At 39.8% G+C, this 72,089-nt stretch overlaps 1 long non-coding RNA gene across 1 annotated transcript; it reads left to right on the top strand.

Annotated features, from left to right (window-relative positions):
* Positions 1-31,369: 31,369 nt before the first annotated feature.
* Positions 31,370-36,486, top strand: LOC127454434 (uncharacterized). The gene is made up of 4 exons (XR_007899535.1): positions 31,370-31,431; positions 32,252-32,377; positions 32,514-32,582; positions 36,384-36,486. It is a non-coding gene; the product is annotated as an uncharacterized LOC127454434 (long non-coding RNA).
* Positions 36,487-72,089: the final 35,603 nt, after the last annotated feature.

Here is a 72,089-nt window from a genome sequence, read left to right as displayed (position 1 = left end):
AATTAAATATTACTTTAAATGTCTTGAGCTCACAACTTAAATATGCACCTTGAACTTATTTGTCTTAAAAATCCATAGAATTAAGATATTAAGTGTTAATAACTCAAACGATTGCGTACCAAAGTGAAGCTATGGGGAATACCCATAATCCCCTGCACTTTATTTAAAGCTGAAGAATGTAACTTTTTTCTGTGGTATAATACTTTCCTCCTATCCCAGCTTAATATGCAGAGAGAACTATAAGTAAGCCATTTATAAGTACATTTTCTTGAAAACTGTAGGCAGTGTGTCTCTGTGGCACTTTGAAAATTCCTCTGTTTATTTTGAGCAACCCGCTTAGACCCACCCCAACAACGTTACTAAACCAATGGCGTCAGTTGGACCAACGGCAGATGGGGAGCATATTCAGAAAGTTTGTTTTTGCAATTCTGTTTTGCAGTGCTAGTGGTGCAGAAATTACATACTTCCACAGGCGGATCTATCGGGGTGGCATCGGGTGGCAAATGTCACCCTAAGAAAAAGCATTGCTACCCCATCTGCCACCCCAGCATAATTATCCAAATGTTTAATGTAAATGTAATTATATTATAGTTGATGTTGACATTGTGTAGTGGTTTATTCATGTTTAACTGTCTCAACTGTCACTAAACACACAAATGAATACAGCAGACAGAGAGTGATTGATTACAGCAGCGGCTAGTCGCGTACTTGCTACAGCAGCGCATGTACAGTGTTTGGGTGCTCGCATGTTGAGGTTTTTTGAGCTTATTTCCTCAACAACCACAACAACAATGACAAAAAATAAAAGATACATCACCATTAGTTATGGGTTGAGACAGGTGGGACATGTCCTCACCACTTTTTGAAATAGCTTTCGTCAAATATGTGTATAATCCAGATGAAACATCTCCAGTTCTTGAGCAGGTGTTTCTGTTTCATCTGCGTGTGTTTTCACTGGCGATCCGGTGCTGGAATGTTTTATTTTAAATGTTATAATGTTAATTGTGGCTGTTAACGTTGACGTTTAATGTCAGCATTTTTTCCGCAGCTCGCACTCTTTTTCGATGGAAGAGAATAGCAAAATATGTCCCCTCTTGGCCGTATTGTTTGTGTGTATGTAGACTGTGTGTTGCCTTTTTCTATTTTGCTCCCTTTCTCCTAAATGATCTCAGGTGTAGGGTAACCAGGTGAGCTGATTGTTGATGGGGTGCACTGTGAGTGTTCCATGGCTTGATTGTGCAATGGGAGATTGGGTGTTTGTGAGCTGTGCCATCTCGTTCATGGGCGCACAGGCTCATATTGACTTTTTTCCCGGGTGTGGTTGTCACACTGCCCTACACAGTATAATTGTCTGTACAGTATTTTTATTTAGGCCTAACTATGTGTTAATGTTCACTTTCAAATGGCTTATTCCAGCTGTTAGAAAGGTGATAGACCTACAGACTTTGTTAGCAGAATAACTTGGGACATGCATGCACTCTCCATCGATGGGTACACTTAACAAAATAAAACAATTTGGCCTGCATAAGGTGGTGACGTTTAGTCCAGATTGCCAGTTCTATATACTGTATGTCAAGCTAAGTAACATTTAGACTTTTTTATGTGTTTAATAGACAATGTGGTGCTCTGGAGATATACATTTGTTTATTTTTTATTGTTATGGAATTGTTTTATTATTATTATTTATTTATTTGGCAAATCAGTAGCAAAATGGTTGCTATGTGGTTCCTGTGGAAATGCAGTTGTGCAAAATTCAGAATTTCAGAATTAACTCCCCTTCAATTCATGAGCTGGAATTTGAATTTAATTGGCCATACCCCACATGAAGTTTAATTGAAATGATAGGAAGTGGAATTTACTGAATTACAATAAATTCAACACAGCCACATTACAAAATTTCATTAGTCAAAGACACATTTTCCGACAAATAATTAGGTAATCATTTTTGACCAAGTTTGCCTATTTATTCCCCAAAAGGTAGAGAGAAAAAAAAAAAAAAAAAAAAAATCTCACAAAAATAAAAAATAATAATAAAATAAACAAATTAATAAAAAAATAAAAATAAATAAGGACCCACTTTATATTAGGTGGCCTTAACTACTACATACTTAACCATGGTACAATGTACTTATTATGCACATACATGTTGTTGCATTGTAATTACATTTAAAGTACTTGCATTTAATTACATTAGTAGTTACACTGTTAACTTTACCACTAACCCTAACCCAACCCTTACCCCAAAACCAAACCCTAACCCAACCCTTACTCCTAAACCTACCCATACCTCAACCTCAGTAGCAGCAAATGTGGATATTTTGCAGAACAACATGTAGTTACACAGTAAATACAAAGTCTTGTATCTATTTAATGTTAGTACGCAGTAGTTAAGGCCACCTAATATAAAGTGTGGCCAAAAATAAAATTAAAACAGCCATTAAAATATTTTGTTTTTGCTGTACAGAACAAGAAATTGTCCACCACATTGTTTTCAGAAAACTTAATAAAAATAGATTCAAAATAGATAAACCAATGAAATACAAATTTCTATAGGTGGAATTTTATTACATTTCATTATCTTTATTATTCATTATTAATACTGTAAAAAGTGATGAGTTTGTATAACTTAAATAAGTGAAGTTTGCATTGTTTTTCTATGAAGTTGAATTAATCTACTTCATTTTAAGTAAATTAACCAAACTTAAAATGTCAACATTCCATGACTTTAACATGTTAGCTGTACATACTGTATTAATTTTACATATTTAACAGTCATATTTAAATTAAGACACTTTAAGAAGATTTAACTTATTATTTCATGGAAAGCAATGCTCTTGCTGTCTTAAAACACTATAATACATTTTTACTTATGACATGAAAAAAATAAAAAATATAAATAAAAAGAAATGGCACGCACTGACCTTGACACTTTGTACATTAAACACGACAAGGGTAAAAATCAACAAATTGATCATTTTATTAGAGAAACAAACTCTTCCTGATTTCACAAAACAATAAGTTACCTACCGCGACAACAAAATCAACAACAACAATGTAAATAAAACCATGCAAATAGCCAAACAATGCAACCATATTATTCATGCACCAGTGCATGCTGGGAAGAGGGTAAATAGTGCTGAACCACATAAACATTTTGTGTAGGCCAATCTGAACTCAAATAAATGCATTAATCCAACTCCCTGCTACTTGTTCCTGAAAGTTGCCAAGCCAAAAAAAATAAATAAAATAAAATAAAGAAATAAATAAAATAAAATCAAGCAAATCTTTCAGTTATTTTTATTTATTTATTTCTTTTTTAAGCATGTGTCTGGAAATACCCAATTTTTATGCATATGATAATATGTTTACAAGTTCCATGTTATGCTGAAAAATAAAATGTATTATTCAAAAAATAAACTTAATAACAGCCATATGAATTTATTTGAATTCCATTCCACTTTAAGTCTACTTCCTTAAATTCAAACTGTAATTTTACATCCCTTTTGCTACCAAATTTAAATTTAGTCCACATTCAGTAATTGAATTGGAATAGAATTGGCATTCTTCATTCAATTCTGAGAGGTGCACAACACTGGCCCCTGCATACATCAGTTTTAATTATGCTTCCTTGGTCAGAGGGAAGTTATGGAGGCATTTAAATAGAATTCATAGAGGTTTTAGCTCTTCTGTAGCATTATTTATGTTTTTTTTAATTTTAAAAATTATTAATTTTAAACATAAACATAACCTGATAGACTTCATTAAAACATTGACAGACAGTCAATGAGAAGAGATTAATAAAGCAATACATTTTGTGGTTTTAACATGTTATGACAAGTCTGTATTTTTCTGGTTTAGATGGGATCACCTGCCCTGTGCAATTTAATCACTACAGTTTTACTTACATACAACTGTCAAATGAACTGACTCGCAGTGAAACACTTCATTGTAAACTATAAAGGCACCTTGGCTCAAGAACAACAGTCACCTGCTCTGTCAAGTTTAACAACTCGTTTTTCTGGTTTATATGAAGAAATCTCATCAACATGCATTTTGATTTACATACAGGTTGATTTACTACATAGAAGTCGATGCAAGCAATTACTGCAAAGGAGAAATGGCCTTTAGTATTGCGCTTGGCTCAAAACTATCAAATGACAGAGAAGTTGCCATACAATGCCTTAATCAATACAGATTATTTCCATCAAAAATGACCCGTAGTTAAACACAATCCACATAACTCCCCCCAAGGCCACTTCACACAAAGCTTTCATGACTAGTGGAATAACTACGCCTTCAAAAGAAATCTTTAATCACCTAAGGCTTCTCATTTGGCAATGTCAAAACAGAACTATACTCACAGCAATATGAGTAAGCACACAAGTGAAAACATCCAAGTCGGCTGGTGGGATCGAAGCAATGACAGATAGGTTAATACCAACTGGAGTGAGAGAATTTGACAAATTAGAGCAGCACCTGGACTGTGATTTATCAGGCTTCTGTGATGTGCCTTGCGGGGCATTCTCAACAGCAAAGGAGTTGTTTTGAAGTGTGTGTGTGTGTGTATGTGTGTGTGAGATAGATAGAGAGAGAGAGAGAGAGAGAGAGAGAGAGAGAGAGAGAGAGAGAGAGAGAGAGAGAGAGGGGTATCTGAAAAGGCTTTGACAAAGGAAAGCTTTTTTCATGAAAAATATTAATAGCATTCTTGACCACAATTCATTTTGACAAATCGGTACTCAGGGTATTAGGATAGTTTGAATGTGTCTAACATTGCCTCATACTCCTGGTTTGATAACCCCCCACCTGCGAGCTCCTGTAGGATATGTGATGAAGAGATAGCGCAGATGGCATTGCAAGGCGTTTTCAGAAATTCTCATGGCAATAACCGAAACATTAAAAGGATGTGAGAGATGCTCTCCTCCCCAAATGTCTAGTCGGACTGTCAGTCTAAGGAAAGAAAGATATGTGAGTTGAACTGTTTTGAAAGAAAAAAACATGCAATTAGTCAGCTTTTCTTTACAGCTTAAACACACACCAATCAAGAATGTGTATAATTGTGAATACCTTTGTCAAAGCTAAAGTGTGTAATTTCCGAATGGAATTGCAAGAATAAACATTTCTTTTCAAATAGTTTTCTGAATATGCAGAGAGATGGGCCATGTACCATGGAGCCAGTTTAGGTAGCTAGCCAGGTAAGTTTTAGTTTAGTTTGCGTCAACACTAGGTTTTAGGTACCGTGAAAGTGGGTCGGCCTTTAACGGAGTTCATTGCTATAGTAACTTACGCTACATGGCTAACCTGCTCCATAACAGGTTTTGTTGTGGGTAACAGATCACTAACAGATACTGAACCAATCAGCTGTGAGTGCAGTGACATCTATGACACAGTGAATTCACTCCCCAGTCTCTCTTAAAGTGCACTTTGTAGAAAAAAATATCTTATGGCACATCCCAAATCGCACACTTCTGCACTATTCTACGTCATTTTGAAGTGTAAGTAGTGCAAGTAGTATGTTAACACTGAAAATGCAACAATGTGTACCCAGATGATGCACTTCTTCTGCTGTTAAAACAGAGTGTGGCTTGTTGGATAATTCATGGACTCAGAGCTCGTCGTAAGTAGCGGAATGGGCAAGTTACCACTCTGTGTTGCTGGTCTGACAAAGCAAATAAATAATGGAGAATGTGGCAACTAGCGAAACTTCAGTGAAGAAAGCACCTTGTTGAATCCTTGTTCACCCCACACCAGTGTTGTAGTACTCAAGATCAGTCTCGAGACCACTTTTTGAAGGTCTCGGTCTCGTCTTGGAATCGACCAGAATCGGTCTTGTCTCGGTCTCAGACAAAGAGGACTCGGGATTTAATTTCAAGACCGGTCAAGACCACAACTGCGGGGATATCACTAAATTGCTTGTGCATTGTCTGATTGATTTATTAACATCATTACTGTGATTGGATGTAAAACTTCCTACTTCAAATGCAAGCAATAACTTGACTCATTTCTAATTTGAATTTTTTGTTACTGTTAACAGCTGTCACCCCTCCCCACCCCCCATCACACGCACTCCAATTCTGCAATGCAAGAATTTACGGCTGGGACCACATCAAAAATCGGCACTTAGAAAGGAAGCATAAAGAAAGGTAAGCTAAGTGTAAGTGATGCTAGCAAAGCTAGCTAGCTAACGTTAGCAATCTGTTTCTTGCTGCATTCCATTCAACTTGGAAAGTTAAGGCCCAAACATACTCTACGCAAGTACGTGAACGCAGACGCACCGTGCTACGCAAGCTTGATTTCACATGTCGTTGCATTAAATAAATGTGTCAGCACTCAATTCATAACACAATGCAAGTACACGCTGTATTATCAGCATTGCCGCAAGGGGTGCAAGAGCAGATTTTCTTCTTTCAATCAACATCTGTCATGGAGGACTTGGGCAGCAATTTAAGTTGAATATTTTCGAAAAATATATACGACTTTCAGTCCCCAGTCCATTCAAATGAACTTTTTTCTCTGTGTCTCTCCTCACTCCTCAACTATCAACTTATCTACCACATCCAGACTGCATCCGAAAACTTAGGGAGCTGACTTGCTGCCTAATCAGTTAATGGCTTAACTGACAGCTGTTTTGATTTAATGGAACTCTTAAGGAACTGGGTAGGGTTGCACCAGTTGTGCGTAAGTTCTCACGTAAGTTAGGATGTAAAGTTCACACTAAGGGCTTAGTAACTACTGGTTAGTTTGTAACTAAGTCAGTGCTTAATTTGGTTGCATCACCTGTTCTTTAGGTAAGACTTAACTAATAGGTCGTAAGCTCTCCGTAATGTAATGCGTAGTCACATAATATGACGTTTACCCGTATTTATCCAAAAAACAGCCTTCAAATTTGTACACAGAAGTGTTAAAAAGCTGTGTAATTCAGTTTTATCTCATTATGGTTGGTGTTAAAACCTTGTTTGTTCAGGTAACTGTCAGCTGTAATAAATTAAATCCCTATTAAAATATGATACGTAATAAAAGTAGATTTGATAAATAGTATATTTGCCCTATGTAAATAACAATATTATAGGAACTGTATCTAAAATAAATGAGGGGTGATAAATAAATACTAACACAACAGGCTGGAAAAACGTCCTGGTTACTTTCGTAACCTCCATTCCCTGATGGAGGGAACGAGACGTTGTGTTGATGTAGTGACACTAGGGGACACTCTTGGGAGCCCCAAACAAAGGCCAATGGGAATTGGTGAGTGGAATTTGCATGCCACTCCCCTGGACATACGGGTATAAAAGGAGCAAGTATGCAACCACTCATTCAGGTTTTGTGCTGAGGAGCCGAGACAAGGCCATTTCAGTGGGTAGTTCATTGTTGTGGCAAGAGGGACACAATGTCTCGCCCACTTCCCTTAGTGGGGCAAGGGCTGCCTCTGCGACCTTCGTGAAGACGCGAGGGGACAAGGACAGGCCGAAAGGGAGGACCTTGTACTGGTACACCCGGCCCTCGAAAGCAAACCACAGGAAGGGTCTGTGTCAAGGTAAAACCGAAATGTGGAAGTACGCATCCTTTAGGTCTACCGCTGCGAACCAATCTTGATTCCGGACGCTCACTAAAATGCGTTTTTGCATCAGCATCTTGAACGGGAGTCTGTGCAAGGCCCGGTTCAGTACTCGCAGGTCCAAGATTGGCTGCAACCCACCGCCTTTCTTTGGTACGATGAAGTAGGGGCTGTAAAACCCCTTCTTCATATCGGCCGGAGGGACAGGCTCTATCACACCCTTCCATAGAAGGGTAGCGAACTCCGCATGCAAGGTAGCGGCGTTCTCGCCCTTCACTGAGGTGAAGCGGATGCCGCTGAACCTGGGCGGGCACCTGGCGAACTGAATCGCGTAGCCGAGACGGACGGTCCGGGTCAGCCATCGCGACGGGTTGGAAAGCGCGAGCCACGCGTCCAAACTCCGGGCGAGGGGGACCAAGGGGACTATCACATCAGACGTACCGGCGGTTGGGGCCGTTCTGAGTCCAGAGACATAGAAGCATTTACCTGGCTTCTGACACCCACCATAAGATTGGTTGAGGAGGAGGGAGGAGGAATATCGTCCCCAGAGTCCGTCGGAACCAACCTGGTGTGGGCATGTTTGTGCCACAGCTGGGCACACAGGGGCGGGGGTCCACCACTGGTGCGCCAAAGCTGACAAAATGGGATGTTGGACGGTGGTCAAGACGACGGCCATGTGCGCACCTGACATGTGACCCAGGGAACAAGAAAATCACTCTTTTGTTGAAGTTTTGGGTACCGCAGCCTCTTGGGCATGCGGCGAAAAATGAAACAAAAGATTCTCCTCATGGCCCTCCACTGGGGGATGGAGTGGTCTGTCCACCAGCTCCATAGAAGCGGGTCTCCTCATCCCTGGGTCGCCCGTCTCAGGGTCGCTTCGAAGCCTTCCTTGGGTTCTTGGCGGCCAGCCACGAGACGGGTGGCATCTGCTTCATGCTGTGGGCTCCACGCCGGGGCCAGGCCATGGGAGCAGGCTGTGGCAGAGCCGGTGCTGTTGCTGCAGGAGGACACCCTTGGCGATGAGCAGATGGGGTGCGGAGTCTTGAGCCACGCCGGGGCAGGATGTGCTGTATAGCCTCCGTCTGCTTCTTCACTGCCGAGAACTTCTGGGCAAAGTCCTCGACGGTGTCGCCGAACAGGCCAACCTGGGAAATGGGGGCATCATGAAGCCGTGCCTTGTCAGTCTCTCTCATCTCGACCAGGTTGAGCCAAAGGTGGCGCTCCTGGACCATCAGGGTGGACATCACCAGCCCAAGAGACCGCATCATGACCTTCATCACCCAGAGAGCGAGATCGGTCACGAGCACAGTTCCTGCAACAATTCCAGGTCAGAACTACCCTCGTGCAGCTCTTTTAGCGCCTTACTTGGTGTACCTGCAGGAGAGCCATGGCGTGCAGGGCGGAGGCGGCTTGTCCAGCGGCACCATAGGCCTTAGCCACCAGGGACAACATAAACCTACAGGCCCTGGACGGGAGCCTCGGGCGCCTTCGCCAGGTGGCGGCGCTCTGTGGGCACAAGTGCACCGTGAGCGCCTTATCCACCTGGGGGATCACCGAATGCTCCTTGGCCACCCCACCATCAAGGGTAGTGAGAGCGGAGGAACTGAAAGATCGGGATCGGGTAGTAAAAGGTGCCCCCACGATCTTGTCTGCTCCTCATTCACTTCCGGGAAGAAAGGTACCGGGGCGGGGCATGGCCGTAAGCGGCACTCTGGGCCCAGGAACCAATCATCGAGCTGCGAGGGTTCAGGGGAGAGTGGAGGGTTCCACTCTAGCCCGACGCTCGCGGCTGCCCTGGAAAGCATGTCCATCATCTCAGCGTCGGCCTGAGACTGGGCGACCATACCCGAAGAAGGAAGCCCAGCCGAAGCCTCCGCGTCAGACTGGACGAGCCCGCTGTCCGATGCTGCGCTCGATAACTCATCGTCTTCCCGGGCTCCGAACAAGAGGTCTAACTCGCCCTGAGACGAGCCGGTAGTCTCATCCGAGAGCCCGACCGGGGCAAGCGAGCATGCTGAGGAATGGGAGCTCCGTGAGGGGTTACCCGGCAGAGGTGCTCCCACTGAAGCCCCCAAATCACCCCCAGTGCTAACTGACGCGGCCTCATACCTGTAGGTAGAAGGACCGAGGCGGGGAGCTGCTGGGGCGGCTTGCTTTCTTACAAAGGCAAGCCGCGACCGCAACGTTGCCATACTCATGTTCTCGCAATGATGACAAGACCCATCCACGAACGATGTCTCCACGTGGGCAGTGCCCAGACACAGAAGGCAACGATCGTGGCTGTCAGAAGTGGAGAGATAACGACCGCAACCAGGGATAACACACAAACGGAAAGACATCTTTAAAAAGACGTTCCGTGTGTGCCACTTTTTTAGAATTGAAAATATACTCTTTTAGAATATACTCTTTTATTTTGTTCTGCCGAAGCACCCAGGGGTGTTCTCTGCACTCCACGGGTGCAGAGGGGGAGAATCCGCTGAAATGCGCCGTAAATCCAGCAGTTTGAGGTGAACGGTAGGGAGAAATTGAATTCAGTGCACTAAATGCAACCGCTCGGCTCCGAAGAGAAAATCCGAATGAGTGGTTGCATACCAGCTCCTTTTATTCCCGTATGTCCGGGGGAGTGGCATGCAAATTTCAGTGGCATGCATTTTTTGAAAAAGCAGAGATGTTTGGGGCTCCCAAGAGTGACCCCTAGTGTCACTACATCGACACAACATCGAGTGAGTGACAGATAGGGAACAGACATTTATTAATTTTAATATCCTATATATATATTTGGAATGTGTTGAAACTTGACACTGGGCAACGCACCCTGAAAACTGCACCGTTAGATCGGTTTCATGCTGAAGAGCTGCTTAAAAGTACTTTTTTTTCCTCTCTCTCTCGTAAATGTCAACATCATATTGTATGTTGAAAGGATAGATGTCTGTCATGCAAAACATGAGCTCATTGATGTCATAAAATATCAGTCTGCTTTTTTATTCCATCCGTTACGCCTGGTCGGAGGCTTCCGTAAATATTTAGTTTATACGTAGGGTTACGTTCTACCTAAGTTTAATAATGTAACGCTCAAAACTGGTCTCCAAACAGTTTGAAAAGCACCTTATTTTCATCCTGCTCTGTATATAGCCTCCTAAGGCAGCATTTTCCTGGTTTTGGATGCAGCACCGGTTTCGTCGTCACGCCTAAAATGTCTATTGCCCTCTTGTGGTCTGAGGTTGGAAACCGCCAGAGCAACGCAAGAGCTCAAGTAATGTCTAAACAAAGAGACCACGCCTTGGCCAAATGCTCGCATCTGCATTTGCATTCTTGCGTGAAATATGTTTTGGCCTTTACTATATTGTTTAAGAAAAGACAGAGAAAAGTTAAGACTTAAGTACTGAATAACTGTTTGATACATTCTGTACATAATGATGGTTTCTAGGGGAAGAGTCATCCAGAAAACCTGATGCATTTTTATTTTTTTAGGTGGATGGTAAAACTTGGAAACGGTGTGTTGAATAAAGATGGTTAAGTTGATTTCAGCTCCTTAGTGTTTGTTTAAATTTGTTTGCTCATAGAAAACAAAGGAAAATTCACGCAGCTACAATTCACCTCTGCATTGCCTTTTGATTATTTTGTCAAGACATTCCTCATGGTACACTGACACACACACACACACACACACGTACATATGGCAATAAAAGAGGTGAATGAAGAGGAATCTTCATATGTTTTTTGTGGGCGTTTTTATGGGAATGTGGATCTTTCAGATCAATTTGAGGAGTGCCTATAGTTTGCATGTTCCACATTTTATCATAAGTGTGTCATGCAGTGTGGGACTTGGTCTGGTCTTGGTCTTGACTCAGTCTCGCCCTGCCTTGGTCATGGTCCCGACTTGGTCTCAACCCCTCAAATTCTTGGTCTTGTCTCAGTCTCAATACACTCTGGTCTTGGTTTAGGTGGTCTTGACTACAACACTGCCCCATACTGTGTGAATATACTTTGTTTGTTTGTTTTTTGAGATACAGTAGTTGAACTAAGGTTGGCAAATGTGCTAAAACTAGCTGCAACACAATGCATGCATTTGAAACATCACTTCCATCAGCACTTACAAAAATTGAGAGTTCATGGAATTAATGTCTTTAATTTCTTAATAATTTTACAGTGATCCCTTGTGCTGTGTAAATCATGAAGAGTTAAAGCATGATTTCATGGTGATCTTAGGTGCAGTGTAAATGCATTTAAATGTTTTAAATTTTTGTAATAATCTCTTGTTGTGTTGTTTAAATGTATTTAAATTCTACATATTTTCATTATGATCGGCCTTCAGCGGAGAGGTATATCCTGCTGACTCTCTCACAAGAAGTGAATTGTGATTTCTCTCTCTCTATGTTTCATGCGATTGGATGTTTGCTGCAAACGTCACTCATTGATGCACATGCACGCGTGAACTAATTTTAAACTCAGGATCAAAGTCAGAGTTGACATAGAAAATTGATGAGCAGCATCATGGTACTAATTAAGCCTGATTGGATTGGTTTTGTCAACTTTGTTGTCAGCTGTAGCTGTGAGGCCCCAGATGAAAACTAAGCTGATGTTAAGGCAATATACAGTATTTATAGATATTTAGTATATATTTAGTATATATATATATATATATATATATATATATATATATATATATATATATATATATATATATATATATATATATATATATATATGACCGGTCAAAAGTTTTGAAACACTTTCTTTATTATATTTTTTTTTTCTTCACATTTTAGAATAATAGTAAAGTGATCAAAACTATGGAATAACATAAATGGAACTATGGGAATTATGTTGTGACTAAACAAAATCCAAAATAAATCAAAACTATGTTATATTTTAGCATCTTCAAAGTAGTCACCCTTTGCCTAGAATTTGCAGACATGTACTCTTGACATTTTCTCAACCAACTTCTTGAGGTATCACCCTGGGATGCTTTTTAAACAGTATTGAAGGAGTTCCCATCTATGTTGGGCACTTATTGGCTGCTTTTCTTTATTATTTGGTCCAAGTCATCAATTTCAAAAACTTTTTTTTTTTAATTAAATTTTAGATTTATAATGAAATAAATTAATATAGTGGCACAGTTATATATTTGTCTGCAAAACTAATTTCAAACATTTAAGCATAAGCCTTCAGATCAAAAGATTTTTAAGATCATGAGAAACATTTCGGGCAAGTGTTTCAAAACTTTTGACCAGTAGTGTGTATATATATATATGCATGTGTGTGTGTGTGTGTGTGTGTGTGTGTACATACAATTTATAACCCAGCATTAATCTGGATCTCAGATTCCTTCATATTTTCTTTATATACAGGTGTACATTGATATCCTGTAGCCTGTAAAAAAACAAACAAGCTGCCATGCCAGACTGATGTGAGTCTTTAGGAGATGTAGGTTCTGATCATTGTCCTGAGGGGACACATGGATCTTTCTAGCTATTGCCACTGTGTCTCACAGCACAGGGAATGGGACCAGAAGGGGGTGTGAGGAAGAGAATCTTTGATTGATGGGTGAAGGGGACCAATCTGCTTTATGACCCTTTAAATGGGTGGTCTCTTTAGGGCAACAGCGGGTCAACTGTTAGTTCAGGTTAAAGAAACTCAGTGCTGCTGCAAGCTAGACCTTGAACCTTGAACAGTATATCAGATCATCTGTCACCAATGGGAACATTGAAAAGTTGACAAGTCAATGCTTGCAACACGTTCTTGTTGTATAATATTGCTCCACTCGATAAAGACTCGGAATGGAACAATTTCAACTGAAGTACAATTTTATCTGATCTTGACGATGGTCTAAATCAGTGGCTCCGTTGCAGGTCTGTTCTGATTGGGTAACGGACAGCTGACAACTAACCATGAATTGGACACTTTCACTCATGAATTAATTTAATCATGATTTTCTGTAAATAGTGATTTTTTTATGCCATCGGTAACCTACAACTATTGTTCTTGTATGATGCTGCATCCACGTCCCTAGATGTCAGTGTAAGTCCAAGACGACAGTGCATCTTTAAATTTAAAGGCAAGTAAATAGGCTTATCAACTTATTGGGGGAGAAAACACTTCCCATATCTTTTATTGTTGACATCAAAAGCCATGCTGTCCAATCAATTTTTACTGTATTTTCCTGCAAACTCATCTATCACTTGGAAGAAGTCATGCGGATGCGGATGCCAACACGGACAAGTTGCCCACGACATCCTATTGAAAACCAAGAACAAAATACACAAGGTAAAGGAAAATACAACACAGAATACATTAAATAAAGGTTCCAGGGTAAATCAAAGGTTTGCTGCTGATTATAAACTAAACCTTTCAACATTGTCACCCTTTCATGGAAATAATTATGTTGGCTTGATGAAGCCAACATACTGTTTTGCTACAAACTTAGCTGTTCCACCATCGGGCTGAATGGTTCACTTGTGAAACCATGTCGTTCCATGCCGATCCGGGCCAGTTTGTGCGGTTATGGTTTCTTTTTATTTCTTTTCTTTTTACTGTGGTGCTACAATTAGAATGTAATATATTAATATATTATATGAGTTTATTGAGCTAGCTAGCATAATTTCCCTCACAGAAGAAAAAGTTGTGTAGACAAATAATGTTTTATACTATTTACACCATCATCATAAAATCATTAAGAGACATTTAACATACACTATACTTTTAATGAACTTCACCAAATATTAAATATGTAAATATATAAAACTATTGATTTTAGGTTGTTGATTATAAGTATAGAAACATTAGATTTTAAGTTTATTGCAAAATATTCCGATATATACAAATAGATAAGTAGTTTAAGGGTGAAGAGACACGTGGGCTAACGTCGTGGGCTTGGTTGGCCACGGTTCTCTGACTGGTGAAGCTTTCTCTGCTGGATTATGGGTAATGTAGTTGTTTACCATGAATTACGCAATCATACACAATTTTTAAACAATGAAGTTGAAATTACACAGACGGATGGCTTCAACGGAAGCATATACCATCGATGAACAACCTTGGAGCTCAAGGTAGGTCTGTCTTTAAAGGTTAATAATTTGTTGATGAAAATCAATTTGTCTATGGAAATAATGAATAGGATTTTTATTTCCAGAACCAGACTGTTGCTGTGCTCTATTAAATGCATGAACTGCTGCAGTGAAGCAGGCCGGCTGAATGGATACATGCAGTACTAACAACTGTAGCCCACATCTTATCTCTGAGAGGTGAACAAAATTTTTGCCAACTAATAGCAAGTTTGATAGGCAGAGTTTAGCTGGCTAATTTAGTCAGCGTATTTCTTTATGGGCTTTAAAAGAGATTATTGATCCCTCCTATTATAATGAATGAAGCTGCCCAAGTCATTTACATTTACAGGCATTTAGCAGATGCTTTTATCCAAAGGATTTATATTATCCAATATATATATATATATATTTAAGCAATATCACACGAGAAAGAGTGCGATATGGCCCTACATCAGCACTGCTGTGGCCTTGTGCCATAGTTAATCACAGGAGTGCTGATTTAGGGCCATATAGCACAATTGCAAGTGTGATATTGCTTATATTCAACAGTTCAATGAACAAGTAAATTTTTTAAAAATAGGAAAAACTGAGTACGGTCATAAAAATGCATTTGTGCATGGAACTTCTTTCTTATGTGACAGATCAGAATCTGCTGTTGCTAGTTCCAACCAAATGATGCGTCCAAGCCTCCGTTAGTAATTCAAAAATTTCACTTCAGAAATAATATCTCGGCTTGTGCTGTTTCTAACAAGTTATTGGATAAACAAGGATGGATGTGTGTGTGTGTGTGTGTGTGTGTGTGTGTGTGAGAGAGAGAGAGAGAGAGAGAGACGGAGCGTGTGCGATCACCTGTTGCCACTCCCAAGCAGAGATGCTGTCAGCTTTCTGAAGATCAGCTTTCTCAGTGGAAAAAATAGCCGTCCAAGTGGGGGTATTCCTCTCTATTTCACGGTAGCCGGTGCGCAAGAGTCGATTACTAAAGAAACTGCAATCTTCTCCGCCATTTTAAACAGTGTGTATCCAATGTGGAAACTCTGGTAAGAGGTAAGTGCCTTGAGTTCTGTAATCAATCAGTCTGTTGTGTCTCTCAGCTGTGATGAGCCGTAATGCTGAAGTTGTTCGTTTAAAGCTGTTTAAAGCTATTCCCTAGCTTTAGTAGTGTAGTAGCGATCACGGAGCGCTGTTGTATGTAAACAGTTGTTGACGCTGATTCACTTCACGTCACCAACTGGCTCATATTACACACAAAAATGATCTTTTGCCACCACCTGCTGGCTAACATATGAAATGTCAAAAAAAAAAAAAAAGACAAACAGTAGCTCTTAACGCATATGCGCTGCTCTTACATTTTAGTTTAGAAAGGCACAAACACAAGTGGAGTGATACACACAGTGAAGCGTCGGAGTGCTGATGGTGTCAGACCATCAGTGCTCATGGAACGTCTCTCGTCCAATCAGATTCGAGGACCGGAACTAACTGTTGTATGTATATATATATATATATATATATATATATATATTAAAAAGAAAACCCTTGGGGGACCTGGGTAGCTCAGCAAGTAAAGACGCTGACTACCACACCTGGAGTCGAAGTTCATATCCAGGGTGTGCTAAGTAACTCCAGTCAAGCTTCCTAAGCAATCAGTTGGCCCAGTTGCTAGGGTGGGTAGAGTCATGTTGGGTTAACCTTGTGGTCGCTATAATGTGGTTCTCACTCTCGGTGGGGCGTATGGTGAATTGTGCGTGGATGGCGTGGAGAATAGCACGAAGCCTCCACATGCACTAGGTCTCCGCGGTAATGTGCTCAACAAGCCACGTGATAAGATGTGCAGAGGCAATTGAGATTCATCCTTTGCCACCCGGATTGAGGCGAGTCACTACGCCACAACGAGGACTTAGAGCGCATTGGGAATTGGGCATTCCAAATTGGGGAGAAAAGAAAAAAAGAAAAAAGAAAAACTCGCAGCGTTAACAGCTTCATTTATTATAACAGGAGCAATCCAATATTCCTGACCTTGCCGCTGAGGATATAATTGTAAGTATCTAAACTACCATACCTCTTCATCGCCTCTGTGGGGAACGTGCTCAGTATCAACAATACGTCTGGATAAGTCACTTTGGGTAAACGTTTGATGTTCTTTGAGAAATGTTCTATATATCTTGTTTGTTCTGTTTTAACTAGACTCTAAAAGTATGCACTAGTCATTTTATTTTTACAGTTCCGGGTTATAAAACTGCTGCTACCGGAAATGCTTCAGGGCCAGACATGCCGCTACCGGAAATGCTTTAGGGCCAGGCATGCGCAGTAGCATTTTAATTCCTTTGTTATTTATAACATCCTTGAAATGGTCTATAAAGGATCTGTAGGTGATTTTAGCCATTCTGGAACTTTCACCAGACCAGCCGTTCAAATAGCCACACCCCCGCTTTCCAAAGCCCTGCACTCCAAAGACACACACACACAGAGGCACATTAGAGGCTGTTGTTTTGGAGCAGATGGAGGGTGATTGGTCCCCCTCAGCATTTCGCCATCTGACCCTAAGCGGTTTGCTGAAGCAGGACACTGTAAAAACACTTATACATAACAACCATATACGGGGTGCCCTGTGAACGCACACAATGTTTGACATGAAGAAAGATATATTTGATATTTATGTATTTATTTATTTTACAGTTTTGGTACTGTGTTGGGTCGCCACTCTAATATAAAACCTAGGTCCTCAAGCAAAACCAATTGACAATCATGGGTCTAAATATAAAAAGCTGATTCTGTGCATTTTCTTAAAGGACACAAACATGGTTTTGCGTAGAATCATGTGAGTTGAACTCCTGACTTTCTGGGGATCGCTCCCTCTCAGAACTGGTTTTGGCATCACATGGTCAGCTCAGCACCAAAGACGTAAGGCAGATTATTGTAAGTGCACACACTCCAGTCGAGAGGACTCCAGGCAAGGTTACCTTCTCTTGTTTTGGCTGTCCTCATGAATGCTTTCAATGATTCTATGTCCCTCAGGACCTTTGGAGAAGCAAACAATTCAGCTCCTCCTCAGGCTGTAACATCTGCTTATCCCTCACTGCCTGTAGCATGACTCCAAGTTCCCTCTGGCTGGAGCACACAATGTCATTTTCTGTCATGAGCACAGAAATTTGTAGTGACAATGTTAAGGCTTTTAGAAGCTTTGGCCAGCTTAGGTTTTCCTGCCAGCTCTGGCCTACACAGCAGTGATGATACGGCCCCTTGTGTCACTCTTTCTTCTCTTCAATTTCAGTAGACACCCAGAGCACAACACTGGGTTATTCCATTTGTATTCCCCATCGTTCTGCTTTATTTATTTATTTTTACTTCTGCCCTTCACTTTCAGCCCATTGAATTTCTAGAAAGTGAAGTCCAGTGAAACATTTTTCACACACTTACTAGTTTATTTAATTTGTCTACTAACAATCTCCACCAGTATATGTACATGCATCACAAGAGATTCATGTAATTTCTTTCCTGAAAAAAAATCCCACCACAATTTCATTCCCAGCTCAGATTATGTATTGTGTTTAATAGAATTGTGTGGTGGAAATAGTGAAGGAAACATGTTTTTTATTTATTTATTTATTTATTTTTTAACATGTTTGAAATAAAACGGCAGACTCCTTTGTCTTGATAAGGCTGGTATCATACAGATTTTTTTTTTTTGTTTGTTTTTTGTATCTTAAATATACACAATTAAATTATACTTTTGCACATTTTGTATTATTTGGCAAAATTACAGCTTAATTGGAAATTATGCCCAATAAAATATTCTGCTCAAAGTAATATTTACCTTGATTTTTTTCTTTGTTTTCTTCAAACATCACTTGTCTCATATCAGGGACAAAATTGTATGGTGTGGTTGAAATGATGCATCAACTGTAGTGTAGTCATAATTTCTGAACAGTTGATAGAAATCATTTTCACACAACAAATATTTAATTGGTTTATGATTATTTCACTGTTTGTTTAGATTATCATAGTTTTAAACATGTAATAATTTGTTTTTTATAATGGATTTTCTTTACTATTGAAGCTGCATATAAATGGCATTGGAAAAGTACCTAAATTAAATTATGCCTTGTAAAAAAGTTTCTAAGTTAGTTTTAATGTGACTTTCTTATAAGAAAAAAAAAAAAAAAAGTTGAAATCTGGGACAGGAAATCGCCCGATGTTGAAAGAAACACTTATAATTTAATTCTATGCTGCATTTGGAGCCACATGCACTCTGACATGTTAAGCAAAGGTGCTCATGCAAGTCATTTTTATTTGTATAGCGCTTTTCACAACACACATCGTTTCAAAGCAGCTTTACAGGAAATCATGCATAAAAAAAAAAAAAGGAAAAAAAAAGGAAAGAAAAAAAGAAAAAAATAGAAACTGTAATATCTGTTATGTCTTACAGTGATCATTGTGTAGTTTGATTAAATATGATTGTAAAATGTGTATAGAAATTAAATAATTAAATAATAATTGTATTTAGAACCCCTGTGAACAAGCTGAAGGCGACTGTGGCAAGGAACACAAAACTCCATAAGATGTTGGTTAATGGAGAAAAAAAACCTTGGAAGAAACCAGGTTCACTGTGGGGGCCAGTTCCCCTCTGCCTAAACAACATGAATATAATGCCAGTATTAGTTATTTGTGTGCAGTGCAAGTCATGGTTTTACATTTTTTCATTAAGTGTTAAGGTCCAGTGTTTTAAAAATAAAAATAAAATATCTTTTATGAACTTTAAGATTAATGACTAATGTCTTTGAAGTCCATCATGGATTAACTGCATACGTTTACATAGATGAACTGTCCTTTGTTAGTTGGCTGATGAAGGCTTTTGTTGGCAATTAAATGATAGTCTATGTATTCCATTTCAAGAGTGTAGTCCATCAATAGACAAAGGTGATACAGGCAGAGATAAATGATCAAGTGCATCACAGTTTAAGCTGCAGGTCATTTCGGTGAGGTTTGGTGGGGTCCATCCTAAAGCCAAGGTTCAGGCAGTGGCATATGAAGTATCCGATGTCTTACAGTTGGAGTTGGCATCAGTTCATCCTCTGAAGTAAAAAAGTGAAATGATGTCTAGCTAGCACCGGCTGTAGTTTGTCATCATCTCTCAGCGACACGTAGCAATGGAGTCTGACACCAAGCAGGAAAGGAGCTGGATCTGGCAGGCTCTGGTAACCTCGGGATATGAAACAAATAGAATAATATTAGTGTAGATGCCATTCAATTTTATGCAGAGTTATAGATCATGATGGATGTTTCTGGTTCCGGCAGACCTAACTAAAGCAGCCTAATTGTGAATTGAAGGATAAATTAGCTGTAAGCCTGGCTAAATAGATGAGTCTTCAGTCTAGACTTAATCTGAGTGAGTGTGTCTGCATCCCGAACAGTGTTAGGGAGACTTTTCCATAGTTTTGGAGCCAAGTATGAAAAGGATCTACCTCCTTTAGTGGATTTTGATATTCTTGGAATTATTAACAAGCCAGAATTTTGTGATCGTAATGAACGTGACGGAATATAGCTTGTCAGAAGGTCACTTAAGTACTGTGGAGCTAGACCATTCAAAGCTTTGTATGTAGTTAACGGAATTTTAAAATTAATACAAAATATAATAGGTAGCCAATGTAACGACGATAAAATTGGGCTAATATGATCATATTTCTTAGTTTTAGTCAGCACTCTGGCAGCTGCATTTTGAACCAATTGAAGTTTATTTCTTGAACTTGCTGGACATCCTCCCAGTAATGCATTACAATAATCTAGTCTCAAGGTCATGAGCATTTGTCGTAATTTAGAAATATTTCTCAGGTGGAAGAATGCTGTTCTACAAACATTGAAAATTTGATTTTCAATGGACAGATTGGTATCAAATATAACACCTAAGTTCTTTGTAGAAGATGACCTAACATTAAATCCATCGAGAGTAAAATTATATTAGAGCGTCTTATTTTTAGACGGTTTTGGTCCAATCAATCGTACCTCTGTTTTATCGGAATTGAGTAGAAGGAAATTTCTGGCCATCCAATCTTTGATTTCATTGATACACTCTGCTAATTTGGAGAATTGTGAAAAGTTGGGTATCGTCGGCATAAGTCAAGTCAAGTCATTTTTATTTGTATAGTGTCTTTCACAACACACATCATTTCAAAGCAGCTTTACAGAAGATCAGGCATTAACAGAAGATAAAACTGTAATATCTATAATGTCTTAGATTCATCATTGTGTAGTTTGATCAAATACAATTGTGTATTGTTTAAAAATAAGTAATTAAATAATAATTGTATTTATAACCCCAGTGAGCAAGCCGAAGGCGACTGTGGAAGACAAAACTCCATAAGATGTTGGTTAATGGAGAAAAATAACCTTGGGAGAAACCAGACTCACTGTTCCCCTCTGGCTAACATCATGAATATAATGCCAATAATACTTATGTATAGTGCAAGTCATGGTTTAAAATTATTAAACTAAATAAGTGTTAGTGTTACCTAGCAGTAAGTTTCCTCCATAACAGAGGAAACTTATTCCATGTTTCCTGATAAAATCTCCCAGGGGAAGCACGCATAAGGAGAAAAGCAGAGGCCCTAAAACTGATACCTTTGGCACTCCATATTTAACTTTTGTTTGATCTGACTAGTCCTCGTTTACACATACAAAGTGGTAGCGGTCTGACAAACAGGACCTAAACCATGCTATTGCAAGTCCACTAATGCTAACATAATTCTCCATCCTATTCAAGAGAATGTCATGATCAATCGTTTCGAAGGCAGCACTAAGATTTAAAAGCACTAGAAGAGAAATGCAGCTGCGATCAGATGATAAGAGCAAGTCATTTGTAACTCTGATAAGTGCAGTCTCTGTACTGTCATGGGCATAAATCCTGACTGAAATTGTTCATATATTCCATTTCTCTGTAGAAATGAATATAGTTGAGAGGACAGCACCTTTACTAGTATTTTCTATATAAATGGTAGTTTTGAATTGGTCTGTAATTAACAGATTCTCTAGAATCAAGCTGTGGGTTCTTAATAAGTGGTTTGATAACTGCCATTTTAAAGTTTCTTGGGACATGTCCTAAGGATAGCGAGGAGTTAATAATATTAAGAAGAGGTTCTGAGATTACTGGGAATACCTCTTATAAGAGCTTAAGTTGGTACTGGATCTAACATACAGTACATGCTGTGGCTTTTGATTTTTTGATAATTTTGTTAGCTCTTCATGACCTATGACAGTGAAGGATTGAAGCTGCTCATGAGCAAAATTATGAGACATTGTTTTCTGAGGTGCTGTGACACTTTATTGCATAGTTCCAATTTTATTTCTGATTATTTCAATTTTATCAGTAAAGAAATACATAAAGTCATTACAATTGTGCTGCGACGGAATATCTGGTTCAGCCGATGCTTTATTCCTAACCAATTTAGCCACAGTACTGAATAAACACCTAGGATGGTTGTGGTTATTTTCTATGAGTTTGCTAAAATATGCTGACCTAGCAGCTTTTATTGCCTGTCTGTAGCTACAGACACTATCCTTCCATGCACTGTGAAATACCTCTAATTTTGTATTCTTCCACTTGCTCTCCATTTTCTGAGCTTCTCTCTTGAGAGCATGAGTGTGATCATTGTACCATAGTGCAAGGCTTTTTTCTTTAATTGTCTTTAATTGAAGGGGGGTGACACTATCAGGAGTGCTAGAGAAGACTGTATTTAAATTTTCTGTTATTCCATCAAGTTCTTCTAGACTTTTTGGCTTACTGAGTATGTGAAACAATTCTGGAAGATTATTAGTGAAGCTATATTTAGTGGTTGAAAGAATAGTTCTACCTGAACGATAGCGTGGTGTAGATTGAGTGACATTAGCTGATCGCAACAAACAAGAGACGAGGTAATGATCTGAGAAGTCATCACTCTGCGGTAGAATTTCTATAGTATCAACATCAACTCCATATGACAGAATTAAATCTAGTGTATGATTATGGTGATGAGTTGGTCCTGTCACATTTTGTCTGACTCCAAGAGTGTTGAGAATATCAATAAATGCTAATCCCAGTGTGTCATTTTCATTATCTATGTGAATGTTGAAGTCGCCAACAATTAAAGCTCTATCTACATTAACTACTAGATCAGATAGAAAATCTGCAAATTCACCAAGGAAACCAGAGTAAGGCCCGGGTGATCTATATACTGTAGTAACATTCCCTGATATCATTCCCCTCTTTTTTGGCCATAATTTCCTGTCATTTCATTCTCATTGACTGTCAATAAAAGTGGCAAATGACCAAAACATTGAAAAAAAGAAGAAACTCTAGCAACACTTTGGCTGAAAGTTATGCTACAATTGCTCTCAACCTACCAGAACAACAGAAGATCAAACATGTATAATTGTGTAACAGTGATTCAGTAGAATGTTGAGGCTCTGTGATTTATGGAGTATGTGTTGTACCCACCCTCATGTGATTCCAACCTCATATGATCTGCTATAAAATGAGATCTTAGGCATTATGTCTAAGCTTGTTGTCCATACAAAAAAAAAAAAGTTTAATATGGCTTCAGAAGACTTGGAATATAACTATCAAGCCATAGGGACCACTTTTATAGTGCCTTTATGGTGCTTTTTTTTTTTTTTTTGGTGGGGGGGGGGTGGATTTTCTCCCCTTTTCTTCCCAATTTGGAATGCCCAGTTCCCAATGCACTCTAAGTCCTCGTGATGGTGTAGTGACTCGCCTCAATCCGGGTGGCGGAGGACGAATCTCAGTTGCCTCCGTGTCCGAGACCGTCAATCCGCGCATCTTATCACGTGGCTTGTTGAGCACATTAACGCGGAGACCTAGCGCGTGTAGAGGCTCACGCTATTCTCTACGGCATCCACGCATAACTCACCACGTGCCCCACCGAGAGCTAGAACCACATTATAGCGACCACGAGGAGGTTAACCCAATGTGACTCTACTCACCCTTGTAACGAGGCTGGCAAAAGGTAGACGAAGAGACGATGATGATTTAGTGCAAATAACCCAAGTGCGGTTTATTTACATGATGAATATCCCAAACATGAATCCAAACGTGAGAACAAACATAAACATGAACGACTTGACTAAACTTGACTTGACATGACTTGGCTTGGCTTGGCTTGACTATAAACTTGACATGGAATGCTGCACACCAACAACGATACATTCACAATACTAGACAATGGACAATGGCAAACATGAGGGCTAAATACTTGGACTTGGGAGAACACATGACAGTGATAACCAATGAACATACAGAACTCTAAAGAAGATAATGAGACTCTAACAAGCTAATGAGACAATGAACCAATGGGGACAAGACACAAGAACATGGGAAACACATGACAAGATCACATGACAATGAAACAGGAACAAACATGGCATGGAACTATTTTACCAAAATAAAAGACATGAACAAAAACACATAAAACCATGACATATCCCCCCCACTAGAGGTGGCTCCCGATGCCCCAAAACAAAAACACAGAGTTCAAGAGGGAGCTGGGGGGTGGGGGGGGGGGGGGGCACTTGATGTAGTTACATGGCATGACATGGTAACATGGTATGACAGGATCCTGATTTGGCCGTAGTAGGCGTGGATGCTGACTCGTTGGCCGTGGCAGGTGTGAGCACTGGACTGTGGAGCAGAGGTGGGCCTGGACTGTGGAGCAGAGGCGGGTCTGGACCATGGAGCAGAGGCGGGCCTGGACCGTGGATCAAAGGCTTGCTTGTGACGTGGCATGGAGCAGACTGAAACTTGGCTGTGACATGGCATGGAAAGCTGAGGTTCAGCTGTGACATGGCATGAAGCAGACTGAGGTGTTATTTAGACGGGCTCAGGTGTTGCTGTGACATGGCATGGAGCAGGCTGATGAGTTGCTGTGACATGGCATGGAGCAGGCTGGGGCGTTGCTGTGACATGGCATGGAGCAGACTCAGGCGTGGCTGTGACATGGCATGGAGCAGACCCAGGCATTACTGTGACATAGCATGGAGCAGGCCAAGGCTGTGACAAGGCATGAAGCAGACTCAGGCATGGCATTGACATGACATGGAGCAGACCGAGGTGTGGCTGTGACATGGCATGGAGCAGACTCAGGCGTGGCTGTGACATGGCATGGAGCAGGCCGAGGCATGGCTGTGACATGGCATGGAGCAGGCCGAGGCATGGCTGTGACATGGCATGGAGCAGGCCGAGGCATGGCTGTGACATGGCATGGAGCAGGCTGAGGCGTGGCTGTGACATGGCATGGAGCAGACTCAGGCGTGCCTGTGACATGGCATGGAGCAGGTTGAGGCGTGGCTGTGACATGGCATGGAGCAGGTTGAGGTGTGGCTGTGACATGGTATGGAGCAGAATCAGGCGTGGCTGTGATGTGGCATGGAGCAGACTCGGGATCTGGGGCAGAAGGTGGCTCAAGCTCGGCGACCATGACGTGAGACTCTGGCTCGGTGGCCATGACGTGGGACTCTGGCTCGTTATCCGCCTCCCCCACAGTGAACGATGAACCACAAATCAGTAGGGCAAGGTCGATATATTGAGTCAGGTTGTAGGTACTCCCCCCACTTGGCATCAGGGAGGAGATCGGCTCATTCAGCTCAAAACGGAAACAGTCCTTGAGGGCAATCACATTAAAATTGACCTGCAGGCCAGAGCACAAAAGTCCTCAACATATTCCTCAATGGAAAGGTTTTCCTGGTGTAGACGAAGTAGTTGAACTGCTGGGTTCATCTTGGTGGGTCGAGTATTCTAGAACGAGGCTGGCAACAGGTAGACGAAGAGACGAAGACGATGAAGTGTGAAGAACCCAAGTGCAGTTTATTTACATGATGAATAACATGAATCCAAACATGTGAACAAACATAAACATGAACGACTTGACTAAACTTGACTTGACATGGCTTGGCTATAAACTTGACATGGAACGCTGCACACCAACAACGATACATTCACAATACTCGACAATGGCAAACATGAGGGCTAAATACTTGGACTTGGGAGAACACATAACAATGATAACCAATGAACACACATAATTCTAAACAAGATAAAGAGACTGCTAACAAGCTAATGAAACAATGAACCAATGAGGACAAGACACAAGAACATGGGATACACATAACAAGATCACATGACAATGAAACAGGAACAAACATGGCAAGGAACTATTTTACCAAAATAAAAGACATGAACAAAAACACATAAAACCATGACAACCCTAGCAACCGGGTGCTTAGGAAGCCTGACTGGAGTCACTCATCACACCCTGGATTTGAACTTGCGACTTGAGGTGTGGTAGTCAGCATCTTTACTTGCTGAGCTACCCAGGCCCCCAACCTTTATGGTGCTTTAAAAAATAATAATAATTATGGCGCTTGGCTGTTTAAATCACCATTCACTTTCATTGTATAAAAAAGAGCAGCTTAAACATCCTGTATAAGATCTCCTTTTTAGTATTTCCAGGAAGAAAGAAAATCATACAGATTTGGTCATCATACGACATGTGGGTGAGTAAATAATAACAAAATTTTCATTTTTGGGTGAGCTATTCTTATAATGTGATGCTGTCAACTCAACATGCATTTAAAATGTAAACATTCCTATTCAGTAATAAACATAATGAAACTGCTTGCATACCTTTTACTATATATTACTCACTCTGCAATGCACTCTCAGTAGACTGAATATCAAACTCTCATTCTGTGCGATACAGTATGGCACTCTCTCTCCAGGTCTCAGATAACCTGTCTGACACAGTCAGCATGAGGAACTAATCTGGGCCATTTGCATAGCGGATCTAGAGAAAGAGGAAGTGTCTCATAGACACCTACTTGCACTGAAGCTGCGGATGCCCAAGCACCATAGCGCACACCACAGGAGGCCGGTCACCGCTGATACTGCTGGAAAAGCACATTATTTGTGGACACAGCGAGCGGCGCTCCCAGCCACCCCCATGGAGAGGAGGGGGGATCTCAAGTCGGATCCCACTGAGCTCTTCCACCTCCACACTTTACAGGTGCGCCAGCATTCCGCCGTTGACACAGATGGATGACATATTTATTAGCTTGTTAAAATGCTCCCTCCCCCATCCACCCAAGCACTCACCTAGCTAAACAAAACAATTGGCTTCTTAACTGGCTAATTGGGCCGGGCCCCTGTGTTGCAACTCGCCCAAGTGCTTGATGAGGCATTAAACGATGATTAATTAATTTACTGCTTAGTTGATCATCAAACTGAGAGGTTTATGATTTGCACAGCGGTCAGCGGCTCTCTGCTGTTTAGGAACTCAGCAGCGGAGAGATCAGAACGAGCTGCAGCCCCACCGCTGCCTTTGATTTGACCTGCACGCCGGAAAAACTTCATGTCCACACCACTTTAGAATATCCCATTCATGAGTACAACACCAATATTCAACTTTCTTATGTAACAATACTGATTTTTGTTTTTTAACTACATGCAATATAAGGTCCAATGGGGATCATATATATATATATATATATATATATATATATATATATATATATTTGTTTTTTGTTTTTTTTGTTTGTTTTTTTTTTGTTTTTTACTTTATTAAATATGAACATAAAATTTCAATTTGTATTACATTTCTACTTTAAAATGCCTCATATTTATTTTTTCAATATGTCATCATGACAACTTGGTGAAATTGTAAGATATCGTACAAACTGTATTGCCATAGAGACCAACAAACTGAATTTCAAATCGATACAGTTCAGTCATCACATTTTAGCAAGTTAACACTTTATGTTGGTATGTTTGGATAAGGGGTTGGATGTTATGGTTAGGTTTATGTTTGGGTTAGGGGTTTAAAGCTGAAGTGTTTAACTTTTTCGGTGTTAAAATACTTTCTTGTATCCCAGCTTAATATGCAGACAGCCATAAGTAAGCAATTAATTTTCTTGAAAACTGTAAACACTGTATCTCTGTGGCACTATGACAGTTCCAAAAAGTTTGTTTTGAATGACCCATCTCAAGAGAGACAATAACACTGACTCGACCAATGACATGAGTTGGGGGTGGGAGTATTTGTTTGTTCGATCAACAGCAGAAGGAGGGCGTATTCAGAAATCTGTTTTGAATACAATGTTTATTTTTGCAATTCTGGCTAGTGGCGTTAGTGGCACATAATTTATACACTTAAACTTTAACTTAGGAAAAATCATAAAAACTTTTGTTTATTTGGTTATTTTTCTCTATTGGAGTAAAAGTTGTATGTTTTTCTACAGTATGAGCCAACTTGTATGACTAAGCCAGCTCGTACAATTATTACAGATTTCACCTCTTAAATTTATTAGTGTAGTACAATACAAACATTAATAGTAGTTAAAAAACTTAAATAATCATATTAAAATATACTGGTATCGGGTGGTGATTGAGTCTCCTGTTCTCTGTGTAAAAGTGCTTTGAGTGTAGTGTCAGAAAAGCGCTATAAGTGTAAAATTCATTCATTCAAAAATATGTAAATAGGAGTGATTTTTATCTTCATTAAAGCATGTAATATTTCAGCTTTAAATGTTTAATTGTATAATATAATATCAACATAAAAAAGCACATTATGACTCTGAGGCTCTGAATAACTCCCAGTCATGATCGCACACAGGCGATGTCCAGGTAAGCTCAAATCATGAGATTCATCCACCAGGAGAGCAGTGCCCAAACACGGCTGATGTAAAGTGTTCTTCAGCAAATTGCTTGTAATTTTAAGTTTCAACCACAGATGCCGCTATGTTTATGCATTTAGCTGACACTTTTATCTAAAGCAGAGGTGCCCAAACTTTTTCCTATGAAGGGCCAAAAATCAAACTTGATTGAGGGCCGTGGGCTGAAAGTAAACATTGCATTATGGGGGTGATTTTACACGGCTCATATGCGGCTCATATTTATCTGACCTTATAAAATGATTCTGTCATCCTCTGTCAAATATTTTAAACAATTAATTCAATTTTAAAATGTCATGTTTCAATAATTACAAAATTGCATGCTCTCTAAATTGTATAATGTGCATTGTTACTGAAGCAAAACTTTTTCCTTATTCACATATTTCCAAATATTTTGGCTATTAAATTAACATAGCTTACAAAACTAATGCAGGACACGGAGGAGGAGATGACAGCATTTCTCCAGATTTAGAATAGGGAGCTTATATAAAAAATAAAAAAAAAAACTTAGCAACACCTGCATGTCAATTTAATAAAAACATTCAAAAATAAACATTTAACAATGAACATTAGTCAGAGATATGATTCATACACAAAAAATGGTTAATGTTCTGTAAAATTATTATTGTAGGCCTATCATTAATAATGTTTTATTTAACATCAAGGGTACATTGTAGAATTTGTCATTTTAGCATGGGAGCACAACACCGAACTGATGCAGAGTGTGAGAAGTGGAGTGACCCTCTGTGTGCATTTAAGGCCCAAGCATAATCTACACAAGTATGTGAGCTTCTTGAGAGCGAGAACCACTAATCACAACCACAAGGAGGCTACCCCATGTGACTCTACCCTCCCTAGCCACCGGGCCAATTTGGCTGCTTAGGAGACCTGGCTGGAGTCACTCAGCACACCCTGGATTCGAACTCGCGACTCCAGGGGTGGTAGTCGGCGTCAGTACTCACTGAGCTACACAGGCCCCCAAAGAGAATGGAACTCTTAAGGAAACTGGTCTCTGAACAGTTTGAAAAGCACCTTATTTTCATCCTGCTGCCGTATACAGCCTCCAAAGGCAGCATTTCCCTGGTTTCAGACACAGCACCGGTTTCGTGGTGATGCCTAAAAAATCTGTTGCCCTCTTGTGGTCTGAGGTTTGTAACCGCCAGAGCAACGCAAGAGCATATGTGCATTGGCCAAGTGCTTGCGTCTGCATTTGTGTACTTGTGTGAAGTATGTTTCGGCCTTTATGGTGCGAGCATCTGCCACTGAACAATGTTCAGAGAAAATACAAATGAAGATCATGATGTACTCTATGTATTTGGAACTATATCAGAGTCCCCATTAATTTCCGACCCTGGATGGAACTAGAGATGGAGATGAGAGAAGTAACAGTTGTTTAAGCATCTCTCTTCATCATGCAACTAGTACATTACACAAAGCATTTTTGCTATTTCTGCCTTTCTTGCAAATTTGCTGCATTATGACTAATAATATATGACTATATTGCTCCAACATCACGCACTTGCAAAGTTAAAAGCTTTGTTGATTATAAACAGGATTGATATATTTTTATTGTATCGCTCGCTTATGGAGACGACGTATAATGCCATTTGCATGTCGAATTAACAGGTTTAGAAAGGTTTATACCTTTATACCTTATATCTGTAACATCTTAAGTTCAGTAACTATGCGACAAAGCACTTCCTCATTGCGCAAGCTTACACTTCTGACACTGCTAACAGCTGCACGAGAGAGAAAGTGAGGGACAGAAGTGGATATACGTGCACAGCTTCTGGAATTACAGTTGATACATAAACAAGTTTATTGATTTGATTTGTTCATCTGTATCTATTGGTTTACTAATTTGAAGCTGCATTGTAAAGTGAATAAAAGTGTGTGGGAATTTCCAACATTATGGACATGGAACTTGCGGGAATGATTAAAATTGTGTGCAATACCCGCAAACCCTTGCCAAGTTTCAGGCCCTGAAAACTGTATTATTCTTCTCCTTTATGATTTCATTATATACTATATAAAGAAAAGAAAAGAAAAAAAAAACATTACTAAACATTACTCTGCAATCTGCTAAATTAATGCAATGAAAAGCTGCGTCAATAGCATTTTTTAATATTTCATTTTTATTTTATTGTATTTTTTTTTCTTTTTTTTTTTCTCTTGTCATATACTATACGTCAAGGCGGGCCAAGTCAAGGGTCCTGGTTTGGGCATTTCTGATCTAAAGCAACAGTGCATTTAAGGCATACATTTTATCAGTCTATGTGATCCTTGAGAAGTGAACCCATGTCATTGGCATTGCCATGCTCTACCAGCTATACCAGTTCAGCTACATAAGTATTTTTGTTGTGCATTATTTCCAATCAAGCTGTACATTTTGTCAAATTATGCAAACACTTGTGTGTTTTTAGGATACATAAATATTTGCTATAAAATTAGCATTATCAAGACAAAGGAGTACAAAAAAAAAAAAAAACAACAAAAAAAACATCTGTGAACAGTTTATCTACTGTTGGAAATTATTAAACAAATTAAATCAACTAGTGAAAGTGGGAAATGTGTGCTTTATGGGAGTTTTCTTAAAGTCCACAAGGCCAAAATTGCCCATTGTTGAATTAACACCTTACTACATTAATGAGGCCCTACTTATCCTACTCGCCAAATATCAATAATATCAATTATCTCAATCAGCGCGAAAAAACAAATAAAAAAAATCTCTGGAGCAATTTGCATTACTGTTACACTATGATATAATTATGTGAAAAGTACCTTTGTATATGAAAATCGGATACAGAACATTGCCATTAATTATTGAAATGAAAGGACTGTTTGATGCTTAAGTATTAATATGCCTTTGGTGTAAAAGATTAAATCCATCGCTACTACGGTGGGCTTAACATAGCACTGTCATTTCATATTAAGCCTAAATGAACACATGTAAAAAGCTTAAATACACACAGCTGTAACCTTGTGTGATACGTGTGTCCACATGGAATTTGGACTAAGATTTGCTGTGGTTGTTTGGATCTGTTATAGTGCCAATGTTATAAAGCAGTGCAGTTTTGTGTTTTTTGTGGCATGACTCTACGGATTTGCAAAACCAAGGTTAAACAGGTAAATGCGGCTCATTCCATTCTGACTAGGTCTGACATGTCATCCTGACTGATTGCATGATATTCCTGTGACTTTCACAAGAAGTCTGTTCGGGGCTTCCATCATCGTAAACAGATATGCAAATGATTTATTCACAGGATGGCAAAACAACACAGCCCTAAGGGTTCATGCTTATCATTTAAACAGTTTTACTATAATATTCATTATAAAGGTGACAAAGTGCACATTTTGTCAGTCACTGTCCTAGGATTAGACCTTTACAGTACTCATAGGGTTACAATGAGATCGAACAAACAAAAAGCTAAAGTGGATATTGAACCCATCTAAGATCAGTATTTACCTTTTCTATGACGTTGTTTAGTGAGACTGATACTTGATGTGAGTTTAAAGGGATCTTTATCCCCAAATTGAAGATTTTGTCATCATATGTTCCACTCACCCTAATGTCGTTTGACTATCTTTCTTCTGCTAGGCCCAGTATTAGACTCCTTGCATCTTTTTCCTCCATACAATTAAACTGAGTGGTGACTGAGTCTTAAATTATTTCCCTATTTTTTTATGTATTTTTTTTTTTATGCTTTTTCTTTTTTTTTTTTTTTCAAAAAAAGTTGCAAAGACAGGGAGAATATGACAGAAAAAGAGAAACAAACTATAATAGGACAACACTAAGTTGAGGAACAGTGCCTTGGGCTTCAGTATGTCTACAGAGAGAAGCCTCCAAAATAAAAGTATTATAATTTAAAGCACACAGCATATGCATCATTAAAGGAACATTCAGTGTGGTCCTTGTATGGCTGACTGTATTGATTTTACCCTACAGTAAAGAGGAGCAGGTCGCCTCCTGAGAGTGGAACCCTCCAAGGCAAATCAGCAATTCATGCTTGACTTTCAGCTGTTTTATCAATCACCTTAATGTGTATTTACTCAGAATAGAAATAAAAACAAGGTAAAATGTCATATGGCCATTTTGAAATAGTTTATATAATGCTTCATTTATGCAAAATAAAACCCAATACAACACATAAAATACCTTATGTAACTATAAACATTTATCAGAATTGTTTCATATTCATTTCCAACAGATTCTCCCATTAGGTGCTACTGGCTGGTTTCCACAGATCAAGTGTGAATAAGGATATTGGAAGTATACAGTATGTGCCCTTTGCTGGTCTGGAGGATTCCTAACGCTATACATGTTTAATTGCCAAGGAGGTCTATAATACCTAGAGAGTTATCCATTAGTATTCCAACTCATCTCAGTGGCAGTTTCTAAGCTGGTGCATGCAGCCCGAAGTATTGAGAATGGTGTCTCTGCAGAACAAAAATAGGCATTTCCCAATCAGTGGGCGTTTTCAAATGGGGATGGGCGTTTTTCAACTGCTTTACATGATTTGCCTACTACATTGAGATATCTTACTTTCATTGGATAGTTTAGAAATGCCCATCCTGGTTTGGAAACGCCCACTGATTACTACATTGAGATTCCCTACTTTCATTGGACAGTTGAAAAATGCCCATCCCGGTTTGAAAATGGCAACAGGTTGGGAAACGCCATTATTGTTCAACAGAGACCAATACTCTAAACTATGCGACCTGCATGTTGCCATGTTTGCTTATGGGAAATATTTGTTTTTAGTTAATCACCTGAACCGTAAATGTCATGTGACTGATTACTCTGGAGATATCCTGATTGACTGATGATAACACAAGCAAGCACACAAGCTTTTAAGTGCTTCTGGTAAGCTCCTATATCCGAGTTGGACATTCATTATTAAGACATGTCAAGCATTCAAGTCAGAAACAAAATGTGGAAGAAGCCAAAGCTTTTTTTTTTTTTTTTGTGCTGATGAATAAGCATAAGTGAATACACCTTCATCACTTTTGTCAACCTGCACTGATGGTATTTAACAAATGATTTATTAATTTGCTTAAAACAAACCGAAAAGGGTAATAAGCTTTACTTTAGTTGACTAAATAATCTGTCATATATAACAAATTAATATTATTGAAATAAAGCACTGAAACTAAAATAATTTAGCTAAATCTTCTATCATCTTTCATATTGACAAGCCACTTCCAACATTTAATCGTCGGATCATTCATGTGCTCGGAACACGTTATTATGATATTTCCGAACTGAAGGGTGCAAAAAGTCAAGTCAAGTCATTTGTATTTTTATAGCACTTATTACAACACATCGCTTCAAAGCAGCTTTACAGAAAAGGATGTTGTAATGTTTGTTCTTGAAGTCCTCATTGAGCAGTTTAAATGAAAACGTGTTTGAAAACCATGCTTTAAAAATTACTTGTCTTTAGGCCCTCCTGTGAGCAAGCCAAAAGCGACTGTGGCAAGGAACCCAAAACTCCATAAGATTTACTAACATTAATGAAAAAAACAAAAAACAAACTTGTGAGAAAGCAGGCTCAGCTGGGGGACAGTCCTTAGTCCTTCACTAGTGACTGTCTGGTGCATGAGCTATGACGTTGCAGGCAGCAGAGAGGTAAAATATCCATTTGAAATTCCATTTTACACTTTAACAGCCATCCAAAAATTGGGCATTGCTAAAACATCTACAAATATATGATGAAATATTTGTGATTTATAACTATTTCCTCAGAATACACTGCAACTTTTCAATGGCCATCAACAGCAAAAGCACAACAGCGGAGTCAGAGCTTTTACCAGCGGAGGTTAACTGCAAAAACTAACTTCCCAAACCTTGACTCCTTGGTAACAGCCACTGGAAAGTCTCTAGACAGCACTGCAATCTAATTTCAAACTTTAAGTGCTAAAAACTTGACGTTTAGGAGAAAGAGAGTTAGAATTTAGTCAGTCACTGTGAATTAAGAAGGGTAAAAACAATTCAGTTTGATCTGCTGGCCTTTTACACCTTCTCAGCTGACTCCAAGTGAGTCATAATTGCTTTAGGACTTTAAATCAACTTTTGAATTTAAAGCTTTGGACAAATAATTGGATTTCCAGCAAACATGCTGAGCTGTGTTTCTCTCTGTTTGGCTGTGTCCTAGGGGCTAAGCACTCGGTAGTCTATGTAAGTGCACATGGTGGGTGTTCTGATGCAATAACTCTTACCTTCTTTGTCAGCTCTAAGATCAAAATATCACCTTCAAGCTTTAATTTGATGAACAGAGAAGTGAATGGCAGTAGAATGCTGTGAACATAGTGCTAGTGGTTGTAGTTTAGCATTAGCATGCTAGCCAAGGTCTTTTAGAGCCCATATCTACAGCAATTACTTTCCAACCTGCAATATTTCACCCAGTGTTTTTTTTTTACAAAGCAAAGATGCTGCATGAGTGTCTTTGACTTTAGGGCAGTAATTTGTTGGGAGGATATTTCACAACAAGGAAAAAAACTTTAAAATCTTTATTGAATATACTTGGTAAGTATATGACAACATGACATCAATATCAGGTTCAAATACTAAGGAGTCAAGGCTTTTTTTCATGTTCAAGTTAGCCCTTGCTAGTACAGTTAACCAGTTAGCCCTTGCCACTGAAAAGAAGGCCTGTATTCTGATAATCACTTTTATTTATTTATATTTACATATACATGTCATATATATCATTATGTTAGATGTTTTGCCAAGAATTGGACTTGCCTGTTTGCTGCCTTTTATGTCACAGCTCAGTATAGTCTCTAGTCAGTGATGGGCAGTAGCTTCGCTACAAATAGCAAAGCTATTAGCTTAAATACGTTTCTGAATAGTGAGGTGGTAGCTTTGCTAGTTCTTAAATTAAGTAGCTTTTCAGTAGTGAAGATATATTTTTGATTAGGTAGCACGTTGCACAAATTAATTGAGTCGGTTCTTAACAATTAATTGGTCACCCGTTATAGCAAAGCAGTCTGAATCGGTTTGCGATTCAATCTGAATGACTCCGAAAGCTCACACGCATGCTGCTGAATCATTTGGTGCACACTGTCACTTGCCAACACTGTCACGGAATATTTTAAAATACGGAAAATAAAGATAGAGTGGATCTACAATCAATGGAAACCAAACCTGCAAATGTGTCCTATCGTTTGCCAGTGATGAAGAAGGTCTTTATTAAGCACGTGTACAGCTTGAATGGCACTGTAGGTAAAGATTTTACAACCATAAGATTATCAAAAGACTTAGTAGCCTACATGAAAACACACAAAAAGGACCATGACATTACCATGTGTTCTGGACATGTACCATTACCTGGGAGAACCATGTTAATATTATAGTATATGAATATGGTAGTCATATACTGAAGTACCATAGTAGTACCATGGTATTCTTTGAATTACCTCAAAGCACCATGCACATTCAATTGTATATGAATGTGGTAATCATATATCAAATTACCATGGTAGCACCATGGTATTCTTTACTTTGAACACTATATAAATACAGAATAGTACATAAATATGGTAACTGTATCTCAAAGTACCATGGTATTACCAATTGATACCATCAGATATAACATTGTTATTGCCCAGATGTGCTCACACACACACACACACACACACACACACACACACACACACACACACACACACACACACACAAATTTGGCCTCTGATCAGAAGCTTCCAGTACATACAGAAATACAATAGCAAGATTAATGTAAGATTAATAGTATATGTACAGTAGGGGTGTGCAGCAAAGCCATTATCTGTATTTGTATCTGTTTATTTGACAAAATGATCCCTCTCTGTATTCGAATAGAACAGGGTGTGGGTGGGGCTTAAACTGGAAACGTCCATATGCCTTTTCATAATAATAGTCCAATATTATTATTATTATTATTATTATTATTATTATTATTATTACTATTAAACAATTACTGTTTACAAAAATATTATTGTGGCATGTGGGGCGTGGTCATGTGTCGGTCTGCGGGAGAGGGAGAGTGGTAAGGCTTGTCACCTGGCTCATAATTATCTCTAACACCTGTCTCTCATTGTAGTGATGGCGGAGGGAGACTTAAAAGGCATGCAGAAGCATCAGAGAGGGAGAGAGAGAGTGTCCAGAAAGCACAGCAGTTGAACACAGAAAGAGAGAGTGCTTTTTTGACAGTTACCGTCAATTTTGTGTAAAAGCTGACGATTAAAAATACTGACCTTGAACCTGCTTTGTTGTCTCCGGACTCCTCCATTGCCCACGAACTTAGAACCATTCTACAATTATTTTATTCTTTTTTTTTTCTTACCAGGTGAAGCTGAATTTGTAGGGTACATTAACTGTGAAATATGTTGTTAACTGTGGTTTCTCCTGGTATTTCAGATATTAATATCTGCATGAAACAGAATTATTTTGGAGGCAAGAGGTGTCAAGCAAAATGTGAAATGTCAAGCACACATTTTGCAGTGAATAATACATACAAATTCAAACATTAAAAGGAATTAAAATAAAATCAATATAGCCTACAAACAGGTGAAAGTCCCGTAAGCCTAACAGGATTTTTTTTACAATAGGACACCATTATTTAGTTAAATAATAACAATAATAATATGATGATGATAATAATAATAATAATGTTAAATTTATATAGCGCCTTACCAGAGTTCAAGAACACTTAACATTTTCAAATTTAGCACAGTTTAAAGAAGAAGAAAAAAGACTGAGCATGTTTCAGTTTCTTTGTTTTACATTAGCAGGAACATTCTGAATAGATTAATAGAATTAAATTGATATGGTAATAGATGCGCACAATTTACAGAGACTGCAAACAAAGTCGAGACCGCGCTCATTCAATCTGAAATCACAATATGCACATTTTCATTCATAAGGTTTGCACTTTATAAGTATTGGCTGCACATATTCATAATTTCGTTGTAATTTTGTATATGTTTATTTAAAATGTCGCTACAAATATTTTTTATATTATTCGGATGAATCCATTGTTCATTTTGAAGTAATTATTCGTGCCTTTCCGAAGGTATTCAACTTTGGGCACATCCCTATTGTACAGAGTTTTTATATAGGAATGTGCAAAGAAAATTATGTTCAAATGGGTATGGGTTTGTAGAGGTAGTAGTCCATATATATATATATATATATATATATATATATCTGAACTGATTTTTTTCCTCGAGTCCCATCCCCCCCCACACACACACTACTCAGGCGCACAAACACACACCCATCTGACTCTAGGTGGTGCTATAATAAACTCTTTTATGTTTTGGCTTATATCTCTGCAACTGTAAGGACTAGAATCCTCTGATTCCTTGAGTCAAGCCCTACAAAACATATGTCGACAAGCGTCCGATTTAATTTCTGTCTATTTTTTTTTTTTTTCACCATTTTGAATTTTTTGAAAAACATACGATTTCTAACTCCTCCTAGACCGTTAGTCCGATAGGCACGACATTTGGTATACATCATCTACAGACCCCCCAGATAAAAAGTAATCAAAATAATGTTGATATGTCAAATCGTTCCGAAGACATTAACGATACGATTCCTTCAGTTTAACACGATTTGAATAATTGATCAATATATACTTGCAAACTCAAACTCCAAACTCCAACACAAACTCCAAACATAACCAAACTCAGTTCACATAATCAACAGGATGTTTAGAAGACATCAGTAAAGATTTGTACAATTTCACCGCTAGGGGGTGCTACAACAAAAAAAAAACTGTGATAACTTTGCAGCGCCAAGTTCAAATTAAATATGCATCTTCTTTGGTTCAAATGCTAACTTATTCTTAAAAAATAAATTAGACAAACTAACAGAAATGGCCGCCAACAGCCAATCAAATTTCAGAACCTTTTAACTCGTATTGGGAATGGCCGGGGGTTATGGAAATTACTATACACAAGTAGGGTATCTACATGAAGCCACAAATAAAATTTTGTGACAATCGACCACATGGTGGTGCTATAATTAGCCAATTCATGTTTTTGCTAATAACTCTGTAACTGTATAGGCTACAATAAAAAAAAAATTAGCTTCTCTGAATCCACCAGTTCCCCCAAATCATATGGTCACTTGAATTTCCATTTCTGCAAGAAATGTTTTCTCCAATTTCCATTTGCCCGATTCTCACAAATTTTGGTATACATAATTTACAGACCCTCCTGAAAAAAATAAAATAAAATACAAAAAATATCAAAATAATGTTGATATGTCATATCATTCCAAAGATATATTAAAATATGTTTTGTTATCAAAATAATTTTGATATGGTAAATAATTCAGATTAAGATATTAGTCGATAGGTTTTTAGGTATGGCCTATTACGACTAATTGACCCATATCTTGTGAGCACATATTTTAAACTTATCAAAACTTAGTATACATACACAAAAGAACATTCTGAGGTAATATGCAAAATTTCATCAATTTGGCATGGCTGTAACATAAAAAAATACCTAATTTCTCAACTGTATTTAATTGTATTAATCTTAAATTTAGATTAAATCAAGGTTTATCTGATAATTCTGTTGCACAAAACTTTAAACTTTGTTTAAAAATAATCAGGGTTACACTTAAATCATTGTTTTGATCCTGATTTAAATTTCACAGTAATTCTGAATTAACTTGAGTCCTGTTACTCCATTACTTTAAATCCTAATCTCAGTTATGGATTAATTTAAAATTTGCAGCTGAGGTGGTTTAAATATTAAATTGACCTACAATAAAACATGAATGACCTTGTAAGAGAACATTGAACATGCCGATGGCCCTCTGAAGGTGGTTAGGGTTTGAGTTAGGGTTTTTCTAGGGTTATCTTTTCTGTCAAATCATATTGTTTTTGTAATTTTTCCATATTTAGTTGGCCCCCAATAATTGCCGCTTGCAGCTATATTTATTATTATTATTCTGCCCTAAAAAGCAGACCAAACCGTCAGGCCAAGAGACCTGAATCTTTGGGGAATGGTAGTACTCCGGCTGGCTAGCCATATGCATGAACTCGCCCTGATCGGCCAAAGGGGGGTGCTACAGTGAAAAAAAATAAAATAAATAACATTTTGGACCATATCTCTTCAACCGTAAGGCCTAGGTACAAGAATATGTTTTCCTGTCATTCCTTGTGTCATGGCAAATGTTTTGGAATACCATCAGATTTTTGCTCCACTCTTTCGTATTCCTGCTATTTTGGATTGTTTGAGAAAATAAATTAAAACAAACTAGTCCTAGGCTGTTCGCCCGATCAGAACCAAAGAGTGCAGAAAGATTTAGCAGAGTCCCAATATGAAAATTTATCAAAGGAATTTTTAACTTTTGATTCATCATCAAATGGTATGCCAAAACATATATAGAAGATGTGGCCACTTTTACTAAAATGCTTATAACTCATGAACGGAATGAGATATTATCACCAAATTTGGTACACATATGTACGGGGTCATTCTGAGGACACTCACAATGTTTTTGCACCTCTACCTCTTGGTGGTGAGCACTGCATAGCATTGTTTATCCTTCACAATTTGTTTGCTAGGAGACATCTCTGTTGACAACTGACACCTGCTAAGCTAACGGGAGCATTGCAGTTTTGTTTCCTTATACGTCATCTTCTGAGAATCTGGTAATGTAATTCCTTTGTGTTCGGAGATTGGAGGTATCAAGCCATAATATCCCACATCTGACTTTGAATGGAACGCAAAGAACATGAAAAAAAAAATGTTAAGAGAAAACTATTGGTACATTCTAAAGTCATATTCATGACATTTTGCAATGGCTGCAAACATGTACTGGTTCCTTGTGGTGCGTTTTGACATTGAAAAGTTGTCAGCATGCCTTTAACATTTGTTCCCATTACTACGAATTTACCTGCAGCATTCTGACAGCAACCCATTACTATGAAGCTGAGTTGACCAGGTGTCCGAACGGATTGGACAGGAGCATGTAGCGGGCGGATGGTGTTCTGCTGCAGGCTGTATGTCCTCAGGATACACTACAGCAAACCTCAGAGGAGGGCAGCCATTAAATATTCACACCAGAAATGCTTTCTTCATCTCAGACCACTTCCAACTCATCAGACACATACTAAACACAAGCAGCCATGTTGCCCAATTAACCTCCATAGCTCTAATAGGCCTGTCTGTTTTACCTGAAATAAAAATAGTAATAAAAAAACAGGTCAAACTGGGACAAGATTGAAGGGTCATGGGGCTAAATTCCATTGCAAAAAGTAACAGAGTGGTAAACAGAGTGAGTGCCAAATATTCCTCTTAAAGTTTTCGTTCTTTCTTTAGGTTGTTTTGGTTAGTCTATCTACAGAACACTGCTTTAGCTTAGCATGCACACCATAAAAATAGGACATACAAAGATTATCATGACAAAAAATGTAATCACTGAACTACATTTTGCACATTGACCTTTTCTTTAATAATCACAGATATTTTATTAAATAGTCAGCCATTCAACTCTATGTGGCACAAGATTATAGGTTCTTTGACTTTTTTATCTGTTAGCCAATCAGCTCACTTACATGTGACATGTTAAGCCAATAGGCTAGCATGGCGTAAGCCGATTGGTTCTCTGATTGGTCCACGAGCATATTGTCCTTCTCTTCATTCAAAGGGATTTGAGGAATGAGTATTTGCTTCGCCTTCCTCCATTTATCCAACAGAATGTGTACAGCGTATGTGTTATGTGAACAGAATGCTGTAATTATGTCTTGTGTGGGAATTTTGCATTACCGCATTAGAGAAGATAATCCAAAATGTATACCGGTTGACAAATTTCTACCGCTTTTTCATGTCTATCGCCCACCCCTATGAACGACTATGAATGGCTTTTAAATTACAGTAAAAGTGTGATTAAATGTGTACATGTCATTTATTTCTGCACACACAAAACCTTATGTAAAATGACATCTATGAATTTATACTTCTATTTGCTATTTGAAGTTATTGTTGTTGTTGCGAATTGTTACGTGAATAATAATTTTTATAAAAACAATAGTATTTATAAGTAATGATAATACTAATAATAAATACTGAGTGACTATTAATCTTAAATTTATTTAAATTCGTCCATCTCAGCAAAATCACGTTATGTCATTCTGAGGTTTGGTAGCAAACCTTTGGTAGCTTCTCCCTTTCAACTAATAAAATCCATTAAGAGCATATTGACAGTTCATCATGACTGCCGCTAGGGGGAGAAGTACGACAGTCGTACTTAATGTGAATGTCGGAGACAGTGAAAAGGCGTCTCAAACCTAACCTTAACAATAAAATGTAATACTGTAACCAAACCCTAAGCCTAACCAAAATGGAAAATCACAGAACGAGTGGAGCTAAGCCTATTACAGGTTATTCACATTAGTCTTTTATTGCATAAAAAGAAACTAAATGTGTTAACAGATGTTTACTTCATTAAAAGAAAGTGTTGTATAGGAGGTTAGCTAATAATATATATATATATATATATATATGTGTGTGTGTGTGTGTGTGTGTGTGTGTGTGTGTGTGTGTGTCTGTGTGTGTGTTTTGTATTGATTTGAAATGGTGTTTTTTGATTGTTTGGTGTATGTGAATAAAAGTCGAACGAGGTTAGTCATGCAATATCTTACCTTTTTGCCATGTGATACAAATTATTATGAATTGTCATGAGGCTGTGTTGACATAATATTATGATTTTATGGATATTTCTGGATTTATGGACATATGCAATACAGCATGGTTGAATTTTAAGGAAGCTCTTATTTTATTTTTGCATGATCCTTGACTAATAACAGAGACAGTTTATCAGAGACGGACCACTGGTATTAAAATGAATGGGAGAAATTGGAACAGTCAACGGACTATCGGATGTAGCAAAATAAGTCCCGCCCTAGGCCGTGTGTCCACCAAAGCGTTTTTTCCTGAGGCCAGCGTATTTTTTTAATTGTTTGCAATGGGAGCGCCACGTATTTTAAAAAGCCAGTTAATTCTAGAGAATTTTGTGTGTGAAAATCCCAGGAGATCAGCAGAAGAAATACTCAAACCAGCCTGTCTGGCACCAACAATCATCCATGTGATTGTCTAATCAGCCAATCGTGTGGCAGCAGTGCAGTGCATAAAATCATGCAGATATGGGTCAGGAGCTTCTGTTAATGTTCACATCAACCATCAGAATGGGGGAAAAAAATGTGTTCTCAGTGATTTGGACTGTGGCATGATTTTTGCTGCCAGATGGGCTGGTTTGAGTATTTCTGTTGATCTCCTGGGATTTTCACGCACAACAATCTCTAGAATTTACTCCGAATGGTGCCAATAGCATCCAGTGAGCGGCAGTTCTGTGGATGGAAATGCCTTGTTGATGAGAGAGGTCAACAGAGAATGGCCAGACTGGTTCAAACTGGTTGGTGCTGTTTTGGCGGCACGAGGGGGACCTGCACAATATTAGGCAGGTGGTTTTAATGTTGTGGCTGATCGGTGTATGTCCTTGCTCTCAAATGGTTCTGAGAAGTCTGTCATCATTTTTCTTATTTCAATGAAACATCAAAACAAAACAATTCACAACAATTAATAAACTTCCAGACGCTGCAGAAGACATTCTAGGAGAGTTTTTTGTGCATGCTCAATAAACTCGGTCACGCTGCACAACGGCAGCTCTACTCAGTTGTACTATGCGTGGTATATGGACATTTTATTGAGAACGAGTACATGAGCAAAGTATCTAACCCGATGGCAGTCCAATAATGCGTCATTCTTTTTGCGTGGCGATTCATCCGTGGAAATCTGGAGGATTCCAAACTCCTGAACTCTTCAAATGGATGAAGCTGGTGGCAACTAAAGAGAATGCATTAGTGGAGACAAATGCGCTGTAAAATGTGGCTGTACGTGATAGCAACACCAAGTGTTCAGAATACAAATTTCATATAATTTCTCAATAGCGGGCCAAATTATGTTCTATTTCCAAAAACTCTTGCAGGCCACATTAGAGCTGTCAGCAGGCCACAGATGGCCTGCGGGCTGTAGTTTGGATACCCCAGACCTAGATAATAGCTGCCCGGGAGCATTCCAAAGATGGCCGCTGAGTTGACTAACTTGCCTTGAAAGGGACATTGCTAATTCAGAATGACCCGAGCACAGAATCAAGTGCACTTTATTTGAAAATTATCTATGAGCCATAATCCACAATTCACAATCACTTCAGGAAAATTCCATCTTCAAAGTTGAATCAGTACTCCATTCTCATGCTAGCCCCTTTGTCTATCAGTGCTAACAAAACATGTCTCAAGGTAATTTGATCACACAATCATCTGAGTCAAAGCTGCACCAGCCATTACACTCCACACATATTGCTTCTCAGTCTCGTATGGCTTCAGGCCTGATGGCTTTATGGCTGCCAGGGCAAGGCCGGTGATTGGGTTACCCAATGAGTGATGCTAAGCTGCTACCCCGCTAGTCACCACAGTGACCTCCACCTAGACAGGCGATGGTAAGCAGAGCAGTCTGATGGAAATAATTTATAAGACCCCCCCCACCACACACACACACACACACACACACTCTAATTTAGTTTTGGACCGTAAGGCCCTAAAGCTCTACTTGACACAGCAACAATGGCCAGTGAACTTTTTATCCAATGAATAGTTAATGACAGATTTGATTACAAATAAGGTTCCTTTAGATGATCTCATTGTCTGGCTGTGTAGAGCAGCTGTTGCAAATACCTCTGAACGTGAAAGTAGCGATTTCGTGCTAATCTGTAACATAGCCTATTCACACTTAGCTTCTCTGTTGATAGGTCATGTTTGACGGTAATTTCTTAACATTTACACTGCACTCAAATCAAAACAAACATCCTATTGTTAAATATCATATTTTTTGCAGAGCAAACAGCTCGGCTTGACTATGTTTTTCAAGCTTACTGTAAGGGACAGCCACTCTGGTGTAGCCTGCATCCTGACGCTTAGCATTTTCTTTTATTTATCTCTCATCTGCCATCCATGATTAAACCATGGCGTTAGCAGTGGTACCAGCTGGCTTCAATAATTGCAGAGGGAACCACTTACCAGCAGTGGGCGAAATCATCAGTAGCTACATGTTCCTCGCTGCTTAGAAACATTTCCAACAAGCCTACAGTTACAACATCCCAGCAGGTGACTGGATATTAAGCATTCTCATTATGTCCTGTGCTCCTCTTCATCCAGTTCAACCAAGATCCCTCTGCTGACTACACACAACACAATAATTGTCTCAGCTGCTCAATAAGCTTGTTATGTTCAGCTGAAGCTGTGGAAAATATGAAAGCCAGTTTCTGTCTAGTTTCTGCCAACAATTTGTTGTCATAGGATGCAAATATAAAGCCGTCTGTAATATTCTGCAGTGCTTATTTGGGCACAGCAAGTGTAAGAGGTGACCATATTGCCCTGTTTTCACCTTTCAAAGATGAAAAGACCTCTAAGGTGCTCTCTCTCTCTCTCTCTCTCCCAAGCATCCAAAGAAAACTCATTTGTACTGAGATAATTCTTCCAGCGTGACAACAATGATAAAATATAAAATATAGAACAAATATAAGGTAATTGTACAAAGTACAAAGTCTGAAGAATTCCCAGACTCTTATGATGTACACATAGTGTGAATATTCAGGCATGTAGTTGATTACTGTAATATTTAGCACAAATCAGCATCAAAGCAAGAATGTTCAATCCTTAACATTTAGAATCATTCAAATTACTGTTGTTTATCAATGCATTTCTTTGACTTTAACAAATGTTTAATTGCATTGTGGGGGGAAAAATGGAATGTTCTGAATCTGTCAGTGGTTTCTTTTACACGACAGTAGAGCCAGGGCAGCTTTGTCCGACACTGAGCTGTAAATAATTTAGCAGGGGAAAAAAGAAAAGGAGCCATCGAGTGTGACAGTTGCACTTGTTGTTGTGGCTGCTGCCTAACGTGGCCTGTAGGACAAAATTCTGGTAAGGTTATAGTTACTGTAGGCAATAAGAGGAGAACACCCACTCTGACACAAAAACAAATTAATGTGTGCATATGCATACATGCACACACACACACATGCACGCACGCACACACGCATGCACGCGTTTCCTTATGAAGACTTTCCATAGACATAAAGCTTTTTATACTGTATGAACTATAGATTCTTTCCCCTAACCCTTACCCTTACCCTTATCCTACCCCTAAACCTAACCCTCACAAAAAACCTTTCTGCATTTCTACATTAAAAAAAAAAAAACATAGTTTAGTGCGTTTTTAAAGCGATTTGAATTATGGTGACACTAGAAATGTCCTCATAAACCACATTTATAGCATAATACCCTTGTAATTACCAGTTTGTAACCTAAAATGTGCTCGTAAACCACTCAAACCCGCACGCACACACACACGCACACACACACAAACACACGGCCTATATAATTCAATAACACCTGTACCTGCATGTCATGCATGCACAAACACAAACAAAAGCAAACAATGTACTGTATACAGTATATACCTATAATAATATACAGTATACACAATGTTTTTATTTTATTTTTTTTATTATGTTTCATGTGCAAAAATGCACATGTGCACACCCACAAATAAACAATCCATTTTCGAACCTTAGTTATATGTATACACAACACATACACACACACACACACACACACACACACACACACACACACACACACACACACACACACACACACACACACACAGGCTTTGTGTAGAGTGTGTGTAATCAAAGACTCCACCTCAGCAAGGTAAAGCAGTTTCTGCATGTTGAACACATGAGTGCAACTCTAAGGTGTCGGTGTTGGAGCTCCGCAATGAGGCGAAACATGTTGTCCATGAGTGGAGGTGTTTAATCTGACAAAACTGATCATATATCAGCCAGCCTGTTCCCTGGCACCTCAGTGATTAGAAGGGAAAAAGAAGAGATTTGAAATGTACAAATATCAGTGCTGATAAAATCACCAAGCAAAGGGCGATTGTATAATTTCAGCAAGAAATGTTTTGGCCTGATGAGGTTTTGATTGGCAGAACATTATGCTAATGGTAACAATTTACATTAATGTTTTATTTGTTAAAGGTTTATTACAGGGTTTATTAATGACTTTTAAGTCATTTACAAATACATTATAAACTGTTGTAACAACATGTATAAAAAGGGTAACTTTCATCCAACACTTGCCAAATAGTGAGCATAGTCATTTACAAATGCTATAAATGTTTAATACATACACATCTTCATACATACTGTATATTAATCAAAACCATAAAATTCCCTTATTCATGATTTATGTCACAATGTAGCAAAAATATAATTGTACAGTGAGATTAAAAGGAGGGATTGTGTAATTCTGCTACAGTCAGCTATGTGTTCATTACTGTATTGTCTTGACTCACTTTCCTTGTCACACTGATGTAAAAAGAATGGTGCTACTCTGAGTGGTCTCACAACTGACCCAGTCCTAGTTACCTAAAGTGCTCTGCAAAAATACATTTCAGGTCCTCATGCTCATTTACAGCATATATCATACTAAAGCAATATCACACTTGCAATATCACAGTTGTGCTGATAGATTGACAATACAGCACAATTGCGAGTGTAATATTGCTTTTATACAACAGTTTAAGAACAAGTAAATAAATAAGTAGGGAAAAACTAATGACTGTCCCAAAAACACACACTTGTGTGTTGGACTACTTTCTTATGCCACAAGACCTGCCATTGCTAGTATGAAAGAGGTGCCCAAGCTTCCTTTACTAATTCAGAAATCCCACTTTAGAATTAGGAATGACGGTTTAGGCTGTTTCTTACAAATTATTGGAGAAACAAGGATGTTTGTGTGTATGAGAGAGAGCGAGAGAGAGAGAGAGAGAGAGAGAGAGAGAGAGACTGAGCATGTGAATACCTTGCAGTGATGAACAGTAATGCTGCAGCTGTTAGTTTAATTCTATTCCTCAGATGTAGTGTGGGTGTGGAGTGATGCCGCCATACAATACGTGGAATTGTCCTACGAGTATTTCACTCACGTTCAAGTTTTATGTTGTCAGAGAGAAAACATGAAGGATGGCAGTTTCATTCATGTTTTTTTATATTTTTTTTATGAGGAACTCTTATTTTGACACCGCTACTGACATTCTCTTCTCTGCGTTCTCTCCTCCGCCATATTGAAAGTTGTGACTTCTTCCAACTTGGAAAAGTGTATCAGGTAGGCACTCTGAGCATGTTTGTTTAGTCCATCTTTCATGACCCTCATCTGTGATTGGCAGTAACGCTGAAGCTGTTAGTTGAACTCTATTTCTCAGCTATAGTGTAGTAGTAATCCGATCGATCATTGAGAGACAGACAATTCCAGATGACTTAAAATAATTTTGCGCACTGACTGACAACACAGTTTGTCAACGTCAGCTCAACTCACTCATAGATGGTCTTTTGTCTCCACCTGCTGGTTCAATTCTTTAATGTCACAGTTATGAACAAAATCTAACTGCTTTTCCACATCTGCACTACTCTTACACATTAGTTTGTAACGCCACGAACACAAGTGGAGTGAAACGAACTATAAAGCATCCCAGTGAGCGTGTCAGCCCTCACAGAACGCCTCTCATCCAGTCATTTCAGATTCGAGGACCGGAACTAACTTTTGTATAATGTTTAATTAATGTTTAAAAAACTTTATGTACATAGATTTTTGATGTTGGCAACTTTTTAATACATTTTTCACAAGTGTTCACTTTACATTAAGGTATATTTTCATACACTTTTGAAAAAACAAAAGTTTACTTAAAAGATCCAAGGGAAAAAAATCCATGCAGAAATTGCAGGTAAATTTAACAGACCATATTTTCAAGTAAAGGCTACACACAATTCTTGGTGGCTTTAATTAGAACTTATCAAGTAGATTTTACTTAGCAATACTCTTTTTCAAGTAAATTTTACTCACATTTTGTTTGTACATTTTACTCAAGCAATGTAGCATTGAATTAAGCCATGCTTTTAAAGGGGAACTGGCATTTCAATTATTTTTTTCACGTACTTGATCATGTGCAACATGACACATGGAAGCCTACCATAGGGAATCTTAATGCATGGTTTGTAGTCTATTAGAAAACATCACCTTGCTTTAATGGCAATAAAAACAAGATCCAGAGCTGCGCACGCAGACCTTAACACTTGGTGCATAAAATAAGATGATGGAAACAATCAACATATAATATGTATTTATTTATTTATTTATTATCATGAAATTTTCATTTTATTAGTTACCAAATGTAACAACAAAATCAATAAAATTGGTGTAAATCAACTTGCAAACTGTGAAACCTTGGAAGTAAAACCTCATTAATTATTTAGGCCCGATGCATGCTGGGAACACCAGTTTCAAAGATTTAAGTAAAATATATATATATATATATATATATATATATATATATATATATATATATATATATATATATATATACACTATATTGCCAAAAGTATTCGCTCATCTGCCTTTAGACGCATATGAACTTAAGTGACATCCCATTCTTAATCCATAGGGTTTAATATGACGTCGGCCCACCCTTTGCAGCTATAACAGCTTCAACTCTTCTGGGAAGGCTTTCCACAAGGTTTAGGAGTGTGTTTATGGGAATTTTTGACCATTCTTCCAGAAGCGCATTGTGAGGTCAGACACTGATGTTGGACGAGAAGGCCATTCATCCCAATTAGAAATTCATCTAATTGGGATGAATTAGAGTCTTCGCTCTAATTCATCCCTTCATCTGAAGGCCACATGAACTTTGGAGGTCTGTAGCGATTGACTTCTGCGCACTATGCACCTCAGCATCCGCTGACCCCGCTCTGTCATTTTACGTGGCCTACCACTTCGTGGCTGAGTTGCTGTCATTCCCAATCGCTTCCACTTTGTTATAATACCACTGACAGTTGACTGTGGAATATTTAGTAGCGAGGAAATTTCACGACTGGACTTGTTTCACAGGTGGCATCCTATCACAGTACCACGCTGGAATTCACTGAGCTCCTGAGAGCGGCCCATTCTTTCACAAATGTTTGTAGAAGCAGTCTGCATGCATAGGTGCTTCGTTTTATACACCTGTGGCCATGGAAGTGATTGGAACACCTGAATTCAATTATTTGGATGGGTGAGAGAATACTTTTGGCAATATAGTGTATGTATATATATATATATATATAATTTTTATTTTTTTACTTTTTTTATTTTTTTATTTTTTTTCATTCTAATGTTAAGCATTTATAAAATGTAAGGTAAAATGGCTAACTATTTGCCAAGTATTGCATGAAAATGCATCTTTATTATGCATGTTGTTATAACCACATCTCAATGATTTATAATGCATTTGTAAAATTATTATTAGCCATTAACGAACCCATTATAACCCTTCAGTGTGACCTGCGAAGTTGGCAGTTTATTGACACATACGCATTATCAGTCAAACGTTGACATACTTTACTGAATGTATGTTTCTTATGGTCGTACAAACCTTTTGTTTCTGTGAAAGTGAAAATAAGAAGAGAGACAGGGACAGAAAACACACAACACAAGCACAAATCACTTAGTATGAATTTTGAACAACAATTTCCATTACATAAAGTTAGGCAGAGTTGGACTGGATAGCGGCTGAGAAAAGCAGCCAATAAGTTCCCAGCATATGGGGAGTATGTCTTGTATCTGTAACCCAAAAACAGGATGTTCTGACCAAATGATTTAATGTTTGTGGCCCGAAATGTGGGAGGCAGGCAGATTATTAGTTTTTTAAACTGCTTAGGAAATAAATCCAGAATTGGCAACTTGAGAATGTTATGAAAGGCCTGTATCCTATGATTTTGGCTGTTGTGGTGTTGTGTTTCCCTTAAGAAAATTCCCTCTAGTACCTTCTCATCCTCCTCTTTGACTTTTAACTCTAAGTACCCCAGCCAAGCTACAGCATGATACCCCTTTCCCTCTCTGCCCACTCCTCCTGTTCCGGTTGCTGCCGGCATGCTGCACGAGTGTTTGTAGCTTGCTAGCCTGCTTAGCATTGCTGATTCTTATTATTATACGTTCATCATTTTATTCTTTGCCATTTTACTAAGTGCTTTGGGTTATAACGCTTTTCTACTGTTTCAATTGCCTGTATTTTAATGCGCGCATATGTTTTCTCTCTTTTTTTGTTTTCCCGCTTGTCTACATCTTGTGTCTCGACTGCATGCATTCGTTTTCTCCACTGTGTTTTACATGGATAATTACATCAATCTCAAACAACTGCTGATCAGGAACCACATTGAACTACATCAATCTCAAACCCTTGCCGCTCAAGAACAACCATAACAACAACAAACAATTGTGGTAAGTCATGGCAACCGCTCATGTTATTTCTTCCTGCATTACATGCCACATGTTTACTTTAGCTTCTTCCATCAGCAGTGAGGGATTCACATGTGATAAATGTATTTAGTCAGGCTAATGGAGAAGCCGGTAGATACTGTTTCGGATGTGGGTAGTACAGCAAGCAACACACACACTTTGGTTCCGGCTCTAGAGCCCCCAGAGCAGGGCGTTTGGGTGACGTCTCGGCGGCATACTCACTCAGCAAAGCAACACCACTCTCCTGTTCCTGTTAGGGTTTGCAATTGATTCTCCCCACTCAGTGATGCACCCACTGACAATCATGTTGAAAGAGCCTAAAAAATTGGTGATTCTACTGTAAGGAACGTGGAAATGGAGACTCCAGCCACCATTTGTAAATGCATTTCCAGGGCTTGAGCATCTGACATTAATCCGAACATCTGCTAGCTGCCTTGAGACTTCACACAGGTCACATAAACTACAACTCATAGAGAGTGTATCACCTAGATATCATATAGAGACTGTGTCAATTCCCCAAACTACCAAACACAAACCCCTCACTAAATTATTTATAAAAAAAATGTGATTACGGTCAAACTTAAATTATTGAAAATAAACATCATATAAAGGTAAGGCTACTAAACATTAGATCTCTTTCTATCAAAACAATAATTGTAAATGAAATTACAGATCATAGTTTGGATGCACTCTGTTTGATAGAAACCTGGCTTAAACTGAATCAATATATTAGTTTAAATTAATCTACTCCCTCAGGTTATTGTTATAAACATGAGCCTCATCTGAAGGGTCGAGGAGGAGGTGTTGCTACAATTTACAGTGAAGTTTTTAATGTTACTCAGAGGACAGGATATAAGTTTAAGTCTTTTGAAATAATAATGCTTAATGTTACACTGTCAGGTATAAATACAAAATCTCTGTCGTCTTTTGCCCTTGCTACAGTATATAGATCACCCAGGCTATACTCAGATTTCCTTGGTGAATTTGCACATTTTCTATCAGATCTAGTAGTTAATGTACATAGAGCTTTAATTGTTGGTGACTTCAACATTCACATAGATAATGAAAATGACACATCGGGATTAGCATTTATTGATATCCTCAACTCTCTTGGAGTCAGACAAAATGTGACAGGACCAACTCATCGCCATAATCATATGCTAGATTTAATTCTGTTATATGGAGTTGATGTTGATACTATAGAAATTCTACTGCAGAGCGATGACATCTCAGATCATTACCTCATCTCTTGTTTGCTGCGATCAGTCAGATGTCACTCAACACCACGCTATTATTCAGGTAGAGCTATTCTTTTGACCACTAAAGATAGCGTCTGTGGCAGGGCAGAGGGCGGGGTTGGGTCGTGATTCTACACACCTGGCTCCTAATCAGGCTGATTAGCCCGAGAGGGATAAGGGCTGACTGGAGACGGTGGTGCGACAGAGAGAGAGTTTCGGACAGTTGTCCGACTCCTGTGTGTGTTTGTCTTTTTGGTCCAGTTTATAATTAAACTATTATTTATATTATCAAGATGGTTCTCGCCTCCTCCTTTCCATTGATGTGTTACACTGGTGCCGAATCCCGGGAAGGAGGAGGGCTGTGCCAAAGTAGAGTCCTGGCCACTACCATCCACCCCAATGGAGCAGCCACGGCCATCCGCCGGGGGACGGAGGAGCCTGGCCGCCTGGAAGCGAAGGAATGGCCACCGACCGTGAGGGGAGGAGAGGCTCCTAACCGACCGCCTGGAGCTGTCAGGGCCACTGCCAGGGGCGGAGGAGACCCCTACCAGCTGCTGAAATGCAGCGGGGTCTGAAACCGCAGACCGTGAGCGGGGAGGGGCTCTTGGAGCAGGAGAACCGCTGCCAGGGGCAGGGGAGACCCCTTCCATCCACCGGAATGCGGTGGGGCATTCCATCCACCAGGGGCCAGAGGACTGCTTCCGATCCGCCTGGGGAAGCGTGGCTGTCGTCCACCAGAGGGTGGAGGAGTGGCCGAGGACCAGGCTGCGGCATATGGGAGAACTGACAAGTGCATTTTTTTTCTCTCTCTCTCCTGCTGCCGCTCTGTGTTGGCCTTTTCCCTCTCTTTTTAAATGTTTATGTTAATTTGGCACGATCGCCGTTACAGCGTGTAGGTGCCACATTTTTTTTTGTTTCCCTCCCCTTGTCCCCTCCTCTGATCCAGGTAGACGGGGATGACCTGCCGGCAGACAGGGCGGAAGGCACGCCCCCCTCCAGGGAAAGAGGAGAGTCAGTAAAAAGACTTTACTGATATAATTAAAATAATCAGAAATAAAATTGGAACTATGCAATCAACTGTCACAGCACCTCAGAAAACAGTGTCTCATAATTTTCCTCATGAGCAACTTCAATCCTTCACTGTCAAAGCTCATGACAAAACTTATAAAAAAAAATCAAAAACCACAACATGTATGTTAGATCCAATATAAACTAAACTCTTAAAAGAGGTATTCCCTGTAATCTCAGAACCTCTTCTTAATATTATTAACTATTATTAACTGTCGCTATCCTTAGGACATGTCCCAATAAATGTTAAAATGGCAGTTATCAAACCGCTTATTAAGAAGCCACAGCTTGATCCTGGAGAACTGGCTAATTACAGACTGATTTCAAATCTACCATTTATGTTGAAAATACTAGAAAAAGTAGTGTCCTCCCAACTATGTTCATTTCTACAGAGAAATGGTATATATGAACAATTTCAGTCAGGATTTAGGCCCCATCACAGTACAGAGACTGCACTTATCAGAGTTACAAATGACTTGCTCTTATCATCTGATCGCGGCTGCATTTCTCTTCTAGTGCTTTTAGATCTTAGTGCTGCCTTCGACAAGATAGATCACGACATTGTCTTGAATAGGCTGGAGAATTATGTTGGCATTAGTGCACTTGCATTGGCATGGTTTAGGTCCTATTTATCAGACTGCTACCACATTGTATGTGTAAACGAGGAATTGTCAAATCAAACAAAAGTAAAGTATGGAGTGCCACAGGGATCAGTTTTAGGGCCTCTGCTTTTCTCCTTATACATGCTTCCCCTTGGAGATATTATCAGGATTCATGGAATATGTTTCCACTGTTATGCCAACGATACCCAACTTTATATTTCTTATAAACCCAATGAAAATTCACAACTCTCCAAATTAGCAGAGTGTATCAATGAAATCAAAGATTGGATGGCCAGAAATTTCCTTCTACTCATTTCCGACAAAACAGAGGTACTAATGATTGGACCAAAAACCTCTCAAAATAAGCAGCTAAAATATAATTTGACTCTCGATGGATGTACTGTTATGTCATCTTCTACAGCGAAGAACTTGGGTGTTATATTTGATACCAATCTGTCCTTTGAAAATCTCATTTCCAATGTTTGTAGAACAGCATTCTTCTACCTCAGAAATATTGCTAAGTTATGATGCATGCTCTCTGTTGCTGATGCTGAAAAACTAATTCATGCATTCATGACCTCAAGATTAGATTATTGTAATGCATTACTGGGAGGATGTACAGCAAATTCAATAAATAAACTTTAATTGGTTAAAAATGCAGCTGCCAGAGTGCTGAGTAGAACCAAGAAACATGATCATATTAGCCCCATTTTATCGTCATTACATTGGATACCTGTCATATTTCTCATTAATTTTAAAATTCTGTTAACTACATACAAAGCTTTGAATGGTCTAGCTCCACAGTACTTAAGTGACCTTCTGACATGCTATATTCCATCACGTTCATTACGATAACAATCGTAATAGTTTTGTTAATAGTTCCTAGAATATCAAAATCCACAAAAGGAGGTAGATCCTTTTCCTATTTGGCTCCTATACTATGGAATATTCTCCCTAACACTGTTCAGGACACAGACACACTCACTCAGTTTAAGTCTAGACTAAAGCAAGGCATACAACAAATTTATCTATGACGTCAAATCATGGATATAAATATGCAAACACAGAAACACAGTAACAAAGCTTGCAAGCAAAATGCAAATCCCAAAAATATGATTGTGCACATCAATCAACACGCTGCAAGGAGACATAACAAAAACACACATCTGGCAGGTCCTTCACACGCAGAACTGAACACACGCACTTGAGATTCATACGCATGAGTTGTGTTCTATACGTGCGCGAGTTTAGTCTTCACGCTCACGAGTTCACGAGTATGAACAAATTCTATTGGCTGCTGGCCTTCTCTGGAACTCCTGTTTTGATTTGCTGCTGGCCATCTCCGGGAAGGAGGCACCTCAGAGTTGAAGATAAAGCAGGATGATTCAGACACTTAAGAGGCAACTTTTCTTTTTTTAATATAACCGAATTCCAACATATTTGGAATTTGTACAACAGCTGTAAGTTTCTTTATTCAGTGGAGCACTGCCTATCAGTTCATTCATGGCTTGTAAAACGATCGCTAACTTTAGCTATCTAGATGTGCTAGCTATGTAGTAAGCACATTGGTGGCTTTTGTGTCCCTCATTAACATAGGTGTTGTTAAAGGCAGTTTCTCTTACATATGAACCTTATTTCATTTATTTATTTATTTAATCGTCTTTATGAGGATGTCTGTCATTTTGATCGAAAAACAAAAACATGGGAAGAAAGGCTAGTATTTATTGTCTTGATGTATGTTTTATATTTCAGTGGACATAATATACGAGGATTAGACAATTAAAATGTGCCGTCATTGCATGTATGAACGGAAGCGGGAATACAGTTTGGTGTTCTTCAAAAACGACTCATCCACCTTAACATGTAAGTGATTCAAACATGTTAAATGCTTACATAATACCTCTATTTGCAACTGGCTTATGATGTATATGTTTAAATAGAAGGTAGTAACCATCTGTTGATGTTATTAACCCTAAAAAGGGCAAGAGCAGAAATGCACATCAGAAAATGTATTGCTGTTTCAACACATTAGTATTATATGTGATTCAAAAAAAAAAAAAAATGTTCATGTTTTCCCCCCAAAATAATGGTTTTATTTTAATCAGGCAACATAAGTGTTGTGTGTATGGGGAGTGTTCCACTAAAATTTTCTAATATAAAACTGTATCTCATTTGACCTCAAGTTATACAGCATTTGTGTAGAAACTGACATTATAGGGCAGTGTGGCATTTCCATTTTGATCAGGGTTGTTATATGAAAATTAAACTACCAAGCATTTTTTAAAGAACCTAACATATCATGACAATGACAGGTTTCATACATGGTTTTGTGAAAGACTATTTGAATATATATTTCCCCTAAACATTGAGTGTAATGTCATAGCATACTGTGCATACTGTGAAATGTTCTGTGGTTTTATTTATTTTTTTTCCAACCATTTTGTCACGTTTCTTAATACTAATAAAACATTTTAATAAGTCTTCATACAGTCAGTCAAGACAAGAAAACTTGTACTTGTACAGAGCTTTTCACAATACACATAGTTTCAAAGCAGCTTTACAGAAAATCATACTACAATTACTTAACTATTGCATACTAATAACTTAAAAGTCCCCACTGAGCAGTTTCATTGAAAATTTCATTGAAAATCATGTCTTAATGTTTTTGTCTTTAGGCTGCCAGTAAGCAAGCCAAAAAGCAACTGTGGGAGGAAACAAAAACTGCATATGTTAGGTAATGGAGGGAAAAAAAAAAAACTTGGAAGAAACCAGGCTCAGCTGTGGGAACCAGTTCCCTTATGGCTATTCTGCATGAATCTAATGCCAATATCAGTTAGCAATGTGTAATACAATTGAGTAAACTGAGTAGATTTTTGGCAATGTTTAAAACTAAAGGATATTGATTGAACTATAAGATTAATGATTAAGTGTCTTTGAAGTCCATCCTGAATTGACTGTGGAAGTGCACACAGTTGCAGTGTATTTTGCTGTTTGACTGGTAAAGGCTTTTCTTAGCAGTAGTTTATTCTCTATGCTTTCCATTTTAAGAGAATGAAGTGATTCAAGCAGTGGTCAGTAAAGTGTTACTTGCTGTTTTGCACCAGCAAATGCTGTGTTTGATAGCAGTTTATTCTTTGTGGAGTCCATCCAAATGATCCTATGACCAAAATGATGCAGTCATAGGCCTCATTTGTAGGTGGGACGGGTGGGACATGTACCTACCACTTTTTGTCCAGGCCAATTAAGTTAAGTCCCTACCACTTTTTGAAATAGCTATCATCAGGTAAGTGTGTTATGCAGAAGAAACTTTGCCAGTTCTTAAGCAGGCATTTCTATTTTGTTCGTGTGTTATGATGAGTGGCGTCAGGTGCTGGAATTAGTTATTTTGAATGTTATGATTAGTGCTTGTCGTGGCTGTTATCAGTGACATTGACAGTTGTTCTGTATCATGCATGCATGTGCACCCCAAGACACGCTGTTGTCCAGATCCATCGCAAAGCAAAATACAAACAAATGTGTCCTAAATAATGATTTATTGTATGTCACTGACATTGAGATGCAATCTTGGTTTATTAAAATAAAAAGATTTATTGGGGAACTACAAACTCCTTGTATTAGTGGTGAAAAAGCCTCCACAAATACCAGACTGCTGGACCATGTATTAATCTAATGACTGAATTAGGGCTGCACGATTATAGCAAAAATCATAAATGTCGATTATTGCCCTTGATATTGTAATCATGATTATTAATGTTGATTCAAATATTAAATTACCGTGACATCACAAAGTAAGCAACCGTGCGGTTCTTCACAGTAGCAGATTCCAAATGTGGATATAAGCTGCGCTCCAATTTCTTTTAAGCATTAAATATTGTAATAATATTTGTTAATGTTAGGACAAATAAAAATAATTTTAAATGGATATCTATGGTATAGAATAAATTAAATAGGTGTGCCCAAAGCCCCCGTCCAAGGCCTGTAGGTTTACGTCATCTCTAACGGCCAAGGCCTACGGTGCCGCTGGACAAGCCGCCTCCGCCCTGCACGCCATGGCTCTCCTGCAAGTCCGCCAAGGCGTTAAAGGAACTGCACGTGGGTAGTTCCGCCCCAGGATTGATGCAGGAACTGCGCTCGGCGACCGACCTCGCTCTCCGAGCGACGGAGGTCATGGTGCGGTCTCTCGGGTGGACGATGTCCGCATAAGTGGTCCAGGAGCGCCAACTTTGGCTCAACCTGGTCGAGATGGGTGAGGCCGACAGGACACGGTTCCTTGCTGCCCCCATCTGCCATGCTGGCCTATTCGGCGACACCGTCAAGGACTTTGCTCAGCAGTTCTCAACGGTGGAGCAGTAGACGGAGGCTATCCGGCATATCCTGCCCCAGCGTGACTCAAGATCCCGCACCCCATCTGCTCATCACCAAGGGTGTCCCCCTGCGGTGACTGCACCGGCTCTGCCGCAGCCCACCCCTTTGGCCCGGACCCGGCATGGAGCCCACCACTGGAAGCAGACGCCACCGCGACCCAGGGACGACGAAACCCACTGCTCTGGAGCTGGTAAGTAGACCTCTCCATCCCCCGGTCGAAGGCCAGGAGAAGAGACTTTTTGTTATCTTTGCATTTAATTGCGCTGCATGCCCAAGTGGCTGCAGTACTCAAGAGTTCAGCAAGAGCAGTTTCCTTGTTCCCCGAGTCACGTATTCAGTGTGCACGGCCATCATCATGACAACCATCCACCGCTCTATTTGGCAGGTTTTGTGCTCCAGTGGTGGTCTCCCACCCCTGAGCGCCCAGCTGTGGCACAAATCCACCCCCAATGTGACAGTCTCCACGGGTCACGAGGACAGGCCTCTTCCTCCCATCCCAGGCTGTTCTGGGGGTGGTCACAAGGAGCCAGGTAAGTGCTTCGATGTCTCTAGACTCAACATGGCCACGACATGGTGTGGCACCTCGAGCTTCGCCCCGCCGCGAGGCCCCACCTGCTGGTACGTCCGACGACGTTGTCCCTTTGGTCCCCCTTGCGTGGAACTTGGACACGTGGCTTGCGTTTTCCAATCCGTCGCCAGGCGTCCTCCCAGGTTCAGCAGTATCCACTTCACCTTGGTGAAGGACAAAAACGCTGCTTCCTTGCACGCGGAGATCGCTACCCTCCTACGGAAGGGCGCAATAGATCCTGTCCCTCCGGCCGAGATGAAGAAGGGGTTTTACGAACGAGCGCGCCCAGTCAGTGTTGGCCTGTTTGAAGGCGTTCAAGCAGAAAACAGCGGTTCCACTGAAACTTTTTCAGAGGCTCCTGGGGCATATGGCATCCTCAACGGTGGCCACCCCGCTCAGGTTGATGCATATGAGACTGTTCAGCACTGGTTTCAGACTCGAGTCCCGAGATGGGCATGGCGCCGCGGGACACATCGTGTGGTCATCACGCCAGTCTGTCACCGTCTTTTCAGCCCTTGGACCGACCTCTCATTTCTACAGGCAGGTGTTCCCCAAGAACTGGTCTCCAGGTGCATCGTGGTCACGACGGATGCCTCCAAAATGGGCTGGGGCGCTGTTTGCAACAGGCACGCAGCCGTCGGCTTGTTGATGGGCCCACAACTGCATTGGCACATCAAATGCCTCGAGTTTTTGGAAATTCTGCTCGCCCTGCGGAAGTTTCGGCCATTGATCCAGGGAAAGTACGTGTTAGTTCAGAAAGACAACACGGCAACGATAGCATATGTCAACTGCCAAGGCGGTCTGCGCTCTCATTGTATGTCACAACTCGCCTGCCGTCTCCTCCTCTGGAGTCAGCAGCACTTCAAGTTGTACACCCCGGGCAACCTCAACACTACAGCGGATGCGCTGTCACGACAGGTTACCCTCAGGGGAGAGTGGAGACTCCACCCTCAGGTGGTCCAGCTGATTTGGAGTCAATTCGGACAGGCACAGGTGCACCTGTTTTCCTCCCAAGAATCCTCCCCACTGCCCGCTCTGGTACGCCCTGACCGAGGCCCCCCTCGGCATAAACACGCTGGCACACAGCTGGCCCCCTGGCATGCCTAAATATGTGTTTCCCACAGTGAGCCTACTTGCACAGACAGTGTGCAAGGTCAGGGAGGATGAGGGGCAGGTCGTCCTGGTAGCACCCTACTGGCCCACCCAGACGTGGTTCTCAGACCTCACGCTCCTCGTGACAGCCCCCCCTGGCGAATTCCCCTGAGGAAGGACCTTCTTTCTCAGGGATGGGACACAATCTGTCACCCTCGACCAGACCTCTGGAATTTCCATGTCTGGCACCTGCGGTGGTAGACACGATCACTCAGGCTAGGGCCCCCTCTACGAGGCGCCTGTATGCCTTTAAGTGGGGTCTGTTCGCTAAGTGGTGTTCTTCCCGACAGGAAGACCCCCAGAGATGCGCAGTCAGATCAGTGCTTTCCTTCCTGCAGGAGAGGTTGAAAGGGAGGCTGTCCCCTTCCACCTTGAAGGTGTACGTTGCCACCATAGCAGCACACTACAACGCAGTCGACGGTAAGTCCTTAGGGAAGCACGACCTGATCATCAGGTTCCTAAGAGGCGCCAGGAGGCTGAATCCCTCCAGGCCGTGCCTCGTTCCCTCATGGGACCTCTCTGTAGTTCTTCAGGGTCTACAGAGAGCCCCCTTTGAGCCTTTGCAGTCAGCCAAGCTTAAGGCACTCTCCTTGAACACTGCCCTCCTGACTGCGCTCACTTCCATCAAGAGGGTAGGAGACCTGCAAGTGTTCTCTGTCAGCAAAACGTGCCTGGAGTTCGGTCCGGGCTACTCTCACGTGATCCTGAGACCCCGTCCGGGTTATGTGCCCAAGGTTCCCACAACCCCTTTTAGGGACCAGGTGGTGAACCTGCAAGCGCTGCCCCATGAGGAGGCAGACCCAGCCCTGTCATTGATGTGTCCGGTGCGCATCTATTTGGATCGCACGCAGAGCTTTAGGATCTCTGGGCAGCTCTTTGTCTGCTTTGGTGCACAGTGGAAAGGAAGCGCTGTCTCCAAGCAGAGGATCGCCCACTGGCTCATTGACGCCATAACTATGACATATCAAGCCCAGGACATGCTGCCCCCGGTAGGGCTATGAGCCCATTCTACCAGGGGTGTAGCGGCCTCCTGGGCCCTGGCCAGGGATGCCTCTCTAACAGACATTTGCAGAGCAGCAGGCTGGTCTGGCTTGTCTTTTGACAAAAGAGGATACTTTATATGCCACTGCCTGAACCTTGGACTTAGGATGGACCCCACCGAACCTCACCGAAATGACCTGCTGGTTGAACTGCAATGCAGCTCATTGATTTCTGCCTGCATCACCTTTGTCTATTGATGGACTACACTCTTGAAATGGAATGCATAGACTATCATTTAATTGCCAACTAAAGCCTTCATCAGCCAACTAACAAAGGACAATGCATCTATGTAAACTTCTGCAGTTAATCCACAATGGACTTCAAATACATTAGTCATTAATCTTACAGTTCATAAAAAATAAAAAATAAAATAAAATAAAAAATTAAGCACTTTCTTAGTTTTCTAATCTTAAACCATGACCAGCACGACCAGCACTAGACATAAATAGCTAATACTGGCAGTATATTCATGCTGGTTAGCCAGAGGGGAACTGGCCCCCACAGTGAGCCTGGTTTCTCCCAAGTGTAGCGAGGACACCGGGGCAGGTGTGTTAAGATCCATGTGCAGTTTTAATAACAGTATAAATAGTAAAACAAAGGAGCAAAATAAAGAGAAAACAAAAAGGCAGGCAATGGTAAACAAAAGGCAGGCAAGGGTTCGGTACACAGGCAGACAGTCCAGAAAGGCAAACCAAGTAAATCCGATAGGCAGAGGGGTGATCCAGTAAACAGGCAATAAATCCACAAAACTCACAAGCAGGCTTGGAAATACGAGGAACAGGCAGGAGTCAAAACACAGGGAAAACAGAATTGGTAAATAACACTCAGAAATGTTGACTAGGCAAACAAGACTTCACACTGAATGCGAGAAAACAGAGAACTTAAATAATCAGAGCAAATGTGGAACAGGTGTGAGATTAATCAGTCTGAATGGAGGATTATGGGAAATGTAGTTTGTGAGATGTTAATACTCAGATAGCGACCTCTGGTGGCATACAGGAGAGGTAGCAGGCACTGCAGGTGTAACAGAGCCCCGCCCCCACGAATGGCTCCTGACGTGAGGAGGTTGTCTGCATCGGGGTCTACCTCGACCTCTGGGAGCGGGACGATTAGGAAAATTGTGGTGGAATTCAGCGAAGAGAGTAGGGTCTAGAATGTCCTCAAAGTTCATCCAGGAACGCTCCTCAGGGCCGTAGCCCTCCCAGTCAACCAGGTATTGAAGTGTCCGGCCCCGGCGTCGAAAGTCCAGGAGCTTGTGTACCCGAAAGGCTTCCTCTCCATCAATGAGGAATGGAAGGGGTCTCTGGAGGTCTTGAGGGCCCTCCTCTCTCAGAGGTGCCATGGGTTTGAGCAAGGAAACATGAAAGGTGGGGGAAACATGGTAATTAGCAGGGAGCTGAAGTTTGAATGATACAGGATTGATTTGACGAAGAATTTTGGAAGGGCCAACATACCTGGGACTTAGTTTCTTGCATGGGAGTCACAGATGAAGATCTTGGCTAGACACCCATTGTCCTGGATCATATTTAGGGCAAAGGCACCAATGGAGATTGGCCTGTTCACTCTGTCGGCAAATGGCATGCTGTAAGTGGACGTGAGCTTGATCCCAGATAGCCTCGCTGCACTGCATCCAGTCATCGGTACATCGGATGGCTCCCCGGACAAGGGAAAAAGTGGAGGTTGAAAACCTAGGATGCACTTGAAAGGAGTGGTTCCGGTGGCTGGTTTGAACAGTGAATTGTGCATACTCGGCCCAGGGAAGGAAATGGCTCCAGTCGTGCTGATTGACTTGACAGTAGGCCCAGAGGAATTTACCAAGGTCCTGATTTAGACATTCAGCTTGACCATTGGATTGAGGATGGTAACCAGAGGTTAGACTCACATTGATGTTGAACAGTTTGAAGAATTCAGACCAGACTCAGCAGGTGAACTGGGGACCACGGTCGGAGATAATGTCTTCGGGTAGGCCATAAAAGTGGAAGACGTACTGAAAGCACATTCCATAGACAAGGGGAGCTTGGGCATAGGGATGAATCAACAGGCCTTAGAGAAGCAGTCCACCACGGTTAAGATGGTAGTAAAACCTTGAGAGTTGGGTAATCTACTGCAATATGGGACCAAGGACGTCAAGGGGCAGGTAGAGGTTGAAGGAGACCAGACGGGAGCTGTCGAATAGATTTAGAGGTGGCACACACATTGCAGTTTTTTTACATAGTCAGCGACCTCAGTTGCTAGGTTCTCCCACCAAAACCAGTTTTGCACTAACCTGCAAGTAGCTTGAGCGCCTGGATGTCCCAAGCAGGCTGAGTCATGAACCCACTGTAGAACTCTGTTGTATAAGGAGCTGGGAACAAAGACCTTATCTGGAGGGCAGTCAGCAGGAGTGGGTTCTTGGTTCTGAGCTTGGGTGATATCTGCCATTATGTCCCATTGTACTGGAGCGACAATGAGAGTAGGCAGTATAATGAAAGTCAGGGTTGTTGCCAGTAGTGGACCCATGAATGCAGGACAGGGCGTTGGCTTTTGTGTTCTTGGAGCCAGGTCGAAAGGTGATGGTGAAATCGAACCTGGAGAAGAAGAGACCATCGAGCTTGACAAGGATTTAAGCGTTTAGCAGACTGAATATACTCCAGGTTGTGATTATCTGTGATCACCAGAAAAGGATGACGAGCTCCCTCCAACCAATGTCTCCACTCCTCAAAAGCCACCTTTATGGCTAAAAGTTCATGGTTGCCGACATCGTAATTTCTCTCAGCAGCTGATAACTTACGTGATTAGAAGGCACAGGAATGGAGTTTGGTGGGAGATCCTTGTCGTTGGGAGAGTATCGCACCAACTCCTGAGTCAGAGGCATCCACTTCCAGCACGAAGGGTCAAGTGGGGTCTGGACGATGGAGAATGGGGGCAGTAGTGAAATGACATTTGAGGTCATCGAAGGCTTGACAGGCAGGAGATGTCCAGTTTAGTTTCTGGGCTTTAACACGGAGCAATGAGGTGAGTGGGGCAGCCACCGAGCTGAAACCACAGATGAACCGTCTGTAGAAATGAGCAAAACCAAGGAAGTGCTGTAGTTCTTTGACTGACACCGGTAGTGGCCACTGCAGCATGGCTTGTACCTTGGAAGAGTCCGTGGTGACCCCCTTGGGGGAGATGACATACCCCAGGAAAGAGATGATCGACTGGTGAAACTCACATTTCTCCATCTTGGCGTATAGTTGATGTTGAATGAGGCGGTTGAGTGTCACTCTGATGTGTTGAATGTGCTCATCAAGGGAAGAGGATTATATCAGAATGTCATCGATATAAACTATAACCCATTTGCACATAAGATCGTGATAAATGCCATTAACAAAGGCTTGGAAGACAGATGGACTGTTGTAAAGTCCGAAAGGCATTACCTGATATTCATAGTGGCCAGTTAGTGTTGAAAAGGCTGTCTTCCATTCATCCCCCTCCCGGATGTGGATTAAATTGTAGGTGTTACGAAGATCCAGTTTGGTGTAGATCTTGGCACATCGTAACTGCTCTAATGCTGCTGGTACCAAAGGGAGAGGATAGTGATACTTGATGGTCACTGTGTTTAGGACTCGGTAGTCAATGCATGGACGAAGACCCCCGTCCTTACCTACGAAGAAGAAGGCGGCAGAAGCAGGAGAAGTAGATGGTCGAATGAATCCTCTTTCAAGGGACTCCGAAATGTACTCCTCCATAGCTTTAGTCGCAGGTTCAGATAAGGGGTATATCCGTCTGCGTGGAGGAGAGGAGCCTGGCAGAAGGTCAGTGGCACAGTCACAGGAATGGTGAGGAGGAAGCTGCATAGCCTTTTATTTGCTGAATGCCTCCTGGAGATCCGAATAACAATGTGGCAGGATCGAAATCTCCTTTTCAGGGAGGATCGTCATGGTGCTTACAGGAGGGAGAGAGATGGGTTTAGGAAGGTTGAGGCAAGACTGGAAACAGGAAGCACTCTAACGAGTGATTTGTCCATTTCTCCAGGAGATCTCTGGGTTGTGAAGTCTCAGCCATGGCAGGCCAAGAACAATCAGGTTCTTAAGAGAGTGAGTGACTAGGAACTGAATTTCCTCATGATGAAAGAGTCCAACTTGAAGACGAATGGGTTGGTTGATCTGTTGAATCTTGCCAGAGCCCAGGGGTCATCCGTCTAGCGCTGCGACATGTAAAGGAGGGACACAAGGGACAAAAGGGAAAAGATTTGTGGTGAGAGCCAGGTCAATAAAGTTACCTGCAGCCCCTGAAACTAAAATGGCAGACAACTGATGTTCACTACTGAGAACATGCAAAGTCACAGAAAGTTCAAACTGATCAATACGAATTAAGTTTGAAAGTTCCAAACTCACTGCCGAGTTGGGCAGGCAGCCAGTAAATGTCCCGACTGTCCGCAGTAGATACTTAAACTCTCTCAGGGTCAGCGTCGTCGTTCTTCGGAGGAGAGAGAAGAACGACCCACTGGCATGGGCTTGGATGACTGGTTGCAGCGATGTCAGAGTGAAGTGGCTGTAGAGAACTAACTGGACGACGGGCTTTGATCAGGTTATCCAGGCGAATGGCGAGTTTGATGAATTCATCAAGAGATCTTCCCTCATCACGACATGCTAGTTCAGTTTGAAGGTCAGGATTTAACCCCTGACGGAACAACAGCTTCAAAGTGTCCTCCACCCACATAGTTTGTGCTGCTAGCGTGCAGAAGGATAAGGCAAAGTCAGCAGCAGACCTCTTCCCCTGTTTTAAACTCAATAGAAGTTCTCCCGGGTCCTTCCCACCCTCAGATTGCTCAAAAACCTCCCGAAAGGAGCTAGAAAGTGAGACAGGGACCCCTTTAAAATGTTCTCATGACTCCAAACTGCCGTAGCCCAGTCTAGTGCTTTTCCTGACAGCAGTGATACAATGAAGGAAACACGAGCTTCATCATTGGGATACATTAGAGGTAGCTGAGACAGAAAAAGCTCACATTGTAAGAGAAATCCTCGACACTTACTGGGTGATCTGTCAAACTTCTCTGGAAGTGAGAGTTGAGGATTAACAACGGCTGTAGAGTGCGTTGTGCTGCAGGCTGAGTTGTTAGTGGAAACCCGCTTTGGAGATACTTGTGGGTTTCCACTAACAACTTAAAGAGTTTTTTAAAGAGTTCTTCCTTGATTGAGGTGAGCTTGCACAGCTGCTGATGGTGACTGGTAAGCATGGCTGCTTGCACTTAAACAAGCTTGTGTAACTGTTGGAAAGCTGCTGGATCTAAATTGGGCGAAGTCTTCTGTAGCGAGGACGCTGAGGCAGGTGTGTTAAGATCCATGTGCAGTTTTAATAACAGTATAAATAGTTAAACAAAGGAGCAAAATAAAGGGAAAACAAAAAGGCAGACAATGGTAAACAAAAGGCAGGCAAGGTTTCGGTACACAGGCAGACAGTCCAGAAAGGCAAACCAAGTAAATCTGATAGGCAGAGGGGTAAACATAAGGCAGGCAATAAATTCACAAAACTCACAAGCAGGCTTGGAAATAAGAGGAACAGGCAGGAGTCAAAACACATGGAAAACAGGATTGGTAAATAACGCTCAGAAATGTTGACTAGGCAAACAAGACTTTGCACTGAATGCCAGAAAATAGGGAACTTAAATAACCAGAGTAAATGTGGAACAGGTGTGAGAGTAATCAGTCTGAACAGAGGATTATGGGAAATGTATTTCATGAGATGTTTATATTCAAGGGATGGCGACCACTGGCGGTGTACAGGAGAGGTAGCAGGTGCCGCAGGTATAACACCATGGTTATTTTTCCCCATTAAATAACATCTTATGGAATTTTGTGTTCCATGCTCACAGGGGTTCTAAATACAATTATTATTTAAATATTTAATTTTTATACATAATTTACAATCATATTTAATCAAACTACATGATCACTCTAAGATTTTATAGATATGACAGTTTCATTTTTTTTGTTAATACATGATTTTCTGTAAAGCTGTTTTGGAACTATGTGTGTTGTGAAAAGCGCTATACAAATAAAAATTACTTGACTTGACTCCCTTCCCATGACAATGATAGATTTGACAGCAGGAAAGTGTTAATGATGGCGGTCCGTGATGACGGGGGCTACTTCAGCAGCATTTGCATTTCCATTCATCTCTGCAGCATTTATCATTATGAGGTGGCTGCCAGATCTAATTAAAGTGTGAGCTAACAGGGGAAACACAGACGCCCAGCCACTCTCCTCCAAAACACTGGACCCACTCCAGCAGGAAGCACCAAAACCAATTAACTCCATTCCAAATGAACTCATAATTATTAGAATTAGCAAATGAGGAGGTGGAGAAGAAAGGGAAATTCCCTCTGGTTGATTTTAGTCCTGCCCCAAAAATGGACATTGTAGGTCTGATATTAATTCTTCAGTATTCTAAACACACTGACTATAGTTATGATGGTGAATGGATGGTATATGTTGCGTAGGGTTGTGCATCATAGCCTTTAAAACTCGTGGGTAATTGTAAATAAAAATACGATAACAAGCCTCGTAAGTGTCACAGTCACACATCAAACATGTCAGAGATCGTATGGACTTTACCTCTCACTTGCACAGCTTTTTTTTTTTTTTTTTTTTTTTTTCCTGCAGGGTTCTCACGATCATTTAAAAACTAGAAATATGTGGGAATTTAAAGATTGTGATTTCCTGACCTGGGAATGTCATGTAAAAATAATAAAATGTTTAAAAGGCACAGACATTTCTATATTGAATATATATATATATATATATATATATATATATATATATATATATATATATATATATATACACACACTTAGTGCTTGCAGAATTGTGTGACACGCTGTTACTCCCAGACATGTGACAACATTTTTCTATAGTGTTTTGTCTGCATGCTCTAAACCATGAGTTTTTTTTTAATTAAGTTAATAAATTCAGTTCGAAACTTGGATGGAAAAATAGCTAATGTGAAAATACAGAACATGTGATAAAAACAGGAAGTATTTTACATCTAGAAGTGTGGTTCTAGCATAAATACATTTGTTTACGTTTGCATAGACACTGAATTGTACAATTTGTATGTTTTGACACCATCTAAATTGTAATCATTTTATGTATAAATAACTTTAGAGACATACAAATGTTTACATATCCTAATTGAATTTTGATTTCATGGAATTGATCGGTTAATTTTATGGAATTTTAATCAATGAAATGTATTAAATGTTCATTGCCAGCACATTTATTTAACGAAGTTGACGCATTTACCTAATTTGACACTATCACGATTTAATTATGTTCTGTATGGTTTTTTTGGTGTTGTTTTCAACTTGGTTTTTTCAAAGGATTATATCACTTTAACCAAGAATATACTTTAAAATGCTTACATGAATCAAAAATTGCTGCCTTAAGAACAGCTATGTCAAATGCTCATTGGCTCTAGTGTATCTTGAGACCTTCACAGAGGTGATCAGGAGAAGATTTTCAGCGATAAACAACTTCAGTTCCACTCTCCACTCTTCACCCCACACAACACTATTGTATGCCATCAGAGAGCACTTCAAATGTGGCACATCGTTGTTTGTACTACTTTTGTAAAATATCTATAAAATAGTAAAACTATAGAAATGTATTTTTTTAAGCTAATGTTTAAAATAATTTATGCTGTCAATACATCCATACTGTACGTTTCAGTGCTATCCAAATGTACAAAAATGTATGTGTAAATATTAAGCAAAAATACTTATATAATAATGTGATCAGGCTGTATATAAGGTAATTCTCAATTATTACCCTAATAATAGTATTTAAAATATGCTGTGACATACAAATATTTGTCACATACAAATGGGGAAAAATATATACAGGTGCATCTCAATAAATTAGAATGTCATGGAAAAGTTCATTTATTTCAGTAATTCAACTCAAATTGTGAAACTCGTGTATTAAATAAATTCAGTGCACACAGACTGAAGTAGTTTAAGTCTTTGGTTCTTTTAATTGTGATGATTTTCGCTCACATTTAACAAAAACCCACCAATTCACTATCTCAAAAAATTAGAATATGGTGACATGCCAATCAGCTAATCAACTCAAAACACCTGCAAAGGTTTCCTGAGCCTTCAAAATGGTCTCTCAGTTTGGTTCACTAGGCTACACAATCATGGGGAAGACTGCTGATCTGACAGTTGTCCAGAAGACAATCATTGACACCCTTCACAAGGAGGGTAAGCCACAAACATTCATTGCCAAAGAAGCTGGCTGTTCACAGAGTGCTGTATCCAAGCATGTTAACAGAAAGTTGAGTGGAAGGAAAAAGTGTGGAAGAAAAAGATGCACAACCAACCGAGAGAACCGCAGCCTTATGAGGATTGTCAAGCAAAATCGATTCAAGAATTTGGATGAACTTCACAAGGAATGGATTGAGGCTGGGGTCAAGGCATCAAGAGCCACCACACACAGACGTGTCAAGGAATTTGGCAACAGTTGTCGTATTCCTCTTGTTAAGCCACTCCTGAACCACAGACAACGTCAGAGGCGTCTTACCTGGGCTAAGGAGAAGAAGAACTGGACTGTTGCCCAGTGGTCCAAAGTCCTCTTTTCAGATGAGAGCAAGTTTTGTATTTCATTTGGAAACCAAGGTCCTAGAGTCTGGAGGAAGGGTGGAGAAGCTCATAGCCCAAGATGCTTGAAGTCCAGTGTTAAGTTTCCACAGTCTGTGATGATTTGGGGTGCAATGTCATCTGCTGGTGTTGGTCCATTGTGTTTTTTGAAAACCAAAGTCACTGCACCCGTTTACCAAGAAATTTTGGAGCACTTCAGGCTTCCTTCTGCTGACCAGCTTTTTAAAGATGCTGATTTCATTTTCCAGCAGGATTTGGCACCTGCCCACACTGCCAAAAGCACCAAAAGTTGGTTAAATGACCATGGTGTTGGTGTGCTTGACTGGCCAGCAAACTCACCAGACCTGAACCCCATAGAGAATCTATGGGGTATTGTCAAGAGGAAAATGAGAAACAAGAGACCAAAAATGCAGATGAGCTGAAGGCCACTGTCAAAGAAACCTGGGCTTCCATCCCACCTCAGCAGTGCCACAAACTGATCACCTCCATGCCACGCCGAATTGAGGCAGTAATTAAAGCAAAAGGAGCCCCTACCAAGTATTGAGTACATATACAGTAAATTAACATACTTTCCAGAAGGCCAACATTTCACTAAAAATGTTTTTTTTTTTTATTGGTCTTATGATGTATTCTAATTTTTTGAGATAGTGAATTGGTGGGTTTTTGTTAAATGTGAGCGAAAATCATCACAATTAAAAGAACCAAAGACTTAAACTACTTCAGTCTGTGTGCACTGAATTTATTTAATACACGAGTTTCACAATTTGAGTTGAATTACTGAAATAAATGAACTTTTCCACGACATTCTAATTTATTGAGATGCACCTGTATATATTATACACTTGCGGCCAAAAGTTTAGAATAATGTACAAATTTTTCTCTTATGGAAAAAAAATGGTACTTTTATTCACCAAAGTGGCATTCAACTGATCACAATGTATTGTCAGGACAATAATAATGTGAAAAATTACTATTACAATTTGGGGAAAAAAATTTTTTCAGAACTTCTTAGACTACTTCAAAGAGTTCTCATAAAAAAATCCTCCACGTGCAGCAATGACAGCTTTGCAGATCCTTGGCATTCTAGCTGTCAGTTGTCCATATACTCAGGTGACATTTCACCCCACACTTCCTGTAGCACTTGCCATAGATGTGGCTGTCTTGTCAGGCACTTCTCATGCACTTTACAGTCTAGCTGATCCCACAAAAGCTCAATGGGGTTAAAGTCCATTAACACTCTTTTCCAATTATCTGTTGTCCAATGTCTGTGTTTCTTTGCCCAGTCTAACCTTTTCTTTTTGTTTTTCAGTTTCGAAAGTGACTTTTTCTTTGCAATTCTTCCCATAAGGCCGGTGTAACCCAGATATAAAATCACAAATTGTGTTCTAAGTTATAAGCTTAAAACTAACTAAAGTGCATATTTAACTAAAATATGTGAAGAAAATAAAGACAAATAATTAGAAGTAGAATGAAAACCAAAGAGTCAGAAAAATATGCAAAATTTTATATTTATTATTAATACTTGCAAATATATATAAAACATATTGCAGATAAACTTGACCAATAAGAGTGTGGATCAGCACTGCAAATGTGATTTATCCAATCAGCCAATCTTGCTGTAGCCACTGACTCCACCCTAGAGTTAAGACAGACACAGGACAGACGAAGGAGCGAAGAGCAACGAGATGCCGATCAACTGCGCTGTTAGGAATTTATAGCAGCAAAAGTCTGAAAAATAGAAAAGATTAGTTTAATCTTAAAATAAAGCTCTAGAAAAAGAGAAAAATACTTACCTGAGAGTGAATCTTGATGTCTAATCAAGATAAAGCCGAGTGACGAAGTTATTTATTTCACTGTTCATCCAGATAAAACCTGGAAGAAAAGAACAAGTTTAGTTAATTATCGAGGAAATTGGTAAGTTTAATCTTTTATTCTAAATATAAATGAGAATTAGAAACGTAAACTTGTTTGAGTAAACTTAGTTGAGAAATTGTGTTGTGTAAATGCTACCACGAGGCATAACATTTAGAGCTAAAGCTAATGCATGTAATGTAAGTTAAGAAAGTTAAAATAATTGTTTGAAATGTTACTAAATGTTTCTGAGAATGTTTGCCTGCTTTGTGCAGGCCAGATTTTGTATATATGTGTTTTGTTCAAGTTGGACCACGTTTTCAAAGAGGATAGTGAACATTTCATCCTGAATGTTTCTGCATGAACTTTCTGGAAAGTTTGATGGCGAGCCAAAAAAAAAAAAAAAAAACCCAAGGGTCTTACCTGAACTGTGAATATCTTCTGTTCGTGGATCTCCGAATAATCTTCAATTCATCTCTACTTTTAATTCGACAATGAAAAGGTTGAGGTATTTGTGAGTCTGGACAGTTATTGAATGTTTATTCTTGAATAACTCTGAATTTAGTACAATTGGTAATTCAGTTGATTGATTATTGTTTGTTTAATTGTATATTTTTTATTTGAATTGTATAGGTAATTAATAGGTAACTGTAATTTTATTTGTTTGGTTTCAATTACATTTTATTGAGTTTATTTGGGGTAAAGAGTTACAAAAGAGTTAAATTTGATAATAGATAGGAACTAAAATCGATAAACATTTTATACGTTTCAAATAAACTAAATAGGTGTAATTAGATTATATTAAAAATTTGAAGGAAAGAACATTGAATTTAAATCTCAAATTGTGTTTATTATATTATTTGATTTAAGATTTATTTGTTGTATTGTTCA

Source organism: Myxocyprinus asiaticus, chromosome 16, assembly GCF_019703515.2.
Source record: "Myxocyprinus asiaticus isolate MX2 ecotype Aquarium Trade chromosome 16, UBuf_Myxa_2, whole genome shotgun sequence".
NCBI classification, from domain to species: Eukaryota; Metazoa; Chordata; class Actinopteri; order Cypriniformes; family Catostomidae; genus Myxocyprinus; species Myxocyprinus asiaticus.
This window is presented reverse-complemented; position numbering and strand designations above follow the sequence as displayed.